Source organism: Leucoraja erinacea, chromosome 27, assembly GCF_028641065.1.
Source record: "Leucoraja erinacea ecotype New England chromosome 27, Leri_hhj_1, whole genome shotgun sequence".
NCBI lineage: Eukaryota > Metazoa > Chordata > Chondrichthyes > Rajiformes > Rajidae > Leucoraja > Leucoraja erinaceus.
Genome location: NC_073403.1, coordinates 17,038,924 through 17,111,012, shown reverse-complemented (window position 1 = coordinate 17,111,012; position 72,089 = coordinate 17,038,924). Strand labels below are relative to the sequence as shown.

Below are 72,089 nucleotides of genomic sequence, written 5' to 3'. Positions count from 1 at the left end.
TTGTGTAAAAATATTATATAAATCACCCCTGAAACTCGTAATGAACAAGACTTGCACATTTTTTATTAAATTAGAGAAAAAACGGAAAAATTTTGGGTATTTTTAGTCTAATCAAAGCACGTTTAACATTGAGTTGTATGCCAGTTGGCCAATCACACGCTTTGCTTCAGGCTAGCACACAACATGGCTGAGAGCACTGATGCCTGTTTTACTGGAGATTCCGATGAAGGTTCTTTCTAGTTCTGTGGAATAAATGTCGTGGAAACTTGCAGCAGGGTAATTGAATTTAGTGAGAAAAGCATTAAGAAGGCTGAACAATGTGCTGCTAAGTGGATAGAAGAGGAAGAAAGTCTTGAAAGCAAAGTCGCTGCTGAGGTGCTGCAGTCAAACTTGGTGAATCAACTGGAACTGAAAGGTAAGATCTAAAGTCTGAATTTATGAAAATCTATCTGTATGGACTTTAATTAATTTAATTGCACCCTTTTATAATGTGAAAAAATGAGATTTGGAAGCTGTACATTCACTCATTCATCCCTTCATGCATTCATCCCTTCATGCATTCATTCATTCATGCATTCATCATTCATCATTCATTCATCATTCAATCATTCATTCACTCATTTAATCACTAACTCATTCACTCACGCATTCAGATTCAGATTCAGATTCAGATTCAATTTTAATTGTCATTGTCAGTGTACAGTACAGAGGCAACGAAATGCATTTAGCATCTCCCTTGAAGAGCGACATACATTCATTCACTCACTCATTCATTCACTCACTCGTTCATTCACTCACTAGTTCATTCACTCACTCTCATTCATTCATTCATTCATTCATTCATTCATTCATTCATTCATGCATTCATTCATTCAGGCTAGCACACAACCCGGCCTCGGAGCTGGGGCAGCGGCAGAGGCAGCGGCGTCCCGGCCTTGGAGCTGGGGCAGTGTTCCGGCGGCAATGACCACCCGACCCGACTGCGGGCCCAGTGGACGACATCGTTGGGAGCTCACAGTCACAGGTTGGTGACCTGTTCTCCGGAGCTCCCACAACAACAGCTGCGTCCAGCTGCATCGGCAGCTTCGACCACCCCGGGCCGCGGAGTTGAACCGGCCCATTCGCGGAGCTCGGATTCAGCCACGGGACTGACATTACTTACCATCGCCCGGCGGGGTCACAACATCTGAAGCCTGGATCGCCTCGGCGCAGAGGGAGAATAAGAAGGGATGAGACAAAGACTTAAGACTTTTGCCTTCCATCACAGTGAGGAGGTGCCTGGTGAACTCACTGTGGTGGATGTTAATTTGGTATAATAATATATAGTTTAAATGGACTGCAACACGGAAATAGGCTGCCCATGGTGTAATATGGGCATTGGCCACTAGATGGCGCTTACTTTCCCGATTTCATTTTCTAATTAGTTTAATTAATTAATGTGTAACTTTTGGAAATGACGAGTTATGACATCCTTCTCAATTATATTTAATCTAAATCTGTGGAAAATTTCATGTAGTTTGGTGACTTGGGTCACGAAAACCGATTTCTAGACACATTTTTGATGCTCGGCCCACAGCCTAACGCACTCACACAGCTCCAGCTGGTTACTGTCCCTGGAACATTTTGGGCAGGCAATGGGTACTTCCACATGCTTAACCCTGGTTGGAAGCAGCATGACTCCTTAACAGCATTGATGTACAGAGAGATCTTGGGGTGCAAGTCCATAGCTCTCTGAAAGTAGCAACACAAGTAGATGGTGCGGCAATGAAGATGTATGGTGTGCTTGCCTTCATTGTACACAAGGCATTGAGTGTAAGAGTCAGGAAGTTATGATACAGCTTTGGGTGTATCATGGCATTTGAGGTACTCTATGAAATTCCATTATACAAAGGGATGTGGAAGCTCGGGAGAGGATGCAGAGGACGTTTACCAGGATGTTGCCTGGATTAAAGGGTTTTGCTATAAGGAGGGGCTGGACAAACTTGGATTGTTTTCTCTGGAACTGTTGAGGTTGATAGAAGACTCATTCCACCTTGACTGCATCTTATCCACAGCAGCGTGACCAAAAGGTTCTTTACATTATATCAAAAATATATTCTGAAAAGTTAATTCACAAATATCGTGACAAATAAGAGTATTGAACATTTAACATCTAAAAAGACCGAAAATACCTTCATATATGACATGCACAATGCCTCTCCAGATTTCCCAAAGGAATACTCAGCGATAAGCTTCTTTTGATATCTGGTAATGGAGGGGAACAGGACACAGCTGAAAATGTGAAATTTAAATGGTATCTTTAAATAAAAAGTCATTTTCTAATTTGTTTCAACTTGCAGTGTAACCAGATTAGGTTTAGGTTTCGACTGAGGTTCATTGTCATCAAGTGTACCAAGGTACAGTGAAAACCTTAGTTTTGCATTCTTTCCAATCAAATCAAATTATGAAATACATCATTTTAATCGTCAAATTCAACTACAATAGGTGGAGCAAAGGGAAAGATACAGAGTGCAGAATATAGTTCTCAGTATTATAGCGTACCAGAGTTCCAGAGACTTATTAAGCCCTTGTCCCACTTTCCCGAGTTACTTACAAATTCTCCCGAGTTTTCCTCTTGATTCAAACCCGGGGAATGTCCGTAGCGAGTCAGTAGGAGTCCGTAGATATTTTGTAGCAGCTCATAATGCCAGCCGTAGGTACTCGGGGCATCAGGTAAGTCGGGACTTTTTTCAGCATGTTGAAAAATGTCCACGAGTTAAAAATAGCCCCGAGAACCCACGGCTGGCAATTACCGTAATTCTCCGAGGAGAATTCGTGAGTAACTCAGGAAAGTGGGACAAGGGCTTTAGTCTAATGTCCACAATGGGAATATAGTAGAGGTGAATTGGACAGTACCCTAGCTTATGGAAGGACCGTTCAGAAGCCTGATAACTAATGATAACCAGTGAGGTAATGTAAAGTTCTAACACCTTTCAAAATATGAAAGCAGTTTATTGTATTTAACATCTGTAGTCACATGATACACAATATATTTTTATAGCTTAGTGTTTTTATCAAATAAAGCATCGCAATATTTTTTTGATTAAATGAAAACATTAACTAGAAGGTGTAAAGTGCGTTGGATGTGTAGCACACTGAAAACCTTCTAAACTTAATTATATCAGAATCAACTTTTAACTCATAGCGATCCCTTTAAAACATCAACTTGCATAAATCACTGAAGGATTAGGTTTCTTTGTGGTTGGGAACCAAATGGCAGATTTTATATGTATCAGTTAAAAGAATGACTCACAACATCCTGAGAGAACTCACTCCAGTCTGAGAGTGTCCTTGGAAAAAAAGCTATATTTAAAACTGTTTACTTGAACATGTAGATTAAGTTTGGATCTGTGTCAAGTGGATAGAATCAAAATTGTGCAAATTTACAATTAGGAGTCCCTTCACCAGCAGAGTTAAATATTCAATCGAAAGATTGTTGTAACTTTAGTGAGTTGGAACTTGAGTTGAAACTTTCACAGTCTTCTGTTAGAAATGCAGCTGCTTGCTTTTAGATGTGTAGATTATTTTATTGTCACTGTGGAGAGGTTTGAATCTGCAAAAGGGATTTATTTTCCATTTATTTTCCATTGGTTTCCAGCGATGTTATCAAAGAATCTAATCAATGCAGTGCTCAATAAAATAGAGTCACAAGAACTGCAGATGCTGGAATCTTGAGCAAACCACAGTGCTGGAGGAATGCAGTGAGAGTGTCTGGAGTGTTTTATTATCATACTAGACCAAGGGGGGGCGCGTTGCGGCATCACACACACACTAACCACCCCCCCACACACACACACTAACCACCCCCCTTGATATTATATTAATATTATTCATTGGTTCCTTTACCCCATCCCCGCCATATCTCGAGGGGCAGAGAAAGAGAGAGAGCGAGAGGGGGGGAGGGATGGGGGGGGGGGGGGGGGAGGAGGTGGAGAGGGGGGTGTAGGGAGGGAAGGGGGGGGAGAGGGGGTGGAGGGGGGTGTAGGGAGGAGGGGGGGAGGGAGGGAGAGGAGAGGAGGGGGAGGCGGGAGGGGAGAGGGGGGAGATGGAGGGGGAGGAGAGAGGGAGGGGGGGGGGAGGAGGGGGGAGGGGAGGGGGAGGGGGGGAGGGGGAAGGGGAGAAGGGGAGGGGAAGGAGAGGGGGGGAGGGTGGGAGGGGGGGGAGGGGGGGTGGAGGGGGAGGAGGGAGGGAGGGGATGAGGGAGAGAGGGGGGGAGAGGGGGAGGGGGAGGGGGGGAGGGGGGAGAGGGGGGAAGGGGAATTGAGTGGGAGGGGGGAGGAGAGAGGGGATGAGAGGGGGTGGGGGGAGACTGAGGTGAGAAAAAACGTTTTCACCCAGAGAGTTATGAATTTGTGGAATTCCCTGCCACAGAGGGCAGTGGAGGCCAAACCATTGGATGGATTTAAGAGAGAGGTAGATAGAGCTCTAGGGGCTAGTGGAATCAAGGGATATGGTGAGAAGGCAGGCACGAGTTATTGATTGGGGACGATCAGCCATGATCACAATGAATGGCGGTGCTGGCTCAAAGGGCCGAATGGCCGCCTCCTACACCTATTTTCTATGTTTCTATGTAATTAAACACCTATTGTTGTCCATATTAGCTGTCTTGTTTAGGCAGCACCTCTAATAGATCTATTCGATTGTGGAGAGGACAGTATATGTGATGGACCAGGAAACATTTACCAGTTTCTGCAACTTCCTTTGTTCTTAGCAGTTCGAATTGCTGAAGCAGGACATGATACTCTAACCAGTGAGTATGCTCTCCACGGTACACCTGAGAAGCTTGATAGAGTATTCGACAATATTTAAGCACATTTGGATTTTAGCTACAAAAGACAAGTCTTTGGACATAATAGTAAGTCCCTGCGTGGCAGTTTTGCATGAAGCCGGCACATGGAAACTTTTCATTGATGCTTTAACAGAGGTTTCAGACACATCACAATTTCTGGGCTACTGTTTCTCCAGCTGTAGTAGCCCAGTGTCGTAAAATCCTCCTTCCATGGGACCATTCAAAACTATTGAAGGCCACCTAGTGTGGGTTCTGTTGGCCAGTCACTGTTGACGACCAAAACTATTGATGGCCCCGTTATTCACACATGGGATCACTTGAAATGTTTTGGTGCCCAATATTTAATTTTCCAAAAATAAAATAGAACATAGATGAACTGTCCATTACAACACTGGTGCAAATGAATCCTTTACAAATTCTTATTTGTACTTTCCAATACCTCAAAAAACTGATACAGAACAACTTACTGCAGGAAAGTCTTGTGTTTATTGTGAAGGAGGTTTGACAAACAAGGATCTAAACAAGACTGGTTTCAAATGGGGACTCGCCAAATGGATTTTAAAGTTTTGTTTACTCTGCTGGGCTGTATCTTTGTCTTGCTGACGCAACTGTCAGGAAGATGCATTAGCAAGGAGTGATAAACACAGAGCTCCCACCGAGCCTCAGACAGACAGCAACAGGTTCTGAAGCAAATCATCCTGCCAGCCGATTGTGTCCATCTGATCCCCACTGACTTCAATGACAGCTCCTTGCAACATCACTGTCTATACACATCGAGGCTCTGGAGTTACAGAGTGAAAGCAAACTCTCAAAGCAATTCAATCTTTTAAGGACTGTGCTATCATTTTCCTGCCAGATAAGGATATGGTCAGTATTCTTTCAACTTTCCTGTTCAACTGTTGAAAGGCAACACTTTATTTAGCGGTTCTTTTTTTTTTAGCAGATAAAGTGTATAATCATTTAGCATTGCCAGTCTCAGGAACAATTGTCGCTTGCTCAAGTGTTAAGAGTGTTTATTGTCCCGTGTACCAGCAATGGAACAATGAATTTCTCACTTGCTGCAGCTTAGCAAGGTCGTTAACACAATAACAGCAAATGAATGAACAATAATCAATAATACAATTAATTAATAATCAGTTGTACTGGGTAACTAGGCCACAATAATGCACAATTGAAGTCTGTAGTGCAACCAATACAATGTCACAAGAAGGTCATAGTTGCTGAGGAAAGGTTGAGGTTAGGTTGTGTGGTGTTCAAGATGATGCAAGTAAGAAGCTGCTCTTCAAACCTGGAGGTGATGGTTCTCGGGGTCCTGTGCCTTCTTCTCGATGGTCGCAATGAGATGAGAGTGTGACCAGAGTGATGTGTGTCTTTGATAATGTTGGCTGCCATATTTGAGGCAGTGCCTCCTGTAGATCCCTTCGATAGTGGGGCGTATCCTGATGGACCAGACAATAATACAGTGGATACCTCCTGAGGAAGCGGGAGAGTGACGTTGGTGGGGAGCTGATGCACATCTGGAGGGGGATATTTAAAATGGGATAAATGTTGGATGGGGGCAAATGGGAGATTAATAGTCAGCATGGACTGTCCTACATACATCCTATCAACACACTAAGAACAATTTACAATCTTTTGTACTGAAGCTAATTAACCTACAAACCTGTACGTCTTTGGAGTGTGGGAGAAAACCAGGGAACGTGGAAGAAACCCATGCAGTCACAGGGAGATTGTTCAAAATCCACACAGACAGTACCTGAGGTCAGGATCAAACCTGGGTTTCTAGCGCTGTGAGACAGCAGCTCTTCACTGTGCCGCCCCAACTGCAAACAGAAAGAAAAGACCAAAATATTTTTTCTTGGCTGACTCTGGAAATCAGACAGTGTATCCGCTTAAATCCATTTTCTCCAGAACATGCATTCTTACCATGGTTATTTAAAGCAGCGCTATCCCCTTAGGTTCCAAGATTATAAATTAACCAGCAACTGAAAATAAATTTATGGATTTGTGTAGACTAGGAGACAAAGGGCATTGGAATATAACCAACCATGGGGAATGTTCAGCAGTAGGACATTAACCAGTCTCAAATGTGGCTGCCTCATTAATCGAATACTGCCTTTTATAGCTTCTGATATAAAGCACATTGCTAATGGTTCACTCCCAATAAAAAAAAACTGTTTATTTATAGAATTACATTATTTGGTAATTCCGTATCTTTAAATTTTGGAATATGTTTGTAAGCCTTCCCAAGTAATACGCCGTTTGTTACCTTATCTTAACAGCGCCTGTGGGGGAAACCTGATTGAAATTAATTTGCTTTCAACAAGATGGGAAATAGACATAAAAAGCTGGAGTAACTCAACGGGTCAGGCAGCATATCAGAGACAAGGAATAGGTAATGTTTCGGGTCGAGACCCTTCTTCAGAAGTGGGAGCATCCATGAAAGTATGCCCTGCATATCGGAGAGGTGTTGAAAGCAGAGATGGCTCTTGCTGCAAGCAAAATGAAAATGGTCAGGTTGGTGGGGTCAAGGAAAGAGCGTTCACGTCGCTGCCCTGTTTCCACCAATCTTTCCACCACCACGCACAAGAAGCACAAGAATCGCCACGACAGACACCATTGTATGCAGATGCCAAGAAATGTGTTGAGCTTTGGCTGAACAACTTCTAATCTTGCGTGTGGACTCAACAAGAAGAGGAATGTCAGGTTGGTTGGGCGGGTGGGAGGATCGTGGGGAAAGGGATGCAGCGTACCCTTTCACATAACGTCTAATTTATATCTTTTTCTTGTTGAAAACAAATTAATTTCAATGAGGCTTCCCCCACGGACCCTGTTGAGATGAGGAAACAAGCAATGTGTTGCCTTGTGTAAAAAGAAAAGGGAAAAAAGAGACATATTTTTCTGTCTTTGAGCCACAAAATATAGCACACTGCAATTATAGAGCCGTTAGGCCCTTCGTCCCAATTCGTCTAATTTGTCTAATTCATCCAAGCCAACTAAGATGTCCTATCAAAGCTAGTCAGCAAATTGGGTTAGTCTCGTTTGCTTACATTTGGTCCCTAACCCTCTAAACCCTTCCTATCCATATATTTGTCCAAATGTGTAGGAATGAACTGCAGGTGCTGATTTACACCGAAGATAGACACAAAATGCTGGAGTAACTCAGTGGGATAGGTGACGTTTCAAGTCGAGACCCTTCTTCAGAAAGAAGGGATCGACCCTAAACAGCATCTATTCCTTTTCTTCAGAGATGTTGCCTGACCCACTGAGTTACTCCAGCATTTTGTGTCTATCTTCTCTGTCGAAATGTCTTTTGAAAGTCGTAATCTGGGACAAGTTAAGTATGCCAACTTGGTTGGCATAGGCAAGGTGAGCTGAAGGGCCTGTTTCTGTGATGTACTGCTCCATCAATGACTCTAAGAATATCACATGAGTATAAGTAGTATGCTGGGGGATAACTAACCTTGTCTTTTGTGACAACAGGTGAAGCTCTGAACCTACAGTCATGAGAATTGCTTTTACACAGCGGATGATGCGTGTGGTTACATTTGCTCAGCTTGCTCTGAATGTATGTCTGAAAAAAAAGCAAATATACAATTTTCATTGACTTGGGATCTGCAATGATTAATAGTGTGGAGGAAACCAAATGATATTTCATGTTAGGATGGTAACAGCCACACAGCAAGTTGAGCCTTTTTATGCCGAAGTGCAGGAAACTAATGTTTGTGTGAGATTTATTTCTTAACATAAATTGAAAATTGCCATGTGGTGAACTTTTCTCAAATATTCAAAACGTTTATTTAGTTAACTTTAATAGGATTTATCGTGAGAAACATTTATTCAAATAATGCTGTTCTCTTGGAAGAAGAATGTGTTACCTTGCTTTCAGTCTCTTTGGTGGGATAATGGTGGATGTTAACACATTGAAACTGCTCCTGTCCCTGTGGTATTAATGACAGTATAACTGGTAAAGCCATATTCGATAGCACTACTATCACTCAATACCTTCCAATCTACGAATGTGCAATCCATCAAAAAGCAAAACATACAAAAGGAAATTCACGTGGGTTTATTAAAAAAAAGAGGAAGATTGACTGAACGTTATTGCCTTCCATCACAGTGAAGAATGTTGATTCCACTGTGGTGGATGTTTATGTTAAATTCTATTGTGTATTGAGCTATTTTTGATTGTATGCGCTGCATGGTAATTCATTTCACTGTACCTTAATTGATGTATGTGACAAACTTGAACCTTGAACCTTGAACCTGGAATGAAAGGATATCTCAGGTATAGAGAGGCATATGAGAGATAGATAGGGTAGACAGCTAGAATCTTATTCCCAGGATTGAAAATTCAAGTACTAGAGGGCATAATTTTAAGATGAGAGGGACAAAGTTTAAAGAAGTTGTGTGGAGCAAGTTTTATACACAGAGGGTGGTGAGTGCCTGGGCTGCGTTGCCAAGGGTGATGGTGGTTCAAGCAGATACGGGACATGTAAAAGACTTTTGGATAAGCACAAGGAATGGAGGAATATGGTTTATGTTTGGCTAGATAACTTATGATCTTGGCATCATGTTTGGCACAGACTTTGTGGGCCAAAAGGACTGTTCTTGTGCTGGACTGTCCCGTGTTCTATATTCTGTGACATTCTCAAGTAGACGATTTATTACTGATGATCATCATTTTCTACAGGAAAGATTGGATGGTTTCTGTAACAGGCATCAAACAGCAATATCCATTTCTACAGCAATGCAATATATTGCCAGCATCATTCTCTGCCCAGTACCTCTAATGTCTGAAGAAGGGACGTGACCCAAAACGTCACCCATTCCTTCTCTCTAGAGATGCTGCCTGTCCTACTGAGTTACTCCAGCATTTTGTGTCTAATCTCTAATGTTAGCTGTTTTTGCAATAATAATAACACAAGGATTCAGTTTATGATTAATAACTCCGACAATCAGTTCCTGTGGACTGGAGGGTACCCAATGTAACCCCACTTTTTAAGAAAGGAGAGAGAAAACGGGGAATTATAGACCAGTTAGCCTTACATCGGTAGTGGGGAAGATGCTTGAGATGATTGTTAAAGATGTTATCGCAGCACATTTGGAAAGCAGTGACAGGATCGGTCAAAGTCAGCATGGATTTATGAAGGGGAAATCATGCTTGACTAATCTTATGGAATTTTTTGAGGATGTAACAAGTAGAATGGATAAGGGAGAGCCAATGGATGTGGTGTATCTGGACTTTCAAAAAGCCTTTGACAAGGTCCCACACACGAGATTAGTGGACAAAATTAGAGCACATGGTATTGGGGGTAGGGTATTGACATGGATAGAGAACTGGTTGGCAGACAGGAAGCAAAGAGTAGGAATAACGGGTCCGTTTCAGTATGGCAGGCAGTGACTAGTGGGGTGGTACAAGGCTCAGTGCTGGGACTCCAGTTATTTAAATACTGCATATATTAATGATTTAGATGAGGGAATTAAATGTGACTTCTCCAAGTTTGCGGATGACACAAAGCTGAGTGGCAATGTGAGCTGCAATGAGGATGCTATCATGCTGCAGGTGACTTGATAAGGTTGGGTGAGTGGGCAGATGCATGGCAGATACAGTATATTGTGGATAAATGTGAGGTTATCCACTTTGGTGGCAAGAACAGGAAGGCAGATTATTATTTGACTGGTGTCAGATTAGGAAAAGGGGAGGTGCAACGAGACCTGGGTGTGCTTGTACATAAATCACTGAAAGTAAGCATGCAGGTGCAGCAGGCAGTGAAGAAAGCTAATGGCATGTTGGCCTTCATTGCGGGAGGTTTTAAATTTAGGAGCAAGGAGGTCCTACTGCAGTTGTACAGGGCTCTGGTGAAACTGCACGTGGAGTATTGTGTGCAATTTTGGTCTCCTAATTTGATGAAGGACACTATTGCTATTGAGAGAGTGCAGCGTAGGATCACCAGGTTAATTCCCAGGATGGTGGGACTGACATATAATGAAAGAATGGGCCGACTGGGCTTATTTTCACTGGAATTTAGAAGGATGAGAGGATATCTTATAGAAACATGAAATTCTTAAAGGATTGGACAGGCTAGATGCAGGGAAAATGTTCCCGATGCTGGGGAGTTCAGAACCAGGGGGTCACTGTTTAAGAATAAATGGTAGGCCATTTAGGACTGAGATGAGGGAAAATGTTTTAAACCGGAGAGTTATGAATCTGAAGAATTCTCTGCCACAGAAGGCAGTGGAGGTCAATTCACTGGATATTTTCGATTTAGCTCAGGGCTAAAGGACTCGAGGAATATGGGGGAAAAGCCCATAGAGGGTAAGAGGGTTTTAAAGGGGATCTGAGTGGCAAGTTATTTTGCACAAAAAGCGATTCATATCCACAACTTATTGCCAGAGAAGGTGGTGAAATCAGATACAATTACTACATTTAGGTGGACACATTAATAGCCAGGCATAGGAGGATATGACCTAATACAGGGAAATGGAATTACTGTAGATGGTCAAAAATGGTGGAGTGGATATGATGGGCCAAATGATTTGCTCCTGCGCTATTGCATACTGGGGTACTGATTTTATATGATCAGCCAATAATCATATTAAATGGGGGTACTGGCTCGAAGGACTTAATGGCCTACTCCTGTGCCTATTTTCTATGTTTCTATGTTTTGATGTGATATATTTAAATCTTTTATGAAGCACAGGCAGACAGCATTGTATTTATTTCTTGATCAGACTTTGCTGGCTTTACCTTGCACTAAACGTTATTCCCTTATCATGTATCCATACACTGTAAATCTGCTGATTGGATAGCAGCAACAAAAGCTTTTCACTGTACGTGGGTACACGTGACAGTAGCTAAACTGATGTCCTGCAGCTCAAAGCATAACCAAACATTTAAAGTTGCCAAAAGATGGGCTTCTTCCACATTAGAGGACTGCTGCTTGCTTCTATGACCCGATCATGAACACCACCAGTGCAGAGGTTTAAGGTAAGAGGGTTTTAAAGGGGATCTGAGTGGCAAGTTATTTTGCACAAAAAACGATTCATATCCACAACTTATTGCCAGAGAAGGTGGTGAAATCAGATACAATTACTACATTTAGGTGGACACATTAATAGCCAGGCATAAGAGGATATGACCTAATACAGGCAAATGGAATTACTGTAGATGGTCAAAAATGGTGGCGTGAATATGATGGGCCAAATTATCTGCTCCTGCGCTATTGCGTATAATAAGCTGAATTATTGGGGCGGGGGGGGGGGGTTGTGACACGAGACTCAAGGAACAGCAGATGCTGCAAACTTGAGCAACATACGAAGTGCTGGAGGAACTCAGTGGGCCAGGGATGTATCTGTGGAGGGAATGGGACTGACAATGTTTCGGGTCGAGACACTTCTTCATCCGCTGTCTCACTCTGAAGATGGGTCCCGACATGAAGCGTCGCTCACCCATTCCCTCCACAGATGCGACCTGACCCCCCCTGAGTCCCTCCAGCACTTGGTGTTTTGACAATTAAACGCAAATTAAAAGCCGCTGGACTCACGACGATGCTATCAAGGTTCAATGTCAACCCGGGACTTTACCGCAGTCAAACAAGTCAACTCACGTCCACGTTGAAGACCTGCCCGCACTCTTGAAACTCGCATAGATGTGACAATGTTTATTTAAAGCAACATTTCGGCAGTCATTTAATAACAAAAAAGAAAGGAGGCTACAACATAGGTTGACCCACAATTAAATTAAATGGTCCTGGATATTATCACCTGTAAGGTTTCTAATCTTGCATTTATAGCGATAATACCCCACAGACTTGCGGACAATATATGTGCTCTATATGTAGCGGCCTCGGCTGTCTTTCGTCAAAGCTTCCCGTCTCCCTGGAGAAAATGCACATGCCAAAGGCTTTGGAAATTTTCTGCCTTCGACTGCCGTTTACTTTCTTTCCATTACATTCATAACTTTATTACAAAGAACTGGAGCAACTGGCTGCATAATGTACAAATCCATTTAAATGGCCAAAACATTCCTAATACACACGTACACACACGCATATTTTGAACCATATTCTCAAGCCATGCAATGAATTCTTGACTTCAAAGGTAGAGAACAGACGCTGTAAAATTAAGTTAACTGCACATTTGCATATATCCCGATTGCGGATGAAAAGCCTGGATGTTGTTCTGATACTTCTATTTCCCCAGCAATCTAAACGATTATTCACATTTTTACTCCGTCGTTTAAATTCAATGTGAAATTATTGGCATTACTCAATGGTTTAAGGCTTTTGTTTCTAGTAATGTCTTTTCCATGTGGTTTCTCTGAGTGTATTTATATATTCTAGAAAGTGGGCCTAAGGTTAGAATATACTTTCATTCGCTTTTTAGCCCATAAATACTGAATTTCTTTTACAGCTTTGAAAATCCGCACACTTTCCATCATATTAACGCCGCGAGTGAGTGGAGAGGGGGGAAACTCTCGTTCGTTCTGAAGCCGACTTGTAGAAATGAAAGGAAAGTTGCTCGATTTTGCGTAATCAGTGAGAAATTCACTTCACTTCGGTCAAAGCAAGCCATCTCACAAAGGATAAAATAACAGTTTAGGCTTTCGCCGGGAGAGCTGCCGTAATAAGTAATCGTGGTACATATATTACACTTTACCGAAGACCAAATGGGATGAATGTGCCATCGGTTAGTGGAATTAAAATAAAACATTGCATTAAATAACGATTTTACCTTTAATATGCAGCTAAAATAGCCAATATTACGAAGAAAGTCAAAAGGCAAAAGGTGAAGGAAATATAAAGTTCCATTATAAATTTTGCAGTGGTTTTATTTGGCTGCAAGGTACTCGGGAATATTTTAATGGAAAGCAAAATGGCATTTGGAGTAATTCTTTCTTCATTTAGTCAGAATCTCCGTGAGTAAGCTTCAGAATTCCACACTCTTACTTGCAATCATTTACAGTCACAAACAGCTGACATCAGTTTGAATTCTGTAATTTGATCTTTCCATAGAAGAAATGCCACATTTTCAGCCTGAAGACTAACTTCAATCCAATTCCTTTCTATTTTTTTTTAATGCCGCTACACACTCCACATGTGGAACTCGGGAGAAGGAAATATTATTGAGTGGTTTTGGGGATAAAAAGCTCTTTCGTAGAGATTTTAGCGAGAACTGTTTATTTATGTGTTGTGTTAGTTCAGGTTCGAATCACCTAAAATAATACAAAATAGAGTGCAGGGAAACTACAAAAGAAATGCCCACATCTGGAAAGTGAGGTATTGAGTGAAGGTTTCAAGTTAGGGTTGTTTGCCAGCACTGGGGAGAGAGGTAGTAGTAGGATTGACTGAAGCAGAATTCTTTGTTTCACTTATCCCAGCTCTGGGCTCTTTCTGCCTTGGCTACTTACATAAAAACAAAAGGGACTGCCACCTGCAATTTTACACTTCCGCAAAAAAAGTAACACTGTTCTGCCTCCAGGCTTGCTATAACAGTATGTTTCCAGTGCCGTTTTTGTGTTAGATTTTGTGCATTTGCACCTTTTTTTTATTCCTTTGAATTTCCACGTGCAAGACGTTTCCAGTTATTGTCGGTTTTGCACCTCAATATCATTGGCAGCGATGGCAGAGTTCCACATAAAGGGCTATTGCATCTGCATCCATTCCATCCCCTCATCTGTTTCCACCCATCACTCGCTAGGCTTTCTCCTGCTCCACCTCCCTTCCCTCCGCCCCCCCCCCCCCCCCCCCCCCCCCCCCCCCACCTTTCCCCCATAATCAGTCTGAAGAACTCCCAACCTAAAACGGCATCTATCAATGTTTCCCAGAGATGCTGCCTGACCGGTTGACTTACTCCAGCATTTTGTGTCTTTATTTTAATTATATCTTCTGTTAGTTTAAGAATTGGATCCATGATTTATACAGCTTTGTTAAGGGGAAGAAGTTGGTTTAAAAACAATAGCTTGGGATCATACAAAATCCTATGAAATTATTTATTGTTTGACTTTTCCATCTCTCTTCCCCCTGCTCCATCAATCTGAAGAGGGTTCCCAAACTGAAACATCGTATGTTCATTTCCCTCCGTGGATGCTGCCTGATCCGCTGAGTTCCTCCAGCACCTTGTTTTTTGCCTGACGTTTTTACTTAAGAAAATCTGCGTTGTTGAAAACAAATCTTATGGCACAACCACAATTAATTTTCTGAGCAAAATATGACATTCAATGACTGTACAACATGTCTAAGAGTGTACATATATAAAAAGATTTTCAATTTAATAGGAAGTTGAGGAGCAACTGTTCACACAGAGGGTAAATGCATAAACACTTTTTTTCCAGTGCAGGAGAATCAAGAACTAGAGGACATAGGTTTAAGGTGAGAGGGGAAAGATTTAATAGGAACCTGAGCGGCAACTTTTTCACACAGTGGGTGGTGGGCATATGGAGCGAGCTGCCAGAGGAAGTAGTTGAGGCAGGTGCAATAACAACATTTAAAAGACATTTGGTTAAATAGGAAAGGCAAATGGAACCCACTTAGATTGGGCATCTTAGTTGGCATTCATGAGGTAGACCAAAGGACCTGTCTCTGTGATGTATGACTCATAGTACAATATACCAAGAGTGTTAACCTGATTTTTGGTGGCCTCATTTTGAGTGGATTTTAGAAAATTTGTTGTTGCTGATTTAAAAAGGCACAATTGGTCCCAAATTGTTTATTGCATGTAACAGAAATGAAATACGACGATCTCACTAACCAGAATAAACCTCTGTAAGAGGAGTCTGAATAAGGGCTCGGACCCGAAACGTCACCTATTCATGTTCCCCAGAGATGCTGCCTCAACCGCTGAGTTACTCCAGGACTTTGCGTCTTTTTTTCTCTGCAGAAATATAACTTTTATTGTAATTCAAAGCAGCCTCCGGTTTATGGAACATGAATATATCAACATGATGGCCACCCACCACTATATGTAGTTCAATTGATGATGCCTCTGTTACCATACATAGACCACCAAATAATCTTTCATTATTATTTAACCCATACGCTTTAGAGCACGGGCATCCCAGATGATACAGCATATTAATCATGCTGCTCATTGTAATTCAGCCCTATTTTAAATATGAATTATGCCTCTCCACAACCTTGACATTTACTATTGTACTGCACTTTTATCATTTACTTTTACTGGCTTTTGGACCTATACAAGCACAGCAACAGACATGGCAGTGAACTGATCGTGGCTCTCTTCTGTAATGCGTGTAACAACTTAAAAAAAATTATTAGAGTCAGAGTCAGAGTCAGAGTCATACAGCATGCGAACAAGCACTTCGCCCATTTTGTCCATGCCAACCAAGTTGGTATAATGGGCTAGTCCAATTGCGTGCATTTGACTCCAACTCTCTGAATTCTTCCCATCCATATATTTGTATATATGAACTTTAATTACAACATTTAAAAGATAATTTGGATACATACATGGATAGGAAAGGTTTAGGGGAATATGAGCCAAATGCAAGCAAATGGGATGCATAGATGGTGTATCCTGGGCGGCATGGGCGGGTTGGGCTGTAGGGCCTATTTTCATGCTGTTATGACTGTATGACTCTAACAATCTGCCCCAATGTTTTTTAAAGGTTGTAATTGTATAGGATAATCCGTGTTTATGTTGCTCTCCATCTGGTCAAAACATTACCATTAGAGTGGCATTTTCCTAAGAACTGAGAATGAACATATGTAGAACATAGGACAATAGAGGACAGGAACAGGCCCTTCGGCCCATAATGTCGGTGGCAACATGATTCCAAGATCAATTCTATCTGCACATTATTCATATCCCTCCATTCCCTGCATATCTATTTGCCAATTCAGAAGTCTCTCCAATGCCACTCTATCTGGCTCCACCACCACCCTCTTTGTAAACCCCGATGATTTGCACTGTCTGAGTTATTTTCAGCAAAGTGGCATCACGAGAGCGAGTGGTAGGATGATGATTTTGACACTACTACATCACTCTGCAAGACATTTAAATCAAACGATGAAATACATGTTGAAAACTCCTCCACGGATACAACCCATCCCTGCAGTGGACCAGCATGTGCGTGCTGGAGAAGCTACATGTGCTTCAATCCACAAAGTGTTATGCTATCATGTTAATCATGTGAGGGCTATAACAGGGTTTTGTTAGCCTATGGAATGCAGGGATATTATTCGCCCTGAACATATAATTTGTTCTTTTCTACCACGACAAGTTGTAATATTTGAAATTATCTTTGTTCAAATTCCAGCTATTATCTGTGCTAGCATTGGGGAATAAAATTGGTAAATCTGTGCTAGCATTGGGTCCCTGACATTTCTATGACAGTCGGTAGCTGCAAATGCAAGATAAAACAATTCCCCACTTTCCCCAACCACCCCCCACCTATCTTCTTCCACCTATATCCATCCCTCTCGCTTCACATTTCACCCCTCTTCTTTCCTTACCCAATGCCCTTTTGTCTTGTTTTCACCTCCAGCCTTTCTCCACTTACGCACTTACCCCACCCATTTGCCAATCAATCCTCCTCCCCTCACCTGTTTCCACCTATCTCTTGCCTGGCTCTATCCCATCCTCTGCTCTTTTGCAGCTCTCTGTTCCCTATTACAATTAGTCTGAAAAATAATCCAACCCAAAGCATTACCTATCCATGTCCCCCAGCTGTCTAACCCATTGAGTTACACCAGCATTTTGTGTTCTACGCAGGATTCCAGCACCTGCAGTTCCTTGTCTCTCCATAAAACAATTAATCTTAGTTCTTCTTTATGTTCAACAAAAATAGTACCTATCATTGCATGGAAATTAAAAATGGAACCATCAGATTTGTATGTTTTGTTTGTGAAATATGCTGGTAGATCAGATTTCAACCATTCAAAACACAAAGTACTGGAGGAATTTAATGGGCAGGCAGCATATGTGGAGGGAATGGACAGATTATGTTTCTACTTGGGACCTTTATTCACGTGTGGATCCAAAATGCCCATTCCCTCAAGATTCCAGCATCTGCAGTCTCCTATGTGTCCAGATATAAAACCATTCACTGGTTAGTGGAAGCAAATACATTATACAGTGGCAAAGACGTATTCTGCATCTGGAATTCAGTTCCATTGGAACTGCCAAGCAGGGATGAATTTCCAGCCACGTATGTTTCCTACCCTAATGAGTTACTTACTACCCTTTACTTCATTTTATGTAAGGCACATGGAAAGGACAAGTTTGGAGGGATATGGACCAAACGCAAGCAGGTGGGACTAGTGTAGGTGGAGTGTAGGCCGGCATGGGCAAGTTGGGCTGAAGGGCCTGCTTCCATGCTGTATACCTCTATTATTTCTAGTTCGATTAATTTCCTGTGGAATAACATGGCATGATGTTCTAATATAAGATGTCAGTAATATATAAGATGTTGTAATTGCTTTCTTGTCGATTAAATTCATATATATATGTCTCCCCTTAAAACAAATAAGGAAGAAGCTGGATATACATTGTTCCTAGATTAAACAAATCTTTGCAACCCCACTAACAACACGGTTGAATTGCCAGCAACATAATTTGAACCGTTACTCTAGCTTTTAGCTCTTCCAGCAACTGCAATAACATCCACATCACCTTTCCCGCCCACTATCCCAAGTCGTTAACTGCATGTAGACCTTGTTCCTTTGCTCAAAAACATTCTGAAGACTATTCTGGACCATGGCTCGAGAGTTTGCAAGCCGAGATGGTGATTGCCGGAGTGGGAAAGAAGGCTTGGGTTTCGTGAATAAATGTCCAGTGGGTGTGTGTGTGTTTTTTTACATTTTCATGATCAAACTTGATTCAGAAGAAAAAATATATATATATATACAAAACAAAAACTGTGCGGGGAACTCTTCATACATTCTCAATGTCTATAGATTGCATATATATAAGTACATTCAACAGTGTCTATCTTTAAAGAAAATACCCTAGCCACTGATGGGTCTCCACCGGACTCTGCCCCTCAATGTCCACTGTGTGCATGTGTGTGTGTGTGTGTGTGTGTGTGTATTTTAATTCTTGAACAACCAGGACATTGCTGTCTGATTTTCAAGAGTCTGTGATATCTCCCTGGTCTGAAAAAGCCATTAAGGTCGGCGCATATAAAATTTCTGCGCGTACAGTAATGCGGGTGATTAATCGCAACAATTCTTTGCTTGGTTGGAGTAATCCAACATGTGGTGACCGACCCCGCCCCTCTCACATTACACACTATAAGCTTGTCACTTTTCCCACCAAGTAGCTCAGAGGCAGGCAGCTTCATTGACTTGCAGGCATGTGAGCATCTATTTATCTATTTATTTGTTTTCTGGTGGTGGTAGTGGAAGGGGGGGCGGGGAGAGAAAAATAAATTAAAAAAAAGTTTTGAAAGGATCTGATCGTTGCAAATTTGCGAGTGGAACGTGGAAAAGTGTACAAGGGCGGTGCATTTTGCAAAAGAGGTCCAGGATTGAGGACTTTGTGTGAGTGCATTGAGCAGTCCCTCCATGGAGCAGAGTGCAGGCAGCTGTATGCGCAATTCGCATTCCGGGGCGGCCGTCTGGAGCTGCATGAGGAATCCACACACCGGGGCGGGGGTCCCCGGCCTCCACCATTACCCGTCTCCTTTCTCGTTGTACAAGAAATCCGAGGTGGCCGACTTCACCGCGTACCCCGACTTCCCCGCTCCCTGCCTGGTGTCGGCGGCGGCGCACGGTTTCCCCGGGGATGAGAGGGTTTACGTGGAGCATCACCCGGGCCGCTACCCCCGCCCCGACTGGGGGAGACAAACCTCCTGCCTGTCCGCCGGCTTCGAGACGGGCGCTTCGCAGCCGGCGCTGTGCGCTGCCACTGGGGATTACAGCAGCAGCAGCCAGCGGGGCATCGTACCATCGCAGGTAGACAAGAAACCCAGCAAAAGGAAACGCGATGTCCTAGGTGAGTGCAACACACACACACACACAAAACACCCGCCACCTACTGAAATAAAACACCAAAAGTTCAAGTCAAGAGTGTTTCATTGTCATATGTCCCAGATAGAACCATGCAATTCTTGAAAGAGGCACAAACTCAGTGGGACAGGCAGCATCACTGGGTTACCTTTCGGGGTCGAGTCCCTTCTTCAGCCTGCTTACTTCTTACTTCCAGTCACATCTATTCCAAATGCAACCTATTAAAGTATCTGAGCATAGAAGAGTCTGAAGAAGTGTCTCGGTCCGAAACCTCACATATTCCGTTTCTCCAGAAATGCTGCCTGACCTGCTGAGTTACTCCAGCTTTTTGAGCCCATCTTCGGTTTAACCCAGCATCTGCAGTTCCATCCTATATGTTAAAGTATCGTCTATCTCTCTCAGTTGGTTTGTTGCATAAATACCCCGTTTACAAACAACCCAAATGCCCAATTGTATTTATTTTAAGGTTGCATTTGTTGCTAAATTGTAAATCGGTGTGTTGATTAAAAACTAAATTGTAAATGTTAAGGTAGATTAAATAGTTAAATTGCAATTGTGTCTGTTGCTAAAAAAAACCGATTTTAAATGCTAAATTGTAATGCCATTTGTTACTGGAAAAAAAAAACGAGAATTGTAATTGCTAAATTGCATTTTGTTGCCAAAAAGCGAAATGTAAATGTATTTTAAGGTTGCATTTGTTGCAATCTCACAGCAACGGAAAGAACCAAAGCCTCACAAATTACCTACCCCATTAAAGTTATCTCATTGTCACTTTCCTTTTGCTAATAAGTACATTCAAAATGAAGCAACGAAAAACACACTGTGGTGCAAGGATGGAGAATTCTTTAAAAAAGTCCCCGTCTCCTCGTCTGCACATTCTCACACCAAACGAAACTTCAGCAGGCGGAACGCTCAGGTCGCAGGTGAATTTGCTAAATCTGTTCCAGATTATTAAACACAAATAATTTCAGTCATATGCTCAATACTTATTACAGGACATCGAATAACATTTACACGTTTTGTCAATTAAAAAATCATAATCAGAAGATTAAATTGCACTGAAAAGTTGTGGCCAAAGTTTCTTCCCGTTGGAACAGCGATTGTTCAACTCCGTATAAATTGAACTGACCACGTATTGATTGGACACAAAATGCTGGAGTAACTCGGTGGGTCAGGCAGCATCTCCAGCATTTTGTGTCCTTCTCCGGCATAAACCAGCATCTGCAGTTCCTTCCTGCACATGTATAGATTGGACCTGTGCTTCGCGAACGAAAACTGTTTCATTCGATAGCTTGAGAGAATGAAACTGGAGTCATATAACGGGGGTACACAAAATTGCTGGAGAAACTCAGCGGGTGCAGCAGCATCTATGACGGGGGTCCGAGTTGCCCATAAAACGCAACGGGAACGTAGTGAGTTTGTATCAGAACGAATCATACCTTATCAATGGTCATACCATGGACCCTCACTTACTTTTCGGACACTTCTACATACAGGATGCATGTTACACCGCAACTATCTTTCTCAGCCCTCGGAATGATATGGAAATATCCTGTGTAGGAGCGTTCTGATATTTTGAAATGCTTAAAATAATTAATATAACGAACCTCATCCCGGACTGCAATATAATTATACGCATGGTAATTTTTTAACTCAACTGATATGTTTTTTTTTAGTGAGAGAGTTACTACCAGGGGGTTAAATACATGAAGGGTTGCTTCCGTTTATTAGCATCAACGATTGTTTGATTGCAACATAGGAATCTCTGCCGTATGGACACAATTCGATATTAATTGCATTATTAATAAAATAAAGCGTGTGTCTTATATTGAGCGCAATTCACATCGGTATACAAATTATTCCCAAACCTTTAATAGAATGTGCATATGTTTTGGATTTTCAAAGTTTAATTCATGCTTTAAGAGTCACAGATGCTATTTGTTGCGGCAATTAAGCTTAAAATTAACTTCAAATTGAAACAGGATGGCTATATTAGTGGATCATTTATGAAATCTGATACTTTGGAAGTGAATTTTAGAAGCACGATATTAATAATTTGTTCACTTTACAACAATGGCAATCCAAATCTCAGCGGTAACCTCCAATTTTATTACTACAGGTGTGTAATGTGCAGGCTATTATTAATAACAGCACAGGCTTGGAATAAAGAAAGCAGATCAGTATAGCTCCAGGGCAAATCTTAGCCTGATGAAGCAGTTCCTACTTATTTCATTTTACTTTTCAAATAAATGATTGATTATGTATTGTATTAGGAAGAAAGATACATGTGCAAAAACACACAACAAATAAAAGACACATGTGTATTCAGTTTGTCAATGACATGAAACATGACATTACAATTTGACATTAGGGGGGCCTCATCAGCTATGGTAATTACAGCTTAAAGTATAAATGCCAAACAGCAGCACCAACAGAACACATTTCTAGTACAGTATCTCAGAATACACTGAGCACATTTCAAGCCCAGTACCACCGACTCTTTACATCAAAACATAACTTTAAAGAAATATAAATGACCGTTACCTAAAATAAGCTCTGGAAAACATGATTCCTGAAGAATATACTGATTTCTAAGAGAGGTTTTGCAAAATCCACATAAGAACTATTTTCATGTTTTATGTTCCATCATTTCTTGATGCATACAATCTTTTTTAGAACCTGAAATTAGTTTGTTTCTTTTGTTATTTTAAATGGTTCTAGAACCAGGAACTTGTATCGTTCTGTATCCTTCTGTTAGCGGTTTCAATGATTTTGCAGTATTTTACCCTATGAACATCCCGAGCTTAAATGATAATGATAAGTTATATGGACATACATATAAGAGTCCATGAATAAGAAATATATTTAAAATATTTATTTTCATGACAGTGAAATATGGTATGGCATGGTACTTCATTTTTCACATGTACCAAGGTACAGTGATATAAGTGGTCATTGTATTTCTGTGAACATTTTAGAGTGATTAGGGTACAATGTTGCTCATATCTCTTATCACTCGTAGTTTACTTTTAAATGTGGGAGCCAACATGAGCTGGGCATAAAAATGCTTTACTTGTATCTGTACAATCTTTAACTTTTATACCATTTACCTACCCAGCTTTCTACATTATTTTTCTTCTTTTCTTTATCTCTTGTTTATCTTTGTTTCGCTCCTGTTTAAAGTGTAGCTCTTCCTCAGTCTGAACCTTGGGTACAGTAGCACAGCAGTTAAGTTCCAGAAGGGGGGGGCACACAATAGAATTCCCAAATACTATGAATGCGCAAACTCAATAATTACATAGACCTGAAATTAAAGTAGTGGTGAGCATTTCATTCTTAAAAGCCCAAGTGGTTTACTTATACCTGCCTTCACGGGAGAAAATCTGTCATTCTTACCCAGTTTGGACTAAGTGCGAATTAAATCATTAAATCCGGACCTTTGCTAATGACATAGCACATCGCATGAATGAATGAACAAAATTAAATGATTCAACTTTCCATTTGTTCATTGCTTTCATTCACTCTGTTATCCTTTGTTCTACTTCTCAATTTAGTCTAGTATAGACATTGTTTTAAGCTCCCTATGCCTGATAGAATCAGCCCAGCGCAGATTCATGTTATCATTACTTCAAGTTATTACATTTTCTTAAATGTAATCATGAGAGATTTGCTGCAACATCATAGGCATTTTCCCAGCCAAGTAGTTGCAGAAATTCATACCAACTCAAATGGCTTTTTGTGGGTCAGGCAGCATCTGTGAAGGGAATAGACAATTTTTTTTTTTTAAAGATTCAAGATGGAAACTGTCCCTTCAGCCCACCGAGTCCACGTCGACCTTTGATCACCTGTTCACACTGGTACTATGATATCCCACGTTCACATCCACTTCCTGCACACTAGAGGCAATTTACATTTACGCACATCTCTGGGATAAAGTAGCTCTACAGTAAATACAGGCAAAAAGGGAAATTTGGTATAAATAGGGAATAGTGGAATTTCATCCAGTTATTGAGCAAACTTCCCGTCCTACTCTTCTTTGCACTGGGTGACTTGTTAGGAAAAGTCATAAAAATAAAAATTTGCGATGATTGTTATTTCATTATGTGTTGAATCACGGGAAGCAACTATTGCCTTTCTCACTGGACATGGAATTTTAGAACATGGATCTTCTGAAAGGGCGCCTCCTTCAAATAAAATGTCCCTCTGAACAAACTGGATGTCTTTAGGTCCATCCCAATGTTATCTCTCAGCTAAGTTGATTATATATAATAGCACGTTTATATATGGAACAGCTTCTGAATTTGGAGACACAAGAGACCACAGATGCTGGAATCTTGAATAAAAATCATAGTGCTGGAGGAACTCAGTGTGTCAGGCAGCATCTGTGGAGGGAATGAACAGACCACGTTTCAAGTTAGAAGTCTCCTTCAGGCTGAAAATGGGTCCTGACCCGAAATGTCTTCTGACTTCCTTGAGCAGTTTCGATTTATAACTCCTGAATTTGTCTGTTTCTGAATATTGGTTATATAGTAAGCTTTTAAAAATCATATGAAATAAGCTCGACATATATTTGGCTGCATATTATTAATGTCATATATACTGTGTGCATAATATTGTGTATAATAGAAACCTTGTAAAAAATACTGATTGTAAGCAAAATAAAGTGAATTGTTATAACTATATTGTATTTCCAAACCTTCAGATGTATGACATTATATTTCTGACAATCATTACATCTATTGATTGGATTACACTTGAGCAAATGACTTGAAGTAATCAATGTGATGTGTTTATTAACAACAAAAGAGCCTTCATTTAAAATAAAATAGCAACATCTGGATAAAATCAATTGGACCCAATCCAAACTTTGTTTAGATTAGTCTTTAGTGGGAAGATCTGAAAGCTGATGGGGTCCTTATATTTTGTGTGTTTTAAAGATAGTTGTCAGTATTACTTCATATGCTTCTTCTATCTACTCATTACAATCATAAGCCACTGATGCACACGAGGACTGACGTACACGAGGAGTTCAAATGCTTTGTTCAAATGACAATCTGAAGGTGCACTAAAAAGGACATCAAAACATTTGATACAATTCTAGGCTGAAAGCATCAAATTTGGAAAAATATGCATAACTGCACCTTGCACACTCCAAGCAAAGTATGGTTGTATTAGTGTTTCTATCTGTAGAGTTAGTTATATAATGGTAGTAGTTCTAGTCTTTTGTTGACACTGGTTTTCAAACACATTCAATAGTTGTTGCAGCATCAAAAGCAAAGAATAATCAGGATGTCAGTTGGATTGTCTTAGCAGTGTCGTTGTTAATTTAAAAAAATATGCAAAACACTTTCACTGTATTCATTATAAACTTCACAAGTGTAATATATGATGCTTATATACCCATGTAAGAAACTTACTGTGTGTTAGATTTGTAACTTTGATCCTGCAAAATATATCTTGCCTACGTGGCTTTGCATTCAATAAAAACCTCTGCCTGGACACAATATGGAAATATTATGTATCCCAAATTCACAGGGCACACCAGTCACAACATACAAACATCCCTGATTGTAATCTCACTTTAACATCCAATTTAAACATTGTATCTGGACGTTAATGGGCATTTTAACAAAATAACATCCCCAATATAACACAATTCTGCTTGAACATGAGACTTATAGAAATCTCCCTGAACTTTCCTTTTAATACTTCCATATCTCAGTCTGAAGAAGGGTCACGACCCGAAACGACACCTATTTTTGTCCAGAGATGCTGCCTGACCTGCTGAGTACTCCAGCATTTTGTATCTATTGTGAAGACATCTTAGGGATTTCATAGCATGAAATCTTAAAGATGACTTTTTTATACATTTGTGCTGACAATGACATACGTAGAAATCCGACGGGGTAGATTGTACTAAATCACAATCTGCTTTGTTTATGGATAAATTATTGTGAGTCTTTCCTGGCTGTGTGCAACTGAGAAACTCTCTGTGCCAACATTATAGAGGAGATGCTAATTGTACAGAGGAAATGCTATTGTTGCAGACTAGCCTTTCAATATATCAATGCACTGTCTCCTTTGCTTCCTCAATTACAGTTTCTAGAATAAAAACATGACATTTTTCCATAAAGGTGAGAACCCAAGGTGCTATAAAACGATTTTCCGGCTATAATTTTTGTACTCAGTGTCTGCGCTGCTAGACTGAATTACAGATTTTACAGCACAGAAACAGATCCTCTGGCACAACTGGTCTTTTCTGCTTGGTTACACCATAGGCAGGCTAGTTAGATGTTAATAAGCAAAGTGAACACAAAACTAAAACTCATAACGGGCTAAAATTTCAAATTGCTGAATCTAATGTACAGTTTGCTAAAATTTTGTAAATGAGTGAGATCGTTTCTTTAGTTTGGAGATACAACAAGGAAATGGGCTCTTCAACTCTTCAACCCACTACACCCACACCGACCATCGATCGTCCGTTCACACTGGTTCTATGTTATCCCACTTTTGTATCCACTCCCTACAAATTGGGGGCAATTTTACAGAGGCGATTTAAACTACAGACACACACGTCTTTGAGTTGTGGGAGGAAACCGGTTAACACAGAGGAAACCCATGGAGTTATAGGGGGAAGCTTGCAAACTCCACACAGTCAGAACCCGGGGCTTAAATGTGATTTAACTGGATGATTAAAATTACGAAGAAATATGGCAAAATATGGTAACATTTATTTTGATTATTCCCAAGATCCAAGGTGTCTAGGTTAAACAATAAACTCCATTGCAAGCTGCCTTTGAGAATAATTTGTTGGACATATCTTTGAGAAAATACCCCATTGTATTGTGGCCAAACATTTTATTATGGGTCTGGAAATAGATAGATGATTTTTCGGGTCAGATTGAAGAAGGGCGTGGTCCCAAAACATAGTCCATTCTCTCCACAGATGCTGTAAGACCCCGCTAAGTTTCTCCAGATGTTTGTTTATTTTACTGCTCAATTTTTAATTTTGGAAGTAGAGATCGTATTAACATTTAAAAATAGATTAGGTCTATTAAATAGATATTTAAACCAGAAGGGACTCAATTAAAAAAGAAAGTGGCAGACAGTGTGCGTAGCCTGTTTCAGAATTGTAAACATTTATGTCAGCCGACTTCAGCAAGTACTTCCAGTTTGAAGATCTGAATAGAAACAGAAAATGTTTGAGATACTCGTTGAGCCAGGAGCCGTCTGTGGAGAGAGAGAGAGAGAGAGAGAGAGAGAGACAGAGAGAGTAGATGAAGCTAACTCTGCTGAGTTTCTTCTGTTTCTCTCTCTCCACATGCTCCTGATTTGTGCATTCTAGCATTTTTTTTTAAATCACTTTTTCCAGTATTTGCAGTTTTTTTACCATTTATTCATGAGTATTATTCCTTTGTGATAATGATGATTTCACCTATGTTAATGAAAAAGAACATAGGATTTTTGTATAGCAGAGTGACACAGCAGTAGAGTTGCTGCCTGACAGTGCCAGACACCCAGGTCTGATCCAGACTACGGGTGCTGTCTGTAGGGAGTTTACACATTCTCCCAGTGATTGCACATACATGTATAACATCCCCCCCCCCCCCCCCCCCCCCCCCCCCCCCACCCCCCCCCCCCCCCCCCCCCCCCCCCCCCCCCCCCCCCCCCGCCCGCTGGCTTTACATTTCATTCCTCTTCTCTCTTTATCTTTTGTCTTTACCCTTTGTCTTCTGTTTACCTCTTTGACTATGTAGAAGACCACCTTCAACCTCTTTCGACTATGTCGAAGACTAGCTTCGACTAGCTTCGGGAAAATTGGACACCGAGTAGTGGAGAGTGAAGACGATCTCCTTCGATCTCCTTCGATCTCCTTCGACCTGCCTTCGACTATATTGAAGACTATATACGACTACCTTCGACTACCCTCGATTACCTACGAATAACATGTCGATCTACTACAACCCACTTCAACTAAACCTACGAGTAAAAAATATATATACATTTTTTCCATGGCAATCTTTTTTACTTGCGAGCAATTTTTCAGCATGTTGAAAAATACGCCGTGACCTAGCGGAGGCCTCGAGTACGCGGGGACTACTCTCGAGCATGAAGGAGAGTTAAGGGCCTGTTTCACTTTCCCGAGTTACTCACGATTCTCCAGAGTTTTCCCCTTGATTCAAACTCGGAGATGCCAGCCGTAGGTACTCGGGGCTATTTTTTTTACTCGTGGACATTTTTCAACATGCTGAAAAAACGTCCCGACTTACCTGATGCCCCGAGTACCTACGGCTGGCATTACGAGCCACTACGAAATAGCTACGGACTCCTACGGATTTGCTACAGACATTCCCCGAGTTTGAATCAAGGGGAAAACCCAGGAGAATTTGTGAGTAACTCGGGAAAGTGGGACAGGGGGCTTTACAAAGACCTCATATGACCTCGTGTCGACCACGCTGTGAGTATGAGTCGAGGGCAAACTCTTCTAAACTCGCGAATTAGGTCGCCGCAGTGGGACAGGCCCTTAACTCAGCGGATCAGGCAGCATCTCTGGAGAAAAGGAATAGGTGACATTTCGGGTCGAAACCCTTCTTCAGAGTCTATTCCTATTCCTTTACTCCAGAAATGCTGCCCGATCCGCTGAGTTACTCCGGGATTTTGTATCTATCTTCAGTGTAAAGGGCGGCACGGTGGCGCAACGGTAGAGTTTCTGCTTTGCAGCGTCTGCAGCGCCAGAGACCCGGGTTTGTTCCTGACTACAGGTGCTCTCTGTACAGAGTTCATACGTTCTCCCCATGGCCTCGTGGGATTTTCTCCGAGATCTTTGATTTCCTCCCACACTCAAAGACGTACAAGTTTGAAGGTTAATTGCTTTGGTATAAGTCTAAATTGTCCCTAGTGTGTGTAGGATAGTGTTAATGTGCGGGGATTGCTGGTCGGTGCGGACTTGGTGGGCCGAAGGGCCTGTTTCTGCACTGTATCTCTAAACAAAATTAAAGCAGCATCTGTAGTTCCTTCTTATCACTTCCCAGGATTAGCCCCACCCCCACCTCTCTTTTCCAGCTTTCTTCTCCTATTCCATCAGCCTGAAGAAGGGTCCAGTCCCAAAACAACGCCCGTCCATTCCCTCCACAGATGCAGCCTCACCCCTTGAGTTCCTCCAGCAATTTGTGTTTTACTCGAGATGACAGTATCTGCAGTCTCTCATGCCTCCAATGTATAATTTTTGACAGTTCTCATATTCCAATCTTCAGACGATCTTGTGTTTTCTGGACAGACCTCAAACTTTTAATTTTATGATGAAAGTGGGCACTGATTCCAACCCAGAGATTGTGTTAAGACACTTTTGCTTGTCACTTCTTCATTTTTTACAGTGTGAATAAAAATACACATTATCCAGATGTATTTCTGTATGTGTTGGTAGCAAAGTGCTCCTAAAATTCGATTAGCAAACAATGAGGCATAGAAGTGTATACATTGTGCAGTTAAGTTATCCTGCGTGTTGAATTTTATTTGGTTTAGTTATTTTTGTGTCTTTCAAAATTTCCCCTTGATGCCTTGAAAAAGAGAGACATTTACCTCAGCACATCCCAAATCACTTCACGACCAATTGACCATTCTTTAAGTATGGTTGCCTGTGTGATTATTGCATCTAATTCAACTGGGGCCAAGTCCTCAAAGTGATAATGACCAGATAACCTGTTTTTAGGTAGTGCTCGAGGGATACATATTGCCCAAAACATCAGGTAAAATGCTGCTGTTCTTCTTTGAAACAGTGCCAAGGGAAATGAAGAAGGTCCCCTGATCTGAAACGTCAGCTGTCCCTTCCCCCCAGAGATGCACCCTGAATGTTGAGTACCTCCAGCACTTGGTTTTATGCCTTGTGATCTCCACTGGCTAGCAGCCAGAAATCTTACTTCAACATCTGACAGGTGGTACGTTTTAAGGTTGAAATTAACCTTGTGCAAATTGGGAATCAGAAATTAGCAACCCATTTTCTCCAACTTTGGCATTCCTCTTCTTTATTCATAGAATATCAACATATATAGCACAGGAACAGGACCAATATCTGTGCCATACATAATGCCAAGATAAAATAACCTCATCTACCGGCACATAATCCATATGCATAACTACGGCCTATCTAAAAGCCTCTTAAACACGACTATGGTATCTGTCTCCACCGCGACCCCAAGCAGCAGGATTCACGCACTCACCACTATCTGATCTGTATAAAAAAACTTGCCCCAAATATCTCCTTTACAATTTACCACTCTCACCTTAAGGCCAAGCCCATTATTTTTTTACATTTTCAACCTGAGAGAAAGGTTCTGACTGTGAACCGTATCGATGTCTCTCATGGCTTTATTTACGTCCATCAGGTCTCCCCTCAATCTATGCCTTTTCCAGAAAAGGCAATCCAACAATTCAAATCATTTCAACGGTGAGTTGGAATGAGAGCCAGGTATCGGCTGTATGATGTCACTTATTGTGCAGCTCTCCATTCTGTTGGACTGCCACGTGCCTGCTAATGATCTCATTCTCCACTGTATCCGCAATGCATCGTAGATGTGAGATAAGATAATGCTCTAGTTGACCTGAAGAACTGACAGGAAGGAAGAGAATGGTGTGCAAAAGTGTGTCGGAGCACTAGCCGTGCAACAATGTGGAACAAAATAGACTTGCACGAGCAAAGCCAATATGAATGAAAGGCTTGCAATCACTCTCAATGCGTGATGTAAAGCAGGACAATGCTAGAGCTGAACTTGAAACAATTTCTGATCAAGTCTATAATTAAAAGTTGTATTAAAAGAAATGTATGTTTTATTAATAGGATACAGTTTTGGATTAGCTATGAATTTCATGCTTTGAAATACTTTGTGTTCATCGTCAGGGCACATACACTGCAGATTTCTACTGCCCGCTATCTATAGCCTGTTATTAGCAATGAAATGGTGGAGTAAATCCTTTATCTGTTGATAAAGGATTGGATTTTTCATAATTATATCTTGTTAACATTTGAAGGAGTAATAAACATTTCATGAGGTAATGAACATTGTTGAAGTTATCTGCCTTCCCACAGTTCTGCAAATAGGCATCCTTGGTGTCATGTAGAAGTTCACAACAATTTTATTTACCCCTGGTGTCAAATAGAAGATTATTAAATACTTAAGAAAGTTTTTTTAAAAAAGTTGGATTTGGCCCTTCAGTGTTGTCCTCCATTCAGCCGGGTCATTGCTGTTTCTGTACCCCAGGTCAACATTCTCACCACAACCCCATGTCTCCTGCTTGCCTTGTCGTCCACAAATATGTTGATCACCTTGATTGGTGGAGTAGAAAATGGCAGAGATTACAATCTTCTAACAAAATTTAAAAAATCTCCCTAATGCAATCATAAACAATTGATGCCGCCATGGTAACATAGCATAGTGGTGATGATATTGGACCGCCAGCTAGAACGACGGATTAAAGAACAAAGTGCTGGAGGAACTCAGCGGGTCAGGCAGCATTGGTGAAAGGAATGGACAGATGGCATTGCAGGTCAGACTAATCCATCTGAAGACGGGTCCCTACCCAAAACGTCATCTGCCCGTTCCCTCCACAAATGCTGCCTGACCAACTGAGTTCCTCCAGTACTGGTTCTTTTTGCTAAAGATGAAACTACTTTAATGTTGTAAAATCCTTTTGGTTCAAAAGCCGTTCAGGGCTTAGAAATCTGCTGTCCGTATCTGGGGTTTACATGTAGTTGACTATTAACAGCCTAGTGGGTTCATAAACAATTGGAGATGTACAGCAAATGTACAGTAATGCTGGTATTGTTAAACACATCCAATGAATGAATAAACGATAAATAACCAGAATGTTCTCGATTCTCTAGTTCAGGATCCTGAAAAAATTAGTAGCAATGATTTTTTGATATATTAGTGTTATGGCATTGCTTCCGGTTAATTTCAGACAAAATGATAAGGTATTGGCCACAAGGAGTGGTCGGGCAGACTTGGATTGCTTTTTCTGGAACGTCAGAGGTTGAGTGAAGACCTGATAGAAGTATTAAAAATGATGAGAGACGTTGATAAGGTAGACAGTCAGAAGGGTGGAAATGTCAAAGACTAGAGGGCACAGCTTTCAGATGAGGGGCAAAGTTTAAAGGAGACCAGACACAGCGCAGACCCGTTGGGTCTGCTCCCCCAACGCAATATTTCACCACTCACCCATTCCCCCAACGCAACCCATTCCCCCGAAGCAATATTGCACCACTCATGCATAGCCCCCAACTGTGCAGGCGCGGCTCATTTCTCCTCATCCCCCAGCACTCCCTCCTCCTCCTCTTCACCCTCCCTCTTCAATCCCGAGAGAGGGAGGGGGGTAGAGAGGGAGACAGAGGGAGAGGTGGTAGAGAGGGAGGGTGGTAGAGAGGGAGGGGGTGGGGGGGGTAGACAGCTTTATGGTGAGAGGGGCAAAGTTTAAAGGAGATATGTGGGGCAAGTTATTTTACACAGAGAGTAGTGAGTGCCTGTAATGTCCTGTTGCGGTTGGTGGTGGAGGCAGATATGGTAGTGGTGTTTCAGAGACTTTTAAATAGGCACGTAGATATGCTGGGAACAGAGGGATATGGATTATGTGCAGGCAGGTAAGACTGGGTCTTGGCATAATATTCGGCATAGACATTGTGGACTGAAGGGCCTGTTCCTGTGCTGTACTGTTCTATGGTACACAAAATGCTGGAGAAACTCAGCGGGTGCAGCAGCATTTATGGAGCGAAGGAAATAGGCAACGTTTCGGGCCGAAACAATGCCTATTTCCTTCGCTCCATAGATGCTGCTGCACCCGCTGAGTTTCCCCAGCAATTTTGTGTACCTTCGATTTTCCAGAGTCTTCAGTTTCTTCTTAAACACTAGACTGTTCTATGTTCTATGTATGTTACATCTGACAAAATTGTTTTTTTAATATGAAGGCTCCAAGCCAAAACGTCACCTATCCATGTTCTTCAGAGATGCTGCATGACCCGCTGAGTTGCTCCAGCACGTTGGGTCGTTTTGTGTAAACCAGCATCTACAGTACCTTACTGCTACATCTTTTTATTGATGTTCAGTGGAGGGAGAGGTCCAATGGCCTTTTCTTGCTTGACGCTTGGCTATTTCTACTTTTGAAGAACAACAGACAGGAGGCAGTCTCTTGCTCCAATTATGACCATTTAAACAAAGACTCATAAAACTGTCCATGAGAGGCGCAACGGTAGAGTTTCTGCCTTATTGCACCTCAGACCCGGGTTCGATCCTGACTACGGGTGCTTCTGTATGGAGTTTGTACATTCCCCCTGTGACCGTGTGGGTTTTTTCCAGGTGCTCCGGTTTCCTCCCACACGCCAAAGATGTGCAGGTTTGTGAGGTGATTGGCTTTTGTAAATTGTCCCTAGTGTGTGAGATAGAACTAGTGTATGGATGATCGTTGGGCGGCGCAGACCCGATGGGCCGAAGGGCTTGTCTCCATATGGTATCTCTACATTAAACTAAACGTACGGAATAATTGAAAATGTCAGCCTGGGAAATAACACCGTTTCCTATCCACACCCAGGAGCAGTGACCGACATATAGAATTATTATCTCCAGCTGGAAAAACTGCTGTGAGATGTCACATCATCTTCCATTTATAAAGGCTTTTACGCAGGTAGAATTCTTTTTCATGAAAATGTATCCAGTGAGAATCCTTCTTGTGAGAATTCTTCTCACTGCAGTTCCCTTTGTCTCTAAGAATCTTTTAAAAAAAATTGTTGTTTCTTCCTCAGTCTTCATTTTTTAATTGTTTTCCTTCTTTTCTCCTCCTGAATCCAAAATGGACCAGTTCCATGGGACCTGATAGCCTTGTTTCATCTTGGCAATTTGTTCAATGACAGTTCTATCATCTGAGGTCCATATGGACGATACCAGGATCACCTGCGGGAGACCTTGAGAGCGAATGATTTTATCCCTAATAAAACAGTAAATGGTGGGTCAAATCTGGGAGTGTTTCTTGATATAGTAACAAAGTTAATGTTTCAGATCAGTGGTCCTAAATCTGTTCCTTGATTCAGTGAGTGTTCTTGATCTAGATCTCAATCAAGAACGATCTAGAGCAAGCAAGACTTTCATTGTCCTATCTGGGACACATGATAATAAAACGCTCTTGACTCTCGACCAGCGCCAGAGACACGTGTTCCATCCCGACCTCAGTTGCTGTCTGTGTGGAGTTTGCATGTTCTCCCTGTGACTGGCTGGGCTTCCTCTGGGAGCTTTGATTTCATCCCACATCTCAAAGACGTGCAAGTTTGTAGGTTGATTGGCCTCTAAATTGGCCCTCGTGTGTTGGGAGTGGATGAGAAAGTGGAATAACATAGAATTAGTGTGAACAGGTCGGCATTGATTCGGTGGGCTGAAGGGCCTATTTCCATGATGTATCTCTAAACGAAAATAAACTGAACAAGGGCTTCAAGTGGTATGGGAAGAGAGTGGAAATTTGGCATTGAGATAGAAGGTCAGCCATGGTCATATTGCGTGGGAGAGTGGCTTCGAAGGGCCGAATGGCCTGTACCTGCTGCTTTCTTTCCATATTTCTATCCCTTCATCATTGGTGGGTTTAGAGGACAGCAGACTGTCTACTTCCCTCCTTCAGCCTGCAACGTCTCGAGCAGAACAATAACAAGGTAAACACCCAGAGTCATGCACTTGCTCCTCCACCTCCCACATAAATAATCATTACAATTATTAAGTATATCGGATGTTGGACCAACCACATCGAAAATACAGCCAGAGAGCACACCAATGTCTCTACTTCCTCAAGTGTCTAAGGAGGTTTGGCATGTCTCCAATGGCTCTCACCAATGTCGACAGATGCATCGTAATAAGCATACAGGCGTGTTGAATCACAGTTTAGTTTGGGAACAGCTCAGCCAAAGAATGCAAAACAATCGCAGGGAGTTGTGGATGTAGCCCAGTTCATTACACAGACCAAACACCCCATCATCAACTCCATCTACACATTACACTGCCTCGAGAAAGCAGTCAAAATAATCAAGGATCTTTCTCTCCCTCGTCATCTGCCTCTTCTCTCTGAATATACAAGAGCTTGAAAACACATACCATCAGACTGAGGAACAGCATCTTCCCTTCTGTTATCAAGTTAATGAACAGTCCTCTCATAAGATGGGGTGTAATCCCAATCTTCCTACCTACCGCATTGTGGATATTGGACTTTTTCTCTAGAACTGTAATGTTAAAATGCTGTAACACCATATTATGCACTGGTATGTTTCTCTTTGCACTACCTTTAGCCTGAACGTGCTCATGCATGCTACGACCTCATTTAATTCGATAGCATGCAAACAAAAACTTTTCACTGTAACTCGGTGCGTGTGACAATAATGTAACAATACTAATACAATGCTAGTGTTGTGTTAGAGTTGCACAAGCCGCACAGAGTGTTGTAGGGAGACAAAAGTTGAAGAAGGGTTTCAGCCCGAAACGTTGCCTATTTCCTTCGCTCCATAGATGCTGCCGCACCCGCTGAGTTTCTCCAGCACTTTTTGTCTACCTTCAATTTTCCAGCATCTGCAGTTCCTTCTTAAGCACAGAGTATTGTGTTCAGCTTGGGTCAACCTGCTGTAGGAAAAATACGATTAAGAAAGAAAGAGTGCAGGGAAGATGTTACAAGGATGTTTTCAGGACTCAAGGGCTGGAGTTATAGGGAGAGGTTGGGCAAGCTTTATTTCTTGGAGTGCAGGAGGCTGAGAGGTGATTTCAAAGAGGTGTATAAAATCAGGAGGGACATGGATAAGGTGAATGCATAGACTCTTTCTCCCAGGGTAGGGGCATCAAGAACTCAATGTCATAGGTTGAAGGTGAGATGGGAAATATTTAATCGGAACCCGACAGGCAATTTTTTCTCACAGTAGGTGGTGGGTATATAGAATGAGGTGCCAGATGAAGTAATTGAGGCAGGCACAAGGCAACATTTAAAATTCATTGGATAGGTACATAGCTAGAAAAGGTTTAGAGGAATAGGGGGTAAATGTGGGCAAGTGGGACTAGCACAGTTCAGTTCTATTTAGTTTATTGTCACATACTCCGAGGTACAGTGATAAGCTTTTGTTGCCTGCTATCCATTCAGCAGAAGGAAAATACATGGTTACAATCAAGTGTATAATAAGAAATGTTGCTGCAGGAGTAGAGATTTAAGAGTGTGGAGAGATTGTAATATGTGATTGTAGATCTACTTCTGTGGCTAGCATGCAAACCGTCGCCTGGGTTGGGTGCCATCATCTTGGAAGTACTAAGATGGGGCATCATGGCTGGCATGGATGGACTAGGCTGAGAGGCTTGTATCCGTGCTGTAAGACTGTATGACGTGTGTAATTGTGCTATTACATGTAATATGTGTGAGTTTAATTGCCCTTCCTGAAAGTGGTTACATTTAGATTGTGCGCACATCCACAAAAGAGTGATTGTCCAATTTTTTCCTATTCCACTGCAAGAGGAAGCCTGGCTTTCACTTGGTGCTGCTCTTGCCAAATTTGTATTGTTGCAATCAGAGTTCCTTTTCCATCTGGGAGATTTAGTAAAGCTTACAATGAAAGCTCTTGCAGCTCTGAAGGTGGATTTCCTCTTTAACAGGTCAATGAGTCAATGTGTTGATGGTTCAGTTCGCCAGAGCCATGCTGTACCTTTTAGCTCTGTTTTTTATTGTGCTGGAGATATGTAGCTTGGAGTGTGGTTTCAAAAAGGAAATAGCGTGATTTATTTTTTAAAAAGCAGATGGCATTTGGAATTCTGCCCCGGTGAGGTCATCGCAATTAAGATAAATTTCTTCCTTGCTATGTTTGGCATTGCAAGTCTATTGTTTTTACACCTTCTAGATACAGATGCCTTCCTTAATCATTGCCATTCTTCCGCAAGCCCCATGCAATATGTTCCTTATTTTAGTTTACAGTTTAGAGATACAGCATGGAAACAGGCCGTTCAGCCCACCAAGTCCATCATTGATCACCTGTCCATGCTAGTTCTATGCTATCCCACCCAACACACTAGTGGCAATTTACAGCAGCCAATTAACTTACAAGCCTGCACGTCTTTGGGAACTGGGGAGATACAAGATCACCCAGAAAAAATCCTACGTGGTCACAGGGAGAATGTACAAAGTCTGCACAGACACAGCATTCAAGGTTAGGATCGAATCCTGGTCTTTGGCGCTGAGCGTGAGGCAGAAGCTCAACTGCGGCGCCACTGTGCTGCCCAATGTTTGTAGATTCTGTTTGGCTTTTAGCCTGCAATACTGAACCTGTACCCTTAAACGGTCTGCTGCTTTATGGATTTTAGTATTTAACACCTGGCCTATTTGTATAACTTTAGTGGTGAGAATGCAGGAAGTTGCATTTATGCCTTGCCTTTTATGACCATGAGAGGGTCCAGAGGAGGTTTGAGAGAATGATCCCAGGGATGATTCAGTTAATGTACGAGGAGTGGCTGATGGCTCTGGGCCTGTACTCGCTGGAGTTTAGAAGGATGAGGAGGGGATTTCATTGAGAGGCCTAGATAGAGTGGATGTGGAGAGGATATTTCCAGTAGTGTGAGAGTCTCGGACTGGAATAAGAGGACGTACCTTTAGAATGGAGATGATGAGGAACTTCTTTGTATCTGTGAAATTCATTACAACTGATGACTGTGGAGGCTTGTTCTTGATTGGAAACATCGTCAGTCCATTCCCTCAACAGATGGCAGAGATAGGCAAGTTCTTGATTAGAAAGGGTATCGAGTGTTATGGGGAGAAGGCAGGAAAATGGGATTAGGTGGCAGAGATTTGGCATGATTGAATGGCGGAGTAGAATTGATGGGCTGAATGGCCTAATTCTACTCCTATAACTTGTAACCTTGAAATTCTGCCTGGAGTCCTGAGTTCTTCCAGCACTTTGTGTTTTGCTCAAGATTCCAGCATCTGCAGTTCCTTGTATCTCCATGAAACATCTTGAAATGTAGTCAAAGTGTAGTGCATCCAATCTCAGCATTCCTCTCAGCCAGCAGCATGCTGAAGACCAGATAATATTCTATATCCTTTATAATATCCTTTGTGAGGAAGTACATTGTCTAGGGCAATGAATTATGAATAGGATCTTGAGATATAGGACGACAGATAGCACAATGGGCTAAGAGTTCGGCTGGCGACCGGAAGGTAGCCGGTTCAAATCCCGCTTGGAGTGCATACTGTCGTTGTGTCCTTGGGCAAGACACTTCACCCACCTTTGCCTGTAATGGAATGTACGGCGGCAGGCGCGGGCACACCGCGACGCCCTGTATCTCCCTTTCAAGGGAGATGCTAAAAATGCATTTCGTTGTCTCTGTACTGTACACTGACAATGACAATAAATTGAATCATTTCATTTCATTTCATATGCCCATTTTAAAATCTAGATGAAACTGGCAGTGAATTAGTTCTGTAGTACTGCATTAGGCTTTAGAGATACAGCAGGGAAACAGGCCCTTCGGCCCACCGTTTGCACTGACCAGCGAACACCACGCACACTCGTTCTCCCCTACACATTCGGGACAATTGACTATTTACAGAAGTCAATTAACCTACAAGCCTGTATGTCTTTGGAGTGTGGGAGGAAACCGGTGCATCTGGAGAAGACTCACGCAGGGTGAAAGTACAAACTCCGTACAGAGAGCACCCATAGTCAGGATCGAACCCGGGTCTCTGGCGCTGTACTGAAGCGCTGCGGTGCCACGCAAAGACGCTAAAGGGTTTGCTTCGAACCTCTGAAGCTTTATTGAGATCACAGATCTCCGAGTCAGAGGCAAGGGTTCTACAGCGTGATCTAAGACGTGTTTGAAACTTAAAAGGTTTGTCAGACTCTCCAACTTGATGCTGCTCTTCACAATCAGAAGAGCCCTTGCTATAGCTTGTGCTTAATTCACTGGTCTATTAAGCAGCAGATGATGGGGTTTACAAGAATTGCTCAGCAAACTTGGACTAGGAAAGGGTCAAATCATCAAAAACCCAAAAAACAACTGATGCTGGAAATGTGAACTAAAAAAGGAATATGCCGAGGCTACTCAGCAGATCAGGCAGCCCGAGGAGAGAGAAGTTTTGGGTCAATTTGTTTTGGCACCGAGGTTCTAATGAACGATCATTGGCCTGAAATGTGAAGTGTTTCTCTCTCCCCCTGAACCGCCTGATCTTCTGAGCATTTTTCACATTTTCTGCAGTTTCTTTTAAGAGTAAATTTTAAAACCTCCTTCTAGTGTTCCTGGTGTAAGGAGCACGGACCTTGTATAAAGACAACCGCTATCTACAGTCAAATAGCCAGTCAAACAGCCATGGAGTGCAGAATATCCCAGAAATATTCCAGAAATGACAAAGTTAGAAAGTACTATAAATGCAGATCAGTGGACAATGGGGAAATTGCCCGAGCATTGTGAAATTATGTTAGAGTTTCACTAGTAATAGTAAATGACAAGGGTCAAGTGTGTTTAGTTGTCACACGTACCGACAAGGGCATGATGAAATTCTTCCTTGCTGCAGCTTAGCAGGCCCATAACACTATGGCACACAGATAAGATATAATCATAAAAAATACAATGAATTAATAACTGTAATACCAGGTAACCATAATCATGTAAAAAACAGAAGTGCAACCGCAGACACAGTCCATAGAGGGTCCAGTTACTGAGGTTAGTGTTCGAGAGCATGTTGGTTGCTGCAAAGAAGCTGTTCTGGAGGTCACTGTTTTTAGGCTCCTGTACCTTCTTTCCGATGGTGGCAGTGAAATGAGAGCATGGCCAGGATGGTGTGGGTCTTTGATGATATCTGCTGCCTTTTTGAGGTTGTGTCTCCTGTATATCCAGTTGATGGTGGGAAAGCCAGTACCTGCAATTGGCCGGGCAGTGTCTAACACTTCCTTTAGTGGAGAGCATGTCCTCCAGAGATGCTGCCAGACCTGCTGAGTTACTCCAGCACTTTGTGTTCTACACAAGTTTCCAGCATCTGCAATTCCTCGTGTCTACTCCCTGTAGTGTCCTTTGTTTATGGGCATTCTAGTTGTCGACATGATGCAACCAGTCGTTCTATTTACACCATAGATAGAATATAATAAAATAATTTTGATTGTTATAAAGACCATAACTTTAAATTGTCTTCGGTACCGAATAACATTGCTGTGAAGTACACGGAGGCATCCGAAAAATGTGAACTCGAAATTAATTCAGATTATTCCCCTGTTGCTATCGTGGATATTGGTAGGTGAAACCAGAGATCTCCCACTGCTGTCATAATGTTTTCATCTGCTCATTAATTGCAAATAGGACAAAGTGAATAAAAATCACAAAGACCATAAATGTTTAGATCCCAGAAGAAGGCCTTTTGGCCCATGATGTCTGTGCTGGGTCATTGCCAAAGCAATCCCAATCTTAATTGCAGCATAATTCCAAAATTAGTCCCACATTGCAATCAAATGCTGAACATCATTCGGCAGGTCAGCCCTGAAATCCCATCAACATCTGCCATGAACTTCAGTGCCAAGAGATGTACATTCCCCCTACAGGCTAACCTCTATGTTAACCAACGAGGAGATTCACTAATTAAAATTTTGTTGCAGATTAAAAAGAAAAAGTCTCAGTTATTTGGGATCATCTTTACCAGGGCATCTCGAGTACCTTCTCGCCAATGAAGTGCTTTTAAAGTGTGGTCACTTTGACATTTCGTTCAGACTTCGGTCTGAATGACAATAAAAGGCTATCTATCTATCTATCTATCTATCTATCTATCTATCTATCTATCTATCTATCTATCTATCTATCTATCTATCTATCTATCTATCTATCTATCTATCTATCTATCTATCTATCTATCTATCTATCTAATCTATCTATCTATCTATCTATCTATCTATCTATCTATCTATCTATCTCTAATTTGAATGTAGCAAAATTCCCACAAGCCGTGATAATGTTTAGATCATTTATTTCAGTAATGGTTGAGCAATAAATATTGAGCAGAGCACTGTGCATGTCACCTTTGCAAACACCTTGAAAGGTACATGCTGGTTTACCAGAAAAACACAATGTGCTGGAGTAAGTAAGAGGATTCAAGCAGCAACTCTGGAGAACATGGAACGGTGGTGTTTCGGGTCGGAACCTTTAGACTGAAGAAAGCCTGAAGAAGGGTCCCGACCCGAAACGTTACCCATCCATGTTCATTAGGGATGCTGCCTGAGCCGGGTGGCACGGTGGCGCAGCAGTAGAGTTGCTGCCTTACAGCGCCAGAGACCCGGATTTGATCCTGGTGCTGTCTTTACGGAGTTTGTACGTTTTCCCCGTGACCTGTGTGAGTTTTTTCCGGGTCCTCTGGTTTCCCCCCACACTTAAAAAACAAAATTTTGTCAGCTAATTGGCTTAGTAAAATGTCAAAATTGTCCCCAATGTGTGTAGGAAAGTGTTGGTGTGCGGGGGTCGCTGGTCGGCGCAGACTCGGTGTCTGAAGGTCCTGTTTCCATGCTGGATCTCTAAACTAAACTCAACTAAACTAAACTAAACTAAACGTCACTCATCCATGTTCTCTCGGGATGCTGCCCGACCCTCTGAGTTACTCCATACGTTATGTCTCATTTGCGCTTCCTCAAGACCATGTAATTTAACCCATGATTACCAGGTTGAGTGCCACTGACTGAATCTCATCAGACACTTTCAGTGACAGTTTTACTCACTCTTAGCTTTGCGTTATAAAGCTTTGAGCTCAAGCCCCATTCTAGTGCAGAATTGTTGGAGTTAGTTTAGTTTAATTTAGAGTTACAGCATGAAAAAAGGCCCTTCGGCCCACCATGTCTACGCGCCCATCGATCACCAATTCACGTCCACTCCCTACACACTGGGGGCAATTTACAGAAGGCCAATTAACTCAAAAACCCACACATATTTAGGATGTGGGAGGAAACCGAAGCACCCAGAGGAAACCCACACAGTCACAGAGAGAACGTGTAAACTCCACATTGACAGCACCAAGATCAGGATCGAACCCGAGCCTCTGGGGCCATGAGGCAGCAGCTCTACCAGCTTCTGAGTTCAGTATGCGAGATGAACATTATGAAACTCCCATATGCAGATGGACGTCAAAGAAATCCCATTAAAACAGTTGAAGGAGAGCAATTCTTCCCCCAATTTGCAGAGCAACGTTTATCCTTCAACAAATAATTTCCAAATGGATTGCCCTGGGTTTAATGTTTGGTTCCCACTGTGCACAATCTGCTTGATGCCCTATTTCCTCAGGACTTCAGTTTATAAGTAACTTGATGACTTTAACATAACTGGACATCTTGAAGATGAAAAAAAAAATCATACATACTTGCAAATGTCCTTTTATTGTGGTTATTTGAATGATGTAATTTGAATTATACTAATATAAATCTTTGTATATCATCCAATCTATAGTTATGAATCACAATTTACCATTTAACATTGATTTGGCTGCTTATAAGACCTTGCCAGAGACCTGGGTTTGATCCTGCCCTCGGCAACTGTCTGTGTGGAGTTTGTATGTTCTCCTCGTGGCCACGTGGGTTTCCCCCGGGTGCCCAACTTTCTTCCCACATCTCTGAAACGTGCGGGTTTGTGGGTTAATTGGCCTCTAATGTGTAGTGAGTGGCTGCGAAAGTGGGACAATATAGAACTAATGTGGACAGGTGATCCAATATCGGCATGGACTAGATGGGCTGAAGGGCCTGTTCCCATGCTGTATCCCTAAACTAAACCAAAATAATTAAAAAGATTTCAGATAAAGCACAGAAACAAGGAACTGCAGATGCTGGTTTACAACAAAAAAAAAGTGCTGGAGTGACTCAGCGGGTCAGACAGCATCTGTGGAGAACATGGATAGGTGACATTTCGGGGCCCTTCTTCAGACTGATTGCAACAAGACTCACTGAGGGGGAGCAGTGAGAGAGGGTCTCACAGAACTTCACAGTGGACCGTTAAAATATAGAAACAAGCAGCAGGAATCACAGAGGGAGACATCAGTCTGAAGAAGGGTCCCGACACGAGTATTCACCTATGCATGTTCTCTTGACATGCTGCCTGATGCACTGAGTTACTCCAATACTTTGTTTCATTTCAGACCATGCAATACTTATGACGTGTAGGAGTGTTGCTGTGTAAAAACAAATGAGCCTGCACCATCACCATCTCACAGACAGCAGGTCATCTCTATCACTGCGGTGATGGTGAAAGTGGAATGTTGTCCAGAACACCCTGATGGTTTCCTGCTGTTCTTTTAAGTTTTGTAACAGGGGACTTCACAACTTTAACAGGCATAGCGAACCATGTTTTAATAATTGCAAAGCAGAAATTACATATTTTGTCCTTACAAGGGGCGGCACAGTGGCTCATCTGTTGAGCTACTGCCTCACACGACCTGGGTTCGATCCTGACTACGGATGCGCCTGTGCGGAGTTTGTACATTCTCCTTGTGACCACATGGCTTTCATCAGGTGCTCCAGTTTCCTAAGTTTCCACATTCCAAAGGTGTGCAGGTTTGTAGGCCTCCACAAATTGTCCCTACTGTATGGGATACAAAAATGGGATAACACAGAACTAGTGATAGGTTTAGTTTAGAGACATGGCGCAGAAACATCGGTCCATCAAGGCCTCGCCCACCAGCGATCCCCGCACATTAACACTACCCTACACACACTAGGGGCAATTTTACATTTATACCAAGCCAATTAACCGACAAACCTGCACGTCTTTGGAGTGTGGGAGGAAACCGGAGATCCCGGAGAAAACCCACGCGGGTCTTGGGGAGAACGTACAAACTCTGCACAGACAAGCGCCCGTAGCCAGGATCGAACCCGGGTCTCTGGCGCTGTAAAGCAGCAGCTCTACCTCTACACCGTGTCGCCCATAGTGCATGGGTGATCGATGGCCGGCACGGACTCGGTGGGTTGAAGGGAATGTTTCCTTGCAGTATCTCTAAACTAAACCAAAACTAAACTAAACATGCAACACTGCAAAACTCGAGGGAGCACGGATATAATTTGTAACCATACGCTGTTGTAACTCGTTGCAGAAACTCAAGATTCAAATTACAAGTCAGAGTCTAACAACAAGGCCAGGAAAGAGAGGACAGCATTCACTAAAGAACAGATTCGAGAACTAGAGGCTGAATTTGCCCACCATAATTATCTGACCAGACTCCGGCGATATGAGATCGCAGTTAACTTGGATCTCACAGAAAGACAGGTAATTATTTCATTTCATTGGCTATTCATTTATCCAGTCAATAAACAAGTATTTTATTTTGTTTTTATTATTGTCTTCTGGTCTTTAATATACATTCAAACCTTCCCTCTGTACATCAAGGTTCGCCTTTGACAAACTGATGCTGAAATCATAGTTACTGACTGCTGCAGTAAATATAGGCCTTGGATATGGGAGACACAAGAAACTGCAGAGGTTGGAATCCTGAGCAAAAAAACAAAAGGCTGGAGGAACTCAGTCCTTTTATCTCCCTCTTCCCCCTCCCCCCTTTCCCCTATTCCCTCCCTCCAGCTTTATGTTACACTTCTTCTCTTCCCTCCTTTTGTCTCTTTTTCACCTCCAGCCTTTGTGACTTATTTAACCCATCTACCGAATAGAGCCCCCCCCCCCCCCCCCCCCACCTGTATCCACCTATCACTTGCCAGGACTTGCCCCTCCCTCACCTCTCTTTTCCAGCTTTCTCCCCAGTCTCGACTCGAAACATCATCTGTCCATTTCCCACCACAGATGCTGCCTGACCCGCTGAGTTCCTCCAGCATTTTGTGTTTTCTGCCTGGAACATGAGCCTTGTCTCTGTCTAGAGAACCTCTGATTAGAGTTAAACAAGTGGGCAAGAATTGTGTTCTCCTGCAGGGAAGGCGATGAGCTTGAAATCTTTGTTAACCAAGATAGCACGATGGAGCAAGTTCTTGTTAACGAAAAGGAGGAAATGTCAGCTCTGTAGAACACAGCACTTGTGTGTCATTCTTTTACTTTACACTGGCATCTCATGTTCATAGGTTCTAGGAACAAAATATCTCCATTTGACCCATCATGTTTACTCTGCCATTCAATCATGGTTGATCTATCTTTCCCTCTCAACCCCATTCTCCTGCCTTTGCCCTGTAATCCCTGACACCCTTATTAATCAAACATCTGTCAATCTCCATCATAAATATATCCATTGACTTGGCCTCCACAGCCAATGAATTCCACAGATTCACCACCCTCAGACTAAAGAAATTCCTTCTCATCTTCTTTCTAAAGGGACGTCCTTTTATTCTGAGGCTTTGGCCTCTGGTCCTAATGGAGACATCTGTCTATGACCCCCAATTAGTTCTGAATTATCTGCCCTACAATGAGTATCCATGCCCACAAAGACCTTGCTCAAAGCTGCCTAGATTTAATGTGTAGGAAGGAACTGCAGATGCTGGTTTAAACCAAAGATAGACACAAAAAGCTCGAGTAACTCAGTGGGTCAGCATCCCTGGAGAAAAGGAATAGGTGACGTTTTGGGTTGAGACCTTTCTTCAAACTTCAGTGTGAAGAAGGGTCTCGACCCGAAACGTCACCTATTCCTTTTCTCCAGAGATGCTGCCTGACCCGCTGAGCTACTCCAGCTTTTTGTGTCTATCTTCTGCCTAGTTTTAATTTTGAGTGGAGTAATTTTGAGTAATTTTGAATTTAACTCTTGGAGCTAAGAGCGAAGGAAAAATGGTTGCGTGTCAGAAGAAGGGGCAGTTCAAACCCAGTCCCTGAAGCTGGCTATCGAATGTTCTACCATATTATTCTCATGATGAGATTAAGCGACATGTTATGTGCCAAACCTAGTAATCATGCAGTGTGTCAAATATTATTATTTTTGGGCTTCACGTTGAGGATTAGTAATGGAAATTTTTGAAGTGCTGAACCACATTCCTTGGAACAGCACTAGAGGGTTATTTTTTTCCTGAATATAACATAGGGAACGCTGAAACTGAGGGTAGACTGATGATAGGTTGATGGTCAAGAAAGTAGGATAACCTGCAGAACGTGTCCTCCACATCAGTACAAGCAACGGTGTCCAGAACGCCAGCAAAGAGATAAAACTGCACGCAGAATGCCAAAAGAAATGGGAGACTATTTTGTTTTGAGTAACAGAGTGATTGAGACATTCGTTCTTCTTGAGGAGGGACATTTGTGAAAAATGTTTGCACCCAAACACTCAGCCAGTCCAACAACAGGCTAAAACAACATACAACCTGCTGTGCCTCATTTGAGTGGCATCTGGTTACAATTGATTCCTCTTAAAACAGGCCATAACCTTCTGCCCATTTTAAGAGCAATAGCTCTTTTATTTTCGAATGCTGGTTGTGATTTGCAGTTAAATCGTTTGAATGAGTGAACAGCGCTGTGTGAGTGAGACCCAGCTGCAGTGGAGGAACAGAACTATAAAAAAAAAACCCTGGATCTCCAGAACTGCATTCTTTCTCTTAAAAATATGGTTTCTTTGACAGCAAGTCCTGTGCAGGATCTGTGAAGCGCGGAGTCACTCTACAGAGAATTCATCAACAAAACACAGTGTGGTGTTTTCATCCACAAGAGAACTTCCCTTTGGCACCTCACATCGTACTTTCATTTTCACCACCTGCTATTGCACTATAATGTCAAGAATCTTATGGAAATTCCTTGAAGAAAAAACACATGTTTAAGAACCCTTTGTGAAACACAGCCTTTTAAAATTAATATTATCCAAATTATGGGGATCCAGGAGTTGACAGTAACAATAGTGAACGCTGGGAAAATAGAGATTTTAGGATTATTGCCGTTTCAAAAAAAAAATCAACAAAATATAATAAAAGATGGTAAGCTTCTTAGATGATGTCGAAACCTTAAACCTGAGATGCAATTTCCAAATTGAAAACAACATAATCAATCACCAAATATATTAACTTATTAAATATGTTAATAATCAAAGTAACTCAGCGGGTCAGGCAACATCTCTGGAGAAATCCTGTCTATCTTTGGGAATAAACCAGCATTTGCAGTTCCTTCCTATATATATTAACTTAGACTTGTTCAAACAGTGGGCCAATCCATATTTATTTTTGAATGAATTGGAGAGCGGGGAACAGTTTCCTGGCTCTGTCTATTCCAGTAAGTGCAAATTCCTATTAATTTAGTCTACTTTTTCCTCCTGCATTGCTCTCTGCTTTTACTGCATCTTTTAACTTGGCTGCAGACATTATCGTTTGCCAGTCCAATAATTCTTAAGGTACCATAGAGCTCTTTGTTGCACTTCCATTTATAGCAACAAGCTGGCAGGAGATGCCGCATTGATATTAGTTCCACAGAAAATCTATGAATTTCTGGTAAGTGAAGAGTTTTGTGGAAAAGTAGTTATTCATGAATTAGGAATTTGGTTTTATAAATACACTATTGTGCAAAGTACAGATTAATCACTTCACAAAACCTTTAGCTGCTGGTTATGGCATTTGTTGTTCCAGTGCTCTGTAGTCCCTATGTGGTCACAGAGGCAAGAATTAACCTGTTAAATTACGAATTTGAACTCATAATTTGAGGGCAATTCATCTCTTTGTTGTCGTGTATTTTCATAAATAAGGGAAGATTTCTCAACTTAGTTTAGTTTAGATTGGTGTCGCAGTTGCAGGAACACAGTGCTTTGGTTATCAAAAGATGAAGTACTAAATGAAATATTAGAGACAAAAAGCTCCAAAAGCACAGCGGGAGAGTTGCGGTAGAGGCGGCCCAGTGGCACAGCGGGTAGAGTTGCTGCTGCACCAGAGACCCAGGTTCGATCCTGACAACGGGCGCGCTCTGTATAGAGTTTGTCCATTCTCCATGTAACCGCGTGGGGTTTTTCCGGGTGCTCTGGTTTCCTCCCACACTCCAAAGGCATACAGGTTTGTAGGTTAATTGGCCGTGGTAAAATTGTAAATTCTCCCGAGGGTGTATGATAGTGTTAGTGTACGGGGTGATCGCTGGTCGGCACAGACTTGGTGAGCCAAAAAGACTGTTTCCACACAGTATCTCTAAGGACCCTTCAGCCCAACCTGTCAGTGACAACCAAGGTGTTAATCTCAGATAGTATCATTTGTCCACATTTAGCCCACATCGCTCATGACCTTTCTATTCATGTACCTGTCCTAATACCTCTGGTGTTCTTATTGAACCTGCCTCACCACTTTCACTGGTAGATTGTTCCATACACCCACCACCCTCTGTGAAGTTGTCCCTTTTAAATATTTCCTCTGTCACCTTAAGCTTATGCCCTTTTGCTCTTGTTTTCGATTCCCCTGCCCTGTGAAAAAGACATTCATCCTATCTATTCCCCTCATGATTTTATACCCCCCTATCAGATCACCTCTCAGCTCTTTGTACTTCAAGGAATAAAGTTGCAGTCTGGCCAACGTCTCTCAGTAACCAACACCCTCATACAGTAAATTTCTGCCAAGCAATCTTTAAACTGGAATGCAATCTATTTTTTTATTGCATCCACACTACAAAGCACAATGTAACTATAGTATTTTCATACACTGCCTTGATGGATTTAAATGTTTTTATGGTTCTTCATGTTTTTATTGATTGCCTTCTCTACTTAAAGCACTGAGACACTGGGCTGATACAAACGCACAAAGTCATCAAAATTCTTGAGTTCATCCCCATTTTTCTCAACCACTCCCATCTTTCTCAACCCACCCCTATGCTTGTCAATGAGGGAAAAGGGCCCTTCAGCCCAGCAGGTCCACTCTGACCACAATCACCTGTTTACACAATTCCTATGTTCATTCAATTGTAGCTATTTTTAGCTCCCCACATTTCCATCAACTTTCCTCAGCTTTTACCAGGGCCGTTTAATTTGTATATTTTAGAGATGTGGGAGGAAGCCAGGGTATCGAGAGCTAAATCATGGGGTCACAGGGAGAGCGTGCAAACCCCACACACATAGCATCCGGGGTCGGGAATGAACCTGGTTATGGCATTGTGAGGGGATGGATCTACTAGCTACACTGATAACAGCAATTAAGAAGTAAACCATCAAGGATGTTGTTACCCACATTTCATTCCTGTGCTTGCTGTTACTGGGGCAGAGATTTCTGAGCGGCGTTCTGCAGGATTTTGTCAGATTCAATAGCTGCGCTTGGATTAGGCTTGGATATCCTTCTCCTCTTCTTGTGTATGGCGTGCACAGCCTAAAGTTGTAGGACAACTTGTTCTATTTGATCTTATTTAATTGTGCACGCCAGGTGGATTGCATTCTTTAAAACAGGGCGGACCACGTGAAGGTTGCAATCTCACACCCCCTTGGATATCCAATAGGCTTGGATAGAGTGGATGTGGAGAGGATGCTTCTAGTCTAGCACTAGAGGTCATAGCCTCAGAATTAAAGGACGTACTTTTAGGAAGGAGATGAGGAGAAATGTATTGAGTCAGAGGGTGGTGAATCTGTGGAATTCTTTGCAACAGAAGGCCATGGAGGCAAAGTCAGTGGATATATTTAAGACAGAGGTAGATAGATTCTTGATTAGTATGGGTGTCAGAGGTTATGGGGAGAAGGCAGGAGAATGGAGTTAGGAGGGAGAGATAAATCAGCCATGATTGAATGGTGGAGTAGACTTGATGGGTTAATGGCCTCATTGTACTCCTATCATTTTTGATCTTCTGATCTATTAACTAATGCTTGGAAGGGATTGGTGATGGCACCTAAATTAGATATGTTGGAGTGGAATAGAGGTAGAAATCAGGCAATCTTTCCACTCCATATCTTTACACTCATGATCTTTTAATCACATTTGAACCATAGTCAACATGACAAGCTCTTGTGTACCTATGGCCCTGCGACAACACCATGACTTTAAGAAGGAAATTTGAACATAGATGTTAAAGCACAAACCTTTGAGAACAGGGATCAAGAGTCAAGAAAGAGATAAGAGTCAAGAGTGTTTTATTGTCATTTGTCCTGAAATGGAACAATTAAATTCTTATTTGCAGCAACACCACAGGTTTGTAAACACACTACTCAATGGATAGCACGTTAAAACAAACAAACAAAGGTTCAATTAATAAAAAGAACAATATAATGCAAAAACATAACAACGTCCAAAGTCCCTAGTGCAACCCAGACATTTTGTTATTTGGAGTTTAGTTGGGGATTGTGGTATTCAATAGCCTGATTGTTGTTGGACTGAAGTTGTTTCTGATGTTACAGTTTTCAGACTTCATTACCGACTAAATTTCATGCCCCACAGTTCTGAAAGTTCTATAATGATAAGTTACTCTCCGATTATTCACCCACGTATGTGGTGATTATCCCATCAACTCAGGGGAATGTTGATGAATTGCCATTTGGTGGGGTTAGCAAGGATATGTATTTTGAGGATGATATGTTGTGGGGTGATGGTGCGGGAAGCAAGTTTAACACCTGGAACAGTCGTGAATTGTGACCCTTTGTTCCTTAGGTGAAGGTCTGGTTCCAGAACAGAAGAATGAAGTGGAAGCGTGTCAAAGGTGGACAACCAATTTCGCCACAGAGTCAAGAACCAGATGACGTGGACTGCGTGACTCCTGACACAAATCTCAGGAACACTGATGGAAAAAGCCAAATTGAGGGCTTAGTGGACAGTAAAGAAACAATGCAGGACGGTATTAGATAAAGCCAGTGGCCATACCCATCAGATTTGGATTATATAGTGCCCTTAAATTTGATGAGATCTCCTATTTAACATCAAGTGTCAACTTGACCAACCTCAGAGGAAAATGGGAACATCATCTCCTTGGACTCATTCAGCTTTGAAACCAAAGTTTGTTGAGCACCATTTATTGATCATGAACATTTTGTTTTTGTATTATAGAAAAAAAATCAGATTTCAAATCCATGGATTCATTAACAATTTCAACAAAATCTCATTTACTTTGCTTTGTTAAGAAAACTTAGCTTGCAGTTTTGTTGTGTACATAATGAGAAAAAAAACATTGGTTCAAACCATGTTAAATTAAACATTATGGAGCTAAAATCAGAAAATGGAAGTGGATAGTCCTGTAGTGGCAAGTTTTCCATCGTATATTAGGCATATGTAAAATAAACCTATTCAGTAAAAACTATGTTAAATACTCATTTATTATCATTAAAGATTTTGTCAAAATGATTTATAAAGCATATGTTTTCAAGGGATTTATTTTGAGTGGCGTTTTAAGCCAATAATGTATGGGTTGTGAAGTGACAACATTACTATTGATTTCATGTCTTTATATGCAATTCTTCTTTTGGCAATAAGTCAATTAATTTAAGGGTTAATTGCCGAGACATTGGATTTCACCATTTTTGGCTGTGCTAAACCAGAGCTGCGTACTAATGCCCATTTCTGCAAAACAAAAATCGGGCGCACGGTGGCCTTACAGCGCCAGAGACCTGTGTACGATCCTGACTACGGGTGCTTATCTGTACGGAGTTTGTACATTCTCCTCGAGGCCTGCGTGGGTTTTCTCCGAGATCTTCGGTTAATTGGCTTGGTATAAAAGTAAATTGTCTCTAGTATGTGTGGAATAGTGTTAGTGTGCTGGGATTTCTGGTTGGTGTGGACTCGATGGGCCGAAGGGCTTGTTTCCGCACTTTATCTCTAAAGTAAATATAGCTAGATAGATATTCAAAGCAGCATTATATATGCTGTGTATTATGCATGCATTCAACTGGGACCTAATCCAATTCATAGTTGTAATTTCCCCAGTATGATGATGTTTCACCTCAGCACTGCTTTCTGAACTAACCCCACATCCCCGATTCCCTTCATAATAAAAAACCTATCAATCCCTATCATGATTACAGTCAGCAAATTACCCTGTACTGGTTCTCCTGGGCAAAGTTTTCTAATGAATTCTCTACGTGAAGAAATTTTATTTCTCATCTCAATTGTCCAATCCCTTATTTCACTGAAGCCTGGCTCCTGACATCCAGCTGGGGGAAGCTGCATGCAGCATCTACTCTAATGTTCTTAGTTAGAGGTTTGTACATTTCATTGAGTTAACCCTTTATTCTTTTAAATTGTGGTGACTATAGGCCAGTCTTCTTAACCTAAAAGAATAATTCCACCTCATCCTAAGAATTAATTTACTGAAGATCGGCACAAATTGCTGGAGTAGCGCAGCAGGACAGGCAGCATCTGTGGAGAGAAGGAATGGGTGATGTTTCGGGGCAGGATCCTTCTTTAGACTTCTTCAGAATTTATTGATGCTGTTTTGCATTGCCTCTATTGCATGTTTATCCTTCCTTGGGTGGTGAGACCAGACTGGGACATGTTATTCCAAATGTCTCACCAGGGACCTGTATAAAATTAGTACCATATCTTTACTCTTCTACTCAAATTCTCTTTCAATTAAAAAAAAACAGTTTGCCTTCATAAATGCTAACTGCAAATATATAGAGACATGGACATTCGTAACAATGATTCAAATATGTTTTTTTTTAAACTGCAGATGCTGAAAATTTGTAATTAAAGACAGAATAATTTTGTGTGCTCAGCTGGTCAGGCAGTATCTTTCTCAGGGATCAATGTACTGTTCTAATGATTCACCAAGATATGGTTCCATTTGTCTCTACCTACTGTGAGAATTCTTACTTCTTTGAGCAGGCATTATAATCAAACGTTATCATCTCACAAGGTCTGCCAGGATGTTACACACCACTGAATGTAGTTGTGGGCAACTGAATCATCCTACCACAACCAGAGAACAGTGTTGAACTATCTATCCCTTTGGTGACCCTCGGACTAGCCTTGATCGAACTTTGCTGGCTTTACCTTGCACTAAACATTATTCCCTTATCATGTATCTATACCAGGGGTGGGGAACCTTTCCATGTTAGAATGCCGCATTATGTCAGCTGAAATCTAATAATGCCACATCCAAGAAACTTCAATTAGATATACTTCAAAATGTACATTATTTTGTTAAAACAGCCCTCGTGACTTACTAAAGTTTTAATTGTTGCCGTCAGTCTGGGAGGATTATTTTGTTGAATCTTCTTTTACTCTTTGGTATTTTAAATACGTTCATTTTAAGATTAAAATAAAAATAATAAAAGCCAAACAAAAATATATTAATAAAAATAAAAGGATTTGCTCTACAAAATTTGGATTCATTCAAAAGGCCGCACTTAATGGGCTAGAAGGCCGCAGGTTGCCCACCCCTTATCTATACGCTATAAATGGCTCGATTGTAATCATGTATTGTCTTTCTGCTGACTAAATAGCATGCAACAAAAGCTTTTCACTGTACCTTGGTACACCTGACATAAACTAAACTGTAAACTGGAGAGCCAGTCAGCATTTAGAGTCACAGAGACATATAGCACATAAACAGGCCTTTCAGCCCAACTTGTCCATGCTGACCATGCTGGCTAAGCAACGTACTCTCGCTTGCCTGCAGCTGGCCCATGGTCCTCCTAACTTCTTCAAAACTTGTATTTTTCCAAGGGTCTTTTAAGTGCCGTAATTGTACCCACCGCCATTTGCTTGAAAAAGTCCCCCCTTAGGTTCCCATTAAATCTCCCCCCCCCCATCCCCCTCCTCCCTGTAATACCACTTTTGCATCCGCTCACTACACATGAGGGACACTTTTTACAGAGGCCAATTAACCTACAAACCTGCACGTTTTTAGGGTGTGGGAGGAAACTTGAGCACCCGGAAAAAGCCCACAAGGTCAAAGGGATCACGTGCAAACTCCACACAGACAGAACCAAGGTCAGGGTCGAAGCCAGGTCTCTTGTGCTGTGATGCATCAGCTCTACCAGCTGCACCACTGCGCTGCCATTCCATTATTGCCAAAAAAACTTTTCCGCTCAACGATTAATAAATTATATGACTTTGTCATTTGTCCCTATTCCACAATCAATTTGGAATTTGCCATTGAATTTATTTCCACTATTTCTTCAGTCAGTAGATTCAAGATTTGAGCAACATAAATGTTGATTTACAGCTAAATTTGAAATCACCTTACAATAGTCAGCATGGTCTTCAATCAATCTGCTATCCCATAGTCATTTATACAACATGACGAATAGTTAGACTCCATCACATGCACTCAACACTTGACCCAGTTGTGTATGTGGTTAGACCAACAAGCCTGAAATTCCATCAGATTGACTTCAATAGAATTTCTGAAGCAGAGTACAATGTACATTCACTGCCATGTTGCAAGCTACAGCAAAGGCAAATTTCAACTGCACCCTTTAGTACAAAATGAATCCCATGGAAGATAAACAGATAAAAACCGATGTTGAGCCAGCAAGTTTTTCGAGTAAAAGTCATATGGAAGCGAGGGGTCAGAGATGTTCTTGTGAAAGATCTCCATCTCTACAAGAATACAAATTTTAGTGGAATTCCCACAGGAATTTGTTTTAATATTCCAATAACCCTCAACTCCAACATGAAGCGGATAAGATACACTGTTTTTACTTGCGTGATGCAAGATAAAATTAAAATTAAAATTCCAAGGAGTGGTAGTGAAGATTTTCAATGCTGCCAAGGCCATTCTGGCAGTTCATTTTGATTCCCAGGTGATCTAATTAGGAGATCTGTCTTGCAGCTAATCTTATAGCTCTGTTATTGTAACATATCCTGTTCAGCTGTGGTATAATAAGGGCAGCACACTGCAATCTTGGAGAAAGCAAGGTCTTTGTTTCAGACTAATTAATCTGATTAATAAGGTTGCACAAAGCGGGGGGTACAAGCGGTAGAGGGAAAGTATAACAGCGCTGCTATTTTAGCTCTGAGGCTGAAAGTCAGGGCAGACTGGAGGTTTTGAAAGGCTCCTCTATCTAAAGGTGTTTTGATCCACAGGTGAAGTGAGTTTTGGCAGGTTAATTATGTTTCACACAGGCAGAACACTGCAGCAACCCAGAGCTAGAAAATAATTGGTGCTAAGTAAACAGGTTATTTTGGACACATGTGAGTGAAGTGGAAATTTTACCATCAGCCTGTAGGAGGGTCCCAACCTGAACCATTGTCTGTCCATTCCCTCCATAGATGCTACCTGACCCATTCAGTTCTTCCAGCATTTTGTGTTTTGCTCAAGATTCCAGCTCCTGCAGTTTCTTGTGTCTCAGAAGTTTTACCTCATCGATTTGGACTTTCTGCTGCCTGAACTGTCTTCTCAATGCCAACATACAGCCATGTAACAGTACTCTGTAATGAAGAGTCAATTGAGAATCAATCATATCAGTGGGCCTAGAGCCACATTTACTGTACATTAGCAGATTTGGGCCCCATATCTGAGGAAGGATGTGCTTGTGTTGAAGAGGCTCCAGATGAGGCTAACGAGAATGATCCCAGGGATGATTGGGTCAACTTATGAGGGGCATTTGATGGCTCTGATCTTGCACATATTCGAGTTTAGAATGACGAGGGGGAGATCTCATTGAAACCTACCAAATAATGAAAAGCCAAGATAGAGTGGATGTGGAGAAGATGTTTCCAGTTGTGGGAGAGTCTAGGACCAGTGAGTCTAGGATCATAGCCTCAGAATAAGACGTACCTTTAGAATGGAGATGAAGAGGTTGGTGAATCTGTGGAATTCATTGCCTTAGACGATGGTGGAAGCCAAGTCATTGGGTATTTCTAAAGCGGAGATTAATAGGTTCATCAAAGGCTACAGGAGAAAGGGGTTGAGCGGGAAAAATAGATGGAATGGTGGAGCAGACGATGGACCGAATGGTTAAATTCTGCTCCTATATCTTACGATCATATGATCCCTCTCCGAAAGTTCATTAGAGAACATCTCTTGTGCTTACCACAATCCAGTGCTTTCGTGATGACCTTAATCGAGACCAATTTTGTTAAATTGTCCCAATGCCTTGGAAATGTGGTCTCTGGTCAATAGTCCAATCCTCTGGCTGCCTGTCCAGTAACCGAAGCCCACACACCACCAAGGTGATTGAAAATGGGTAATAAATGCTGGCCAAGCCACAATGCTAAGATCTCATAAAGGAATTTAAAAAATAATAAATGTATTGATTTATTATGATCACATTTACTGAGATCCAGAGAAAACCTTTTATATGCACGCTATCCAGTCAAATCAAATCATATTATACATGAATACAATTAAACCATACAGAAGTACAACACAAAGTGTAAAGAGAGAGTGCAGGATACAATGTTACAGCATTTGATCTTATAGAGGAGTACACAACCATGAAAGGATTAGATTGGGTAAACGCATAGAGTCTCTTGCGCAGAGTAGGGGAATCAAGAACCAGAGGACATAGGCTTAAGGTGAGGGGGGAAAGATTCAATCAGAACCTGAGGGATAGCTTTTTCACACACAGGGCAGTAGGTGTATGGAACGAGCTGCCGGAGAATGTAGCTGAGGCAGGTACTATCGCAACGTTTAAGGAACATTAAGACAGGTACATGGATATGACAGGTTTAGAGGGATATGGGCCAAATGCAGGCAGGTGGGACTAGTGTAGATGGGACATGTTGGCTGGTGTGGACAAGTTGGGGTGAAGGGCCTGTTTCCATGCTGTAAGACTCTATGACTGTATTACAGCATTACAGTCACAAAGAAAATGTCCAAGGATGGCAATGATGTAGGTTGGAAGATAAAGACTGCCTTTTAGCTTATGGGAGGGCTAGTTAGTAATCTGACAAATTCCACATTGATTGCTCTGTTGCACAGTGGCCAGGGAACACATCTTCTCCACAGGCCGAGCATCATTGGGTTGAGTTTAGTTTATTGTCACGTGCACTGAGGTACAGGGAACAGCTTTTGTTGCATGCTAACCAGTCAGCGGAAAGACAATACATGATTACAATCGAGCCATCCATAATCTACTTTCTACCTTATCAATGGAATATTTGAATTGCTCACAATTGCTGACTTTTGTGGTATACCAGAGATTGGCAAGTTACTGTCAAATTACCTGCTACCTGGGGATGTGGAGTTACTCCAACAAGACCCTCTCTCACCTGCCCTTAAGAGTCTTAACAAACCTATCCCTCATCACTCTGGGACAATAGGCGAAAGCGTTAAGGTCTAAACTGCAGAATAGTCCAATAGCAATCGGTATGAAGAAGAATTCTGACCCGTAATGCCGCTTGTTCCCACCTCCACAGATGCCGTCTGACCTGCTAGGTTCTCCAGCACTCTGTGCTTTGCTCAAGATTCCAGCATCAGCAGTTCCCTGTGTCTCCAATCCACAATTATAATTATTTCTGGGAAAAGTAGACTGGGAGCATTTCCTAAAAGGATAAATTGTTTATTTCAAATTCAAGAACAAGCAACTGAAGTTTACATGTAAAAAGCGAGCAATCCAAATTTACAAGGTGCATCAAAAATAACTGTGAAAGCAAATTCCACAATGCTAACTTGATATGTAAGATATATTTTTAAAAGAAAGCAAACAGATCCCAAACAAGCAGAACTTGCTTATTTGTCTGGATCTCTGTTTTCACAGAAATAAACAAACACTCAATTTAAGTTGAGTAGAACTAAATCACATAATTACAGGGTTAGGAAGCAGGCGGCCATTTAAACCTGAGCTGCATTAAAACTTCTTGTAAAGGTGGTGAATTTCTGAAGTTCTCGACCCTCGTGTGTTGTGGATCATCAAGAATATTCGAATTATGAAGATAAATTCATGAAAGATTAGGGATATGAGGTATTTGAGGAACTAGCGCACAGGAGAAAGTCATGCATGGGGTAGATCGGCCTTGATTAGGGGCAGCACAGTGGCGCGGCCAGTAGAGTTGGTGCCTCCCAGATCCTATAGAGGTCTAGATTAATTGGCCTCTGTTAATTGCCCCTGGTGTGTGTGGCTTGAAACATCAAATAGCCTACTCCTCCTCACCTTGTCATGTTCCTATGCTCTTTTATATGGTCAACTCGAGGGCTATAGAACAAATCAAATGATCAATTGTTTGACGAAAATAATGGTTTTTATTATTGCAGCACATAGGGTCCACATCCGCTAAGCCCCTCAGGGCGGCATAGTTGTGCAGCGGTGGAGTTGCTACCTTACAGCACCAGAGACCGGGATTGATCCTGACTACGAGTGCTGGCTGTGCGGTGTTTGTACGTTCTCCCCATGACCTGCATGGGTTCTCTCCGGATCCTCTGGTTTCCTCCTACACTCCAAAGATGTACAGGTTTGTAGGATAATTAGCTTGGTATAATAGTAAGATTTTACTTCGGAGTCACGTGAGTGACTACGTGAAGAACCCCGCCAGGACGCATGCGTGTCATATCGCTTTCACGCTTGCAAAACGACAGGCGGGGTGGAGCATTCCCCCGCAGCAGTAAGTTTGAAACCGCGACCTGCAGGTAAGTGATTTACTCTGTGGCAGTGTTTGGTCCCGCGCTGTTTTTACGCGGGGGGGGGGGGAAACTGGACACAATAGTCTCCACAAGTGCTGCGAGTGAAGCTGGCTGGGGAGGACCGCAAAGTTGCGTGAGCCAACAGCAGCTAAAGGCACAAGCCCCGTAAGGGATCAGCTGTGCCGACTTTTGGTCCCGCGCCGGCCAGAACACCACGGCCGGGCGGGAGATTATTCAGAATGGGGCCGTCGACTTTGACAAGTCGAAACGGCAGGAGGCGGGGTGGAACGACGTTCCCCCGTAGCGACAGTTTAAACCTGACTTGCAGGTAAGTGATACTGCGGTCTTTATTCTCCCCATACTGTTTCACAGGTGGGGAAACATGGAGAGCTGTGCAAACAACGGCAAGTTTTAAGCCTGGACTTGCAGGTAAGTGATACTGCGGTCTTTATTGTTCCCATACTGTTCTACAGGTGGGGGAAACATGCACAAGGCAAAGAAGTCGACCAGAGCTGCGACAAAGCTGGCGGGGGAAGACCGTGGAGTTGCGGACGCCAGCAGCGGCCGGCGGCACAGGAATCACCCGTAAGGGAACAGCTGTGCCCGACTTCGCCCCCGGCTAGATTAAACACTGCGTCTGGGCGGGAAGGGAAGAAGAAAACCAAAAGAGTCGAGGACTGATGTGTCCGACTTTGGGCGGCCAGCGACTGTGAGCGCTGGAGCCGGTTGGAGCGGCTTATGTAGCCGAGCTCCAACATGAAAAAGGAAGTTAGAGCGGCTTATGGAGCCAAGCTCCAACATGACAGGCTCTGGGAGATGGAGTCTAGTCACAGTGGGCACTATGTAAAACCCACAGCAGCACCTCTTGTAGGGCTGAACAGTGCATCTCCCTCGTCAGAGGAGAGTACTGGGGGGTCAATTCTGGGCTGACCCTGAAGAGGGGTTTGACGAACAAAACTACAAGTGTGCAGGGGGTGCAAGAAGGCAAAATCTACTGGTCATGGTGTCCAAATACATACAGCCAGACCACGATGGACACCACTGCAAATACTTGGGACCAGGAAACTGCGCATCCCTGAATGTTCCAGTCGTGGAAATAGCATCTGGAAACATGTAGGAGCAGGACTTAGGAAAGCCCTGGGGCTCATAAAGGCGACAACATTAAGGATCTCCTACAGCCAAAGACAGCACCCTTATGCACCCACCAGCAGAACAAGAGAAGCTGGTGAAAGCTCAAAGGCCGGGCATACAGGACAGCGGTCTATTAGACCATAGCCCACACCGGCCTTTCTGGAAGATGCGCAAACCCCCAACCCAAAAACAAACCCAGACATCGGCGCCTCAACCTCCACGAAGACCACACAGAAGAAGCAAACTTCCACTAGTAACAATGGAGGTAGGTGGGTCTGGTCCCTTACAAATTATAGGAAGAGTGGATAATACACACATTGGTGGGAGATTACACTCTTTTGGATATGGTGTATATTAACTACAGACACTTATATCCTAAGCAGTATCCAGGGATATACCATTGAATTGTGCAAAAGGGGTAATGGGTAAACCCAACACGATTGGCTGGAATACATTGTACTATATATTCAGTACAAAATAGGAACTGGTAACTGCTAAAGGACTGATTTCCAAAGGCTACTCCATGGCTAGCATCGACCTAAAAGATGCTTACTATTCAGTGCCTACACGGACTGATCACAAACGTTATTTTAAAACATTCAACTGAATGGGGCAGCTCTGGCAGTATAGAGCTCTACCAAATACATAATCTTATGATCATACTAATTGTGGGCATAACTTTGGAGTTGGCCTAACTAGCTGTAACAGACACCATACAATTGGGTGAAAACTGGGGTTATCATCCATCTAGTTAAATCTAAACTAACGCCTACCAACATAATGGATTATTTGGGGTTCACTATTGACAGCTCACATGTCGGTGACTTTACCAAAGGACAAGGCTACAGTCTTAACCGAGGCCTGCAACAACCCCACTGATATCAGTGAACCGTCTATCAGATTGGTAGCAGGTATAATTGGCATATAGTGTCTGCCTTTCCAGCCACACAATTTGGACCTTTGTATTACCAAAAATCTACAAAGGGCAAAATATAAACACTCAAAGTTAATACTGGTCATTTCGACAGACCAATAAGCCACCAATCAAAGCTTATGGAATTAAAATGGTGGAGTGATAACATTCGACATTGTTCCAACCCTATCATTATCAGCAAACCCTTAGTGGTGCTACAAACTGATGCCAGTGCGCTTGGTTGGGGTACTACCAATTTCCATCTCCATCTGTGGAGGTAGATGAAAGGCACAGGAGGCATCATTATCACAGACACTGGGCATAAACTACCTGGAAATGTGGGGTGCGTTCTATGGCCTAAAGTCATACTGCTCAGGGATAAATCACCAGCGTGTTAGACTACAGAGTGACAATCTGACTAATACAATTTGGTAATGGTGTATCCAGTGAAATATTGGAATATCAGCTACTTACCTACCAGGTAACCCAAAATTCAGTGACAGACATCAGGTCACGCAAATTCAATAAAATAAGACTTAGTCACCAGTTACCAAACTATGTTTCTTGGGAACCAGACCCTGGGACAGCAGGGACAGATGGTTTTCACTGCATTGAGGGGGCAATTGTTTATCTATGCATTCTCTCCTTTTCTGCATCCTGCATCGGATATTACGAAAAATACAACAAGACTCAGCGTCTGTTAATTGGTAGTGCCGATTGGCCTACTTAATCATGGTTCCCTGTGATACTCAACATGGGGTTTAACCATGCATCACCATCCTGAAACAACCAGATTATGGTTCATCCCGTAACAGAAAAACCCATCCATGTCAAAAACAACAACCCTATCAATTTGTAGAGTCTAAAGAAACCTCTACTGCAACTGGGACTGGCGGACCGAACATTGAACATTATCTCAGCGGGCCACAGACAGTCCACCAAAAAACTATATCTGGTATACATCAGGAAATGGGAGATATATTGTCACAGAAACAACATCACCTACAGTTTGATGAACCATAATGTCTGTTCTCGAATTCCTGGCAGGCCTCCATTATGATGAGGGGCTCAGTTACAGTGCCATTAACTGCGCCAGAAGTGCCCTATCAACATATCTATGGCGAGGATTAGAGCATCATTCTGTTGGGACTCACCCCTGGTAACCAAACTTATGAGGGGAATTTTTAATATCTATCCCCCAAGAACCAGGTACTCTCTAAATGGGATATGAGATATGAGTATTGCCCTAACGTTGCTAAGGAATTGGTCTCCAGCAACAGCTCTGTCCCTGAAAAGACTGATGCACAAAACAGTCATGCTGATGGCTTTGGTCACGGCACTAAGGGTACAGTCGTACATACGTTAAGGCTGGACTATATGACTTCTTGAATATATAACGTTTCATATTACTAATTAGTCAAACAGAACAGACCGGGATCATCAGGCCTCAAAATAGAATTTAGGGATTACCCTACAGATATTGTCTCTGTATAATAAGACATGACTCCCCAAACGCTGTGAAAGGAGCTCTCCCCCCCCCCACCACCCCCCACCACCCCGGGAAATACAGTATTTAAAAACATATAGCACCAAGATATTTACCTACCACGTTATTGGTACAAAAACTCCATTCGTCTCTCTTTGTTTTCTAAGATACACTTAAGATAATGGCAATCCATATTTGAAAAACCCGCCAAGAAACTTGGGCTGTGCATGCACAGTAGGCTGCTGCGCGTGTGCAGTACTGCGAAGGCAGAATTTCAGCTGCATTCAGCTCCCCTTGAAATTGACGGCTTGAAGCAGCGCCGACGGCACGTAGGTTGCACAGACCTTCGCGTGTTGCAAGTACTGCGCCTGAAAGGCACGGAGAATTATGCCGACCAAAGAGGTCGATCTCTTAGATAGGCATAATTCTCCCATGCCTTTACTATTTATATTTAATAATTACCATTTTATAATTTTATTCAGGGTAGGCAGTGCCTACCTTGCCCACCCTGACGGCACGTGCCTGATATACAGATAGTTATAACTAAATGTACGTTATTTTGACTGAATTGGTAATATTCCATTAAATTCTACACAAATGAAAATATACATCCGGAAGTTAAACTGTAACGGTGCCACATAGGGTCAAAGGCAGTGTCCATGGAAAGTAGACTCTCTCTAAAGTGCTGCCTTTGAGACCAATAAAGGCATTCTATACTGAGGGTTGTGTTATGGAAAGGGTGTTTTACATGTGTTCCCGATTAGTTAGGAAACTATAAACAATGCTCTTGACTTTTTTCTCAGCCAGTCTTCACACAGTTCCTCTGCTACACTTTGCAGAAAACATTTGTTCCTCTACGGTGGAGGCACTGAGCACTTTAATCAAAGACTGATTAGACTTTGCTTGCCGCGATGCTTTGGTGCCTGAGTGTAAATGTATCTGGGATGGGGAATAGCCAGGTTGTGATTTGGATGGCATTTTATTTTCCAAATTGTACATTTTTCTGGTTCAACTTCAGACATAGTTTGATTGTCGGCCTCGTTTATTTCACATATTTTAGATTTCTTTCGAGCGAATATCTCAGCGAGAAGAAGGAAAGACAGCTTTCTTTTTCCATAATAATCAAAAAGCAAAAAAATGTGGCTGATGAAAATCTGAAGTCAAAATAGGAAATACTGGAAAGACTAAGCAGAAAGAATAATTGGGAAAAGAAAAGAAAAGTAATGTTTTCAGCGAACTTTCAACAGAATTAGCCAAAGTTAGAAAGCAGTTAGAAAGAGAGAGAGAGTAGAGTGTACTCTTCAATGAAAGACACTGTGTCATTGGTGCAAGAATAGGATCTTTCACCTACGAGGACAAGACAGGAGCCTGTAAGACTTTGCCTCAAAGGATCAGACTCTTTCAACGCTTTATTTGATTTTTGCATGGCATCCGATCGCCCCAATGCAAGAAAGATGTGGACACTTTGGGGAGGATGCAGACGAAATTTATCAGAATGCTACCTCGATAAGAGGGTATTAGCTCGAAGGAGTGGTTGGACAAACTTGTATTGTTTCCTCTGGAGTGTCGGTGAATGAGGGAAGACCTGGTAGAAGTATATACAATTATGAGAAGCATAGATTTGGTAGACGGTCAGAACAATTTTCCCAGTGTTGAAATGTCATGGACTACAGGGCACAGCTTTAAGGTGAGAGGGGCAAAGTTTAAAGGAGATGTGCAGGGTAAATATTTTACATGAGAGTGGTGGATACCTGGAACGCACTACCATGGGTGTTGATGGAGGCGGATATGATAGTGGTGTATAAAAATATTTTGAATAGACACGTGGATATGCAGGAAATGGAGGGATAAGGATCGTGTGCAGGCAGAGGAGATTAGTTGAACCTGGCATCATGTTTGACACAAATATTGCGGGCCAAAGGGTTTGTTCCTGTGCTGTACTGTTCTATGTTCTATGTTATATGTTCTATGTTCCAATGGAGTAGCAGCTTAAAATTTATTTTTATGATGGGATTGAGTTTAAAACCCAAAATGTTTCCTTTCAAAGGTGAAAATGTTATTAATTGTAGCATAGCTGTTTATTGGAAAATTAATTGAATATTGACAGAAATATGAAGAGAAAAGTAGAGATGAATATAGGTGTGTGTGTGTGTGTGTGTGTGTGTGTGTGTGTGTGTGTGTGTGTGTGTGTGTGTGTGTGTGTGTGTGTGTGTGTGTGTGTGTGTGTGTGCGTGTGTGTGTGCGCGTGCGTGTGTGTGTATAGTTAAACTTAACTTATCTCTATATATACATATAGTGATGATTTAAGTTTAAGTTTAAAGATGCGGCATAGAACCAGGCCCTTTAGCCCACTGGGTCCTCATCGATTTAAATTAGTTCTATGTTATCCCACTATTGCATCCCTACACTCTCTGGGAAATGTTCATAGGGGCTATTAGCCTACAAACCCACACAACTTTGGTATGAGGAGGTAATCCACGCGGTTACAGGAAGAACATGCAAGATCCACGCAGAGACTCCCGAGGTCAGCATCGAACCTGGGTCTCTGCCGTAGTGAGGCAGCAGCTCTACCAGCTGAGCTATTCAATATAAGAACACAGCTGAAGCACATGTAGTTCTGGGTCTTCACACCATGAGGCAGAAGCTCCACTGTGCCAGCCCAATTTACTTGGTCTCCCATGCTGGCTGGGGGTTGAGGGGAATGGCAAGAGGGATGGTTTGCTGTTCATATCATTGCCTGGTGGAAGTAACAGTTATAATGGCACATCAGTGTATCTCTCTGACCCAATGTGTGTTTTGTCAAAGGTCATGGCATGAAGTGTTTAGGCAAGCGGTTGTTACACAGAGGGTGTCTGGAGGAATTTCATTGGAAATATTACCAAGGTGTCAAGAGGTTCTCTCTTAGGTTAAAGGATTGAAATTGCCATATCAACAGCTGCTTGCCCTGGATTTGTACACCGGTGCTAGCGTTTGATAAATGGGTCCCCTTAACAAGCTATAGATTAAATCCAGGTCGAACAATGTCTGTTTAAATTAAAGCGTGTCCCAAATAAGGCTGTTTGGACCATCTGTCCGTGCTGAAGTTGTATGTTATTGTTTTGTGAGGAAACATCTCGTGCTTAACATCAAAGCAGGGCGACCTTTGGCCTTGCAAATGCTGTGGTAACTGTGAAAAAAAGGTCATTATGACTGCATGTGGGAAAGACAGCAGTGAAATCTCCATGCTGAAACATATGGTCTTCCTATACTGTACCTCCAATGTCTGCAACTTATTTGCAACAAGTAGGAATAAAGTTCATGCGACTAATTAAAAGTATTTTATCAGAGATTCATTAGGTTAATGAGGCCAGAGAAATATTATATCCTACTGATACATCTAAAGGAAAAGGAGCAATTTTATATTTTTCCCTGATAGAGATCATGCAAATTAAATTTCACATGTGAAAAAATACTAGTCACTGATATTCAAGGAACCAATGTTTGCAAACATCATGAAAGGTTCATAAGGTTCTCTTCCTTTGCTTTATTGGCTAATGGAAAATGATCAATCATAAATCATGCATCATGCATTATTAATTAAATTTGCATTAGCAATGGTGTTTACTTTGGACATATTTCAGAAGGCAATCTATATAATTTTTCCACTTTACATTTAGAATAAGGTCCAGAAGCAAATGGAAAGTGCGGCACGGTGGCGCAGCAGTAGAGTTGTTGTCTTACAGCGCCAGAGACTTGGGTTCGATCCTGACTACGTGTGCTGTCTGTACAGAATTTGTTTGTTCTCCCTGTGACCGCATGGGTTTTCTCTGGGTGCTCCGGTTTCCTCCCACATCCCAAAGACCTACAAGTTTGAAGGTTAATTGGCTTCTGTAAAAATTGTAAATTGTCCCTGGTGTGTTGGATAGTGCTAGTTAGTGTACAGGGTAATCGGTGGATCGAAGGTGCTGGTCGGCGCGGACTCGGTGGATCGAAGAGCCTATTTCTGCGCTGTATCTCCAAAGTCTAAAGTATCAAAAAAAGGTTAATACCGAATCTATGTTTTTTACGACTGGTGTCATGAGAGGTTTATCACTAAGCAGGACAAGATGATAGAAGCTCTGCTAAATATTTTCACACTGTAGGGCCCCTTCCTATTTCCACTGCCATAGGTATTAAGGATGCTGATGATTTGAAACCTGGTTCACAGCAAGTCCATAATATGCACTTCCTGTCCTGGATCCTCACCGACTGAGCGCAATTCAAATGTTTAACTTGGGAGGAACTTATGGAAGTTTCCCATTGAGAACTACCATCCCTTTAGCTGAATGTGAGTGGATTCACAGCGTGGAATTGTCAGCTGTTTTTTAAAGCTATTCAATAATATCGTCATCCCCACCATCGTTTCAACTTGTACTGGCAAAGAGTCATGGTTTTAATTTATCCTTTGGTTCTGATAAATGGAAGTATTGGCCAGGCTATTTAAGACTTGCCTTTGTTACAGAGCAGTTTTGGCTGTGAACTTTAGACCTGTGCAAATTCTACAGGATTGAATTTTGTTCACATACTGTTTAAATGCTTTTTTGCATGGAGAAAATTGCCTCATTAACCTTGTAATCCAATTTATTAGGATATAATTTAAATTTAAATTTCTGTTCTGATCGATATCTCATTGATTATTTCCAGTGTTAGAGTGAGTGTAGGTTTGCTCTGATCTGGCATACATTCTTGTGCATGTTAAAAGTGACCGCATTCATTTGTTGTAAATGGATAGCTTTGCTAATTGCACTATTTGTGAAGGAAACCATTCTTTGATTATACTTTTTTTGTTACTATTCCCTGATTGTTATTGTTCACATCGAACCTGGAAGCAACTATTGGCACGTTTAATGGTCGGGGGCCATGGCGTTGGCGGTGTCGGTCACGGGAGGCTCTACTGCAGCCAGGTGGGCGAGTGGATCGCACGCAGCCTGCGGCAGCTGCACAGAGCAGCAGTGGAAGGAGCTGACCGCATCGTGCTGGGCCCAGCCGACCCCATCGACTTCATCGATTCAATGCTGCATCTCTTCTTCAGTCAAGACCGGACTTTTCAGAGACTTAAAAGTTGCAAGATGGCACTGGAACGTTGCGACTCTCAGCGTGCTGTTCCAGAAGAGGATCTGTTGTTCTCACGTATAGTATGATTTGACTGGATAGCATGTAGAACAAACATTTCACTCTATCTCTGTACACATGACAATAAACTAACTAACTAACTAACTAACTAACTAACTAACTAACTAACTAACTAACTAACTAACTAACTAACTAACTAACCTTCATTTCCTATACTGTAAATACAGAAGTACACTGGTAATGTTACTGGATTAATAATCCAGACACTTGAGCAAATGGGGGATTTAAATTTAACTATTTAATTAAATGTGGAATAAAATGCTAATAAAGTATCAGACTTTCATAAAAATCCAAAGATAGACACAAAGTGCTGGAGTAACTGAACGGGTCAGGCAGCATCTCTGGAGAAAAAGGATGGCTGATGTTTTGGATCAGGACCTTTCTTCCAACCTCAGATGCTGCCTGATCCACTAAGTTATTTCAGCACTTTGTGTCTATCTTTGGTATAAACCAGCATCTGCAGTACCTTGTTTCCACACTCTCTAAAAATTCATTTGGTTCATTAATGCCCTTCAAAGAATTGAACACGTGACTGCAAATGCCATTCTAACTTTCTGAGCTGGGTCAGGAAATTTCCTTGTGGCACCTAAGGATGGGAAAAATACTTGCCTTCCCACTGGCAAATGGAAATGCCTGGAATGATTCCCTGTTATCTGTAAAACAAGTTAAAATCCTTAAGGGCCTGTCCCATGAGCATGCGACTGCATGCAGCAAGCGCGACTATAAGTAATTATATCCCTTCCATCTCCAAAAGAGAAGAATTAAAAGTCAATCTTTAAACTGGACATTTATAGCAAATAATTTAAAAAGGCACATCCATATTTCTACTATGTAACTGAATCCAGGTTTGACCAATTGAAAGATACAGGGTGGAAACAAGCCCTTGGGCCCACCAAGTCCAAGACGACCATCGATCACCCATTCACACTAATTCTGTGTTATTCCACTGCCCCATCTATATCCTACACACTTTGGCCATTTTATTTTTAACTGAGGCCAATGAACATAAAAACCAGCACACCTTTGGTGAAAAGCAAAGCATCGGCAGTCACGGGGAGAACGTGCAAACTCTACACAGACAGTGCCCAAGGTCAGGTTCCAACCCGGGTCTCTGGAACCATGAAGCAACAGCTCCACCAGCCGCACCGCAGTGCTGTCCAGCGGTTCAGATTGAAGGGAAATCTATAAACATTTCCGGAGTTGCAGTGAGCAAAAATGACACTGGAATGGAAGATCTAGAGATATTCTACAGTTTCCAGCAAGAACCCAAGAACCAGACAATCGACAATGACTTCAATTGAAGGCTATAAAATATAGGAAGAAGTAAATCACAATGATAGGTTCTTTTCAGGCTGTCTTTCCCGATAGAAATTGCTTAATAACTCTGTGTGTCTAGACAATCAGATAGAGGAAGGGAGTTGAACTGATCTCCAAATGTGTTCTCAATTATTGTTGAAGACTACAGCCATAGCGACATTAATTTCAGCACTGACTGGTGTTGTCTTTACATAATAAGACCAGTGCTCTTGGAAGCAATCAAATGATAGCAGACACTTGTGCCAGAGAAAGGATATCTGTATTAAAGTGTAAAAATGAAGGGAAAGATTACTTCAGGTATTTTTATAGGATTTAAGGGATTCAGAAGGATTTTCATAAACTGACTACAGAGGTTATTGCTGCAATGTGGTAAAATGAAAATATTATCATGAAATTCTTCAACAGTCAATATCAATTAAAGTTTATTGAAATCCGTTCCTTTTAAAGGCAGAAAGAAAACATGGATTAAGACACTTAAGTAAATGTTTGGAGAATATTTCAAATTTGATCATTTTTGTTTTCTATTTTTATTTTAGATTTCCAGCATTTGCAGTTCTTTTTTGTTAAAATTTACCAGGGATAATGTAGAACATAGAACAGTACAGCATAAGAACTGGCCATTCAGCCCACAATGCCTGTGCTGAACATGATTCCAAGACCACCTCTTATCTACCTGCACACTGTCGAGTTATGCTTGTAATAAGGCTCGTACCACGACGTAAACAGAGTATACCTTTAATCTGTACAATAACAGCAGCACTTGCAACAGCCTCGTGTAAGCCAGGCCTCTCTCTCCAACACTGCCCACTCCCTGAATTCCAGCCATATCCGGTTACTGGAGCCTGGCTTCTGGCAGGGTCCTAGTGCCCCTCTGCTCAGCCTTACACTATTATTGCATAATACCACATCTCCCTTTCTTTGAGAACAAAGGGTGGACTACCTTTGTCTCTGCAGGTCTTAAGGGGTTTATTCTGCCCTTTTGCTGGAAGACCTGTCCCTGATCTAAGCATGCAAAATAGAAATAAAATAACTTACACGTTACCATACTGTGATCTATTCTTTCAGGTTTCAGGTAAATGTAACAGGTTTACAGAACATTTTCACATCACATTTCACTCTCTCTTTTTCTTTATTGTAGAAAACAGATCAATAAATCACAAATCAAGTCTCTGCGGCTTTCTAACCTCTCTCCCACACCTAGTCCGCACAGTCTCTGTGGTGGGGCCCTCGCCGCTGGGTGATGCTGTCACTGGTGGAGCTGGGTCTGGTGGAGCTGGCTCTGGTGGAGCTGGCTCTTCTCCCACCGGTGGCTCATCCGCGTCGACTACCTCACTGTTGGTCTGCAGCGGCACCAAGTGCTGCCGGTTCCTCCTCAGTGTGCCCTGAGGCACCTGGACGATATAAGAGCGAGGTGCATTGTGTGTAGATAGCACTGTGCCCTGGACTCGTGCATCGGTGATCCACACATCCTCCCCAGGTATTAGTGGCTCCAGATTTCTCGCTCCGTGCCTCTTGTCAAAGGATCTTGCGTCGTTCCACCTCTTCTCCCTTTCTTTGGCCCCCAGCGCGTTGTAGTCAGGCAAAACTGGATTCAGCAGGGTTGGAAGGGCAGGAACTGTAGTGCGGAGGCGGCGCCCCATCAACAGCTCGGCCGGGCTATAGCCGTTCAGTAGAGGGGTTGCTCTGTAGGCCAGCAATGCAAGATATGGGTCTGACGCCTTTGTTAGCAGGTTTTTCACGGTTTGTACAGCGCGTTCCGCCTCCCCATTGCTCTGAGGAAACCTGGGGCTGCTCGTGATGTGCATAAAGCCATACTCTGCTGCAAAGGATTTAAAGTGGCTACCTGAGAACTGGGGCCCATTGTCACTTTTAAGAAATTCACAAATTCCATGACGAGCAAATATGGATTTCAGGTGCACCACCACATCTGTGGACCTTGTGGGTGATAGCAGCGCAACTTCCACATATCTTGAGAAATAATCTACGACTAATAGATAAGTCTTGTTTTTCAGCGTGAATAGGTCAGCTCCCAAGGTTTGCCAAGGCCTGTCTGGCATCTCCGTTGGCATCAGCGGCTCTTTGACGTTCCTTCGCTCTTGGATGCAGGTCCTACATTTCAGCACCATGTCATTCAGCTGGCTGCTGAGTCCTGGCCACCATACCGTCTGTTTGGCCCGGCCCCTGCACTTTGTCACCCCCAGGTGTCCTTCATGTAGTCTCTGCAGCACATCACCCTGTAAGGCTGATGGGATGACGAGCCTCGTGCCCCGCAGCAGCAGCCCATCGTGCACAGTCAGCACTGCTCTATCAGCCCAGTAATGTCTCAGCACTCCCTGCAGTTGACTTTTGTCGGGCCAGCCGTCTGTGCAGTACTCCATCAGTGCAGAGCATGTGCTGTCTGCCTGTAGGTGCTCCCGTAGGCTGCTCAGATAATCTCCACTGACAGGAATGTTGCTGATGACAGAGTCTACATAGATGTTGGTGTCCTCTGATCCCAAGGTGATGTCGTCAACCCTGCACACAAGCTGAAGCCTTTCTATGGCAGGTCTTCCCACCAGTGCAGTGTGGAGGTCGTTGACTACATAAATGTCCTCTATGGCTGTTTTGTTGCCTCTGCGCAGTGTTTCTCTGGCTACGCCCAGGACAGAGAGTGCATTGCCCCCTGGCCCAAACAATGGGCGTGTCGACACTGCCAGGCACTTCACATCATGCCCCCCTGCAATGTCATGGTACACCTCCACTGGCATGGCGGTCACATCAGCACCAGTATCTATTTTAAAGCACACTTTTTGTTGTCTCACTTGTAGCTGCACCGTCCATGGGTCTTTTCCAGCATCCACGGATCCCAGGAAAAAGCTCTCTTCTTCCTCTGTAGTGACAGCATTGAGAGATTTTGCACTGTTTCTGCACACTTTGCCATAATGTCCCTTTTTGCCACAGTTGTGACACACAGCATCTTTAGCAGGGCATTCCAATTTTCCATGCGAGGGCATTTTTCCACATCTATAGCAGGCCTTTGAACCTGGCTGTGGCTGTGTATTAAATTTATTTTTGCCTGGTGTTTGTGCTTGTGGCTGAGGCTTTGAGGGAAATTTGGGTTTTCTGTAGCTTTTAGCATGCACAGCATCAACACTTGAGCACTTGCTAGCACCGCTATTTTCTCCTCTTAAGTCAAACCGCTGTCGTCTAACTTCTTCAGACTGCCTTGTCTTTGTTATAGCAGTTTCAAGGGTTAGGTCTCTGTCTAGCTGTAGCTTTTCGGACAATGAGACGTTTCTCAGCCCAACCACTAACCTGTCGCGGATCAGCTCGTTCTGTAACTGTCCATAGTTGCAGTGTTCGGCTAATCCGTATAGAGCAGTGATGAAGGAATCCACCATTTCTCCTGGCAGTTGCACACGCTGATTGAACTTGGCTCTTTCATAGATAACATTCTTTTTAGGCACAAAAAATGCATCAAAGCCCGCCTTGACATCCGTGTACACCCTCCTCTCATCTGCAGTTAGCGTTAGCCCCTTTAGCACATCTTCTGCTTCATCGCCCATGCAATACACTAACGTGTTCACCTGGTTTTCTGCCGACGTCGCGTTTAAATTGCTTGCAAGCCTGAAGCGGTCGAATCTCCTGATCCAACGCTCCCATTCTTGAGGCTTGGTAAAATCGAATGGCTCTGGAGGTTGTATTGTGAACGTAGCAGTTGGTGTAGGTTGCGCCATATCTGCCAGCTCGTCTCCTATTTCCCGCCAAAACGATACACCGTCCTCTTCTTCTTTAATTATTTTCTTGCTTACAAGTCTCCCAGTTCTGGCACCATGTCGAGTTATGCTTGTAATAAGGCTCGTACCACGACGTAAACAGAGTATACCTTTAATCTGTACAATAACAGCAGCACTTGCAACAGCCTCGTGTAAGCCAGGCCTCTCTCTCCAACACTGCCCACTCCCTG

At 42.3% G+C, this 72,089-nt stretch overlaps 1 protein-coding gene across 1 annotated transcript; it reads left to right on the top strand.

Moving 5' to 3' along the window:
- Positions 1-19,175: 19,175 nt before the first annotated feature.
- On the top strand, positions 19,176-50,980 carry meox1 (mesenchyme homeobox 1). Its single transcript, XM_055657193.1, has 3 exons — positions 19,176-19,786; positions 43,885-44,057; positions 50,294-50,980. The coding sequence occupies exons 1-3, from the start codon at positions 19,357-19,359 to the stop codon at positions 50,486-50,488; spliced, it is 798 nt and encodes a 265-aa protein (XP_055513168.1). The 5' UTR covers positions 19,176-19,356; the 3' UTR covers positions 50,489-50,980.
- Positions 50,981-72,089: the final 21,109 nt, after the last annotated feature.

Bases quoted from the DNA above. Each gene is read 5' to 3' on its own strand.
- meox1 (XM_055657193.1), top strand. From the start codon at position 19,357: ATGGAGCAGAGTGCAGGCAGCTGTATGCGCAATTCGCATTCCGGGGCG. The intron at 19,787-43,884 runs GTGAGTGCAACA...AACTCGTTGCAG, and splicing joins AAGGAAACGCGATGTCCTAG to AAACTCAAGATTCAAATTAC. The intron at 44,058-50,293 runs GTAATTATTTCA...TTTGTTCCTTAG, and splicing joins TGGATCTCACAGAAAGACAG to GTGAAGGTCTGGTTCCAGAA.